This window comes from Gossypium hirsutum, chromosome A07 (genome assembly GCF_007990345.1).
Source record: "Gossypium hirsutum isolate 1008001.06 chromosome A07, Gossypium_hirsutum_v2.1, whole genome shotgun sequence".
Taxonomy (NCBI): domain Eukaryota; kingdom Viridiplantae; phylum Streptophyta; class Magnoliopsida; order Malvales; family Malvaceae; genus Gossypium; species Gossypium hirsutum.
The window spans coordinates 90,460,405-90,532,493 of record NC_053430.1 but is presented as its reverse complement, the minus strand read 5'-3'; the positions used below and the strand labels follow the sequence as shown (position 1 = coordinate 90,532,493).

Here is a 72,089-nt window from a genome sequence, read left to right as displayed (position 1 = left end):
GCAATGTCTGATTTGAAGGCAATGTTTGCTCGCCTCAGTCTATTTGATGATGGGGGTCTATTAGTCAAGTTACAAGTTAAGCCAACTTGGATTTATTAGATTTGGGTTAAACAGTTGGGGATGACTCTTTGATTCTGTGATTTCGTCAGGTTGAGGAAGTTAGTACTTCTGATTTTGGGCTGAACAATGATGAGGTCCTATGTTTCTGAGGTCAGGTTTATAAGCCCAATGATTCTGATTTGAGGCAATCTATTCTGTGAGAAACGCATAGTAGCCCTTATGCTATGTATCTCAGCGGAAATAAGATATACCAGGATCTCCTAGAGTTATATTGGTGACCTGATTTGAAATGAGAGGTAACAAATTTTATCTCTTATTGTTTGACATGCTAGCAAGTTAAGGTTGAGCATCAACTGCCTTCAGGCTTGCTTTAACCCGTTAATATTTCATTTTGAAAATAGCAATGGCTGACCATGGACTTCGATAATGAGTTGCCCCTAACACCCACTAAGAAAGATTATGTTTAGGTCATCGTGGATCATTTGACCAAATCTGCCCATTTACTTCCTGTTAGAACGGGCTATTCTCTTAAGAAGTTGGCTAAACTGTACATTTTTTAGATCATTAGACTTCATGGGGTCCCGATCTCAATTATTCCTGATAGGGATTCTCACTTTACTTTTCGTTAGAAGAAACTTCATGAGGCTCTGCTTACTCGATTGGACTTCAATACTGTGTTCCATCCTTAGACAAATGGAAAATCTGAAAGGGTGATTCAGATACTGGAGGATATGTTTCGGAGTAGTGTGATCGACTTCCAAGGTAATTGAGAGCAGTTTCTACCACTGGTTGAGTTTGCGTATAATAACAGCTTCTAGTCTAGTATTCAGATGGCACCTTACGAGGCTCTGTATGGTCGTAAGTGTCATATCCGTTTGTGCTTGATTGAGTTGGGTGAGAGATGGGTTTTGGGTCCTGAATTGGTTTATGAGACTGAGGGCAAGGTTAAACTGATTCGAGATTGTCTTAAGGCGGCTTCTAATAGACAAGTCTTATTCGAATCTAAAGAGGAGAGATATTGAGTATTCTGTGAGGGATCAAGTCTTTTTGAATGTGGAAGAAAGTTCTATGATTCGAATGTAAAAACAAGTTGAGCCCTAGGTTTTTTGAACCTTGTCAAATTCTGAAACGTGTAGGACCGGTCTTCTATCAGCTAGAGCTACCTCTAAAGTTGGACCGTATTCATGATGTGTTCCACGTCTCTATGTTGAGGCGATATCGATCTGACCTATCTCACATTGTATCTGTTGAGGAGATTGAAGGAAGACTAGAATTGACTTTTGAGGAGGAGCCAGTTTAGATTCTAGATCAAGATGTTAAGGTCTTGAAGAGGAATACCATCTCATTGGTAAAGGTTTTTTGGAGGAATCATAGTATTAAAGAAGCCACTTGGGAACCTGAGGATTCGATTCGACTATAATATCCACATCTTTTTGAATCAGGTAAATTTCAAGGCTGAAATTTCTTTTACGGGTGAGAGTTGTAACATCCCAAAAATTTAATCTTTGATTTGATAAAATTTTTCATAACTAAGTATCTATTTTAGTGGTTAAGTACTTTGGGCATGTGTTTGAGGTCTTGGGTTCGAATCTCATTTTTAGAAATTTTGTTATTTTTGGTCCCTACTCCTGTCTTGGTATTGGTGACTTAAATATTATTTTTGTTCAATCTGTGTCAAAATGAGCCTGCTAGTTTTATGGTAAGGTGTTGGCTTACCCTTTGGTTTTGTGTTCGAATTGTTAGGAAATATGCCCATATTATAGTACATATGTAACTATTTTCTATTTATTTGAATGATGAATAAATAAATAAAGTTAATTTCACATTTCACTATTATATCTTTTGTATTTATGTCTTTTATATTTTGCATGCATAGTGAAATTGTGATAAGCAAATATTAGCTCATTGATTGTCTAAAGTTCAAACTAAAGATAAGTGACATTGTAAAGAACGTTTACATTGTGAGAAAGACAACTTACTTCATTAGATAATTTAAATGAGTCTGTAATCCCGTAAAAGAATCAAAATGAGTATTTGATTCAAATACTGAGAAGGATTATTATGTCGTCTACAATTCTAATTGGGGAGATGGCTAGTCTTGGCTATCGGAGCAGTTGACTCCAAGAGTAGAGATATAGATGTATTCATTGGTAGAATGATACATTGGACTAAACCCAATATGAATTATTTCTGAATTCATTTGTGAATTAATTCACTTGTGACGTTCATGGTGTGATTTACCTAAATCCTGAGCTAGTCATTGACAATGCGTATGCAACTTATGTGCTTTGATTTAAGTAGAGGCTTATGCTCTAAAGATGATCGAGCCTATAGTTGGTATGTTGAATACATGACTTGAGTATGGCATGGCTTTACTAACAACAGTGAAATTCATAGCTCAGTTAAAGAGTTAATGATATCCACTCATTGGCATTGTATGGATTGATAAATATGGAATGTGGCCAAGGTTTTCTTGTTCTCGAACGAGCAATTTATCACAATCATTTGTTGACAGTAATTATATTAATCATTAAGAAAATACAATGGTGATAATAGGATAAAATATGATTGTATTGAGTGAACGAATTTAACTCAAAGAAATCAATGATATCATATAAGGGTAACACACACATGATAAGGTCATTGGACAAAGCAGTTGGATGAATTGCTTTCGTAAATAGTATACAGTAAGGAGTTTTCAATCATGGTACTTCTTGTGGACTGACTATATGATTAAGTAATTACGAATTATCGAAACGATGCTTCTGGACATAATTGCAATCACCAGAGCCTAATTGTATATGTTCAATTGGTCCCTTCACTAGCTCAACAAAAGCTCGATCGGAGATAATAATAAGGAAAGCCCAAATAGACTTGTCCACATGAGATTAATGGATAGCATCTCACCTTGTAAGGCGGTAGCTGGTGACCAGCCTCGCCAAGAACCATGAAGCTCATTTGTTGGAATTGTTGAGGGCTTAGAAACCCCACGATAGTTCGAGAGCTTAAGCAACTACTTGTTGCGAGTAACCCTGATCTTGTATTTCTCTATGAAATGAAGTTGAAAACGGTTAACCTATCTTGCATTCAAAACATTTGCAGGATGAATGGAGGCTTGGCTGTTAGTACTGAATGATAGAGTGATGGTCTTACGTTACTGTGGAAAAAGGATTTGGATGTCTCTATGCAAACTTATTCCAAATACCATATTGACTCATTGGTTCGTATGGAGAACAATAGCAACATGAGATTCACCAAATTTTATGGACATGCAAATCCAAATATGAGAAACAGCTCATGGGAGATGCTAAGGAAAGCGGGTAACTCGGTTCAAGAAGATTGGGTGGTGGGAGGAGATTTCAACATCATTCTTAATAATGACGATAAAGAATGTGGCCGTAAGAAAGCTCAGGCTGACATGCAAGACTTTAAAGATGTGATGGATAAGTTGGCTCTTGTCGATATAAAAACAAATAGAGGGTGGTTTACATGGGTCAATAATAGGGAAGGGAAAAACCTTGTCAAAGAAAGACTTGATAGATACATGGTATCGACAAATGCCATCAAGAATTTGCCTTTTATGGAAACCAATGTTGTTAGATAGTCCAAGTTTGGTCATGATGCTATTCTTATGGATTTTGGGGGTTGTAAGCCAAAGGAGAATTTTACAAACCATAGGCTTCTGTTTAAGTATTATAATTCTTGGGCAAACTAAGTTGAGGCCAAAAATATTATTAAGGCAGCTTGGAGCTGTAACGATACGAATATCATAAAGAAGTTTGATAGGGTGCGAACGAACCTTGGTGAATGGCAAAGAAACCATTACAGTAGAATGAAGAAACAAATCAATAAGCTTGAAACTAAGATTAATAAAATCATTAATGGGATGCAGAGCTACAATGTGAATTATTTAAAGGAAGCCAGGTCAAAGCTCAGTCACATGTACGAAAGAGATGAGTATTATCGGGCACAGAGATTGAGAATTAAATGGCTTAGAGAAGGAGATAGAAACACTAGGTACTTCCATGTAAGAGCTACGAGTAAACAAAAGAAAAATAGAATTGAGAAGCTCAAAAACTCAAGTGGGAATTGGGTGTATAAGGTCAATGACTTTTGTAAAGTGGTTGTAGATTATTTCCAGGATTTGTTTAAGTTCGATGCCCCGACAAATGGTGACTTTAATATGAACTACATTTAACATTGCATCACTCAGGAGATTAACAATAGCCTTACAAGGGATTTTACTGAGGGTGAAATTCCTGAAGCTTTTAAACAAATGGATCCCAAAAAAGCACCTGGGATTGATGGCCTATTGGGCAACTTCTTCAAAAACAATTGGGATTTTGTTGGCAAAGAGGTTGTATGGTTTTATCTTGATGTTTTAAAAGGGAAAAAGGATGTCAAATGTAACGACCCGATAGTTAGGGGTGTCGAAAAGTGTATTCTCGGGACTCCGTAACCATAAACTAGACTCGTAAATATTTTTATTAAATATTTATGAGGCTAGCTTAGTAGTTAATTAATTTTCGGATTAGTAAATTTTGTGAAATTAGGACTTTTTAAGGTACAAGGACTAAATCGCGTAAGGGTTAAAAGTTTAATTATAAATTGAAATAAACTTAAGGGGCTAAAGTAGCAATTATGTCATTTAATTAATGTTTGTAAATAGGTGGCCGGCCATGAGCTAAGTAAAATGCATGTATATATATTATAAATATGTCTGTGTTAACATTAATGTATATATATTATAATAATTAAAATTAAAGTTATAATAAAAGAAAAGAAAGTGGAGACATGCAAATTAAATAAAAGAAAGAAAGAAAAAGGAGAAGAAAACGCGCGACACTAGAGGTTTGGAAGTTCAAGCTCAAATTGGTTAGTGCAATTTAGTCCCTACACTTGTAAGTTTTACGGTTTTGGAATCTCGATACTTAGGATTACTCGACCTGTAATAGCCCGATTTTAGGCCTAGTAGGAACTGTGATTTTGAAACCACTATTTTAGGGCCGGAGAAATTATTTTTAATATTATTTTATGTGTCATAGCATGATTATATGAGTGCATGAAATTTTTGGTGAATTAATTTTAGCGTTTGTGAGCTTAATTTCGAAAAAGGACTAAATCGCATAAAAGGAAAAAGTTGTGATTTGCTAGCTAAATATGTTAAATTACTAGAGAACCATAATTGGGGGTGTTTAAAGTGAAAATAGACCCCTTACATAAGCTTGGCCGGCCATAGAAACAAATAGGAGTTGAAAAGTCAAAGTTAGGTGAAGTTAGTAGCTTAATTTTGACTAGAATTAAAACAAAAAGAAAAAGTTGTCATCCTTTCATATTTTTTTTCTTCTTCCACTGAAAATGGTAGCAAGGAGGGGGCTTGGAAAGCTCAAAATATCAGCCATTTATATTCTTTGCAAGTAAGTGATTTAGATGCCTATTTTTGATAATTTTTGTACTTTTGGAACCCTTGTAGCATGAACTAGCTAATGGGGGCACTATTTTGTGAAATGCTTGATAGTCTAGGGATTTACGATGAAAGGATTTATGTTTTTTTCTAAATTTTTATGGAAGAAAATGAGTCTTGGTTGTGTAATAAATAACTTTTGTGAAAGGCTTTTCATGGAAAACACTTAAAAGGGTCATTTTGTAAAAGTTATGAAATAGGTTGTAATTGTGTGAAATAGTGGAAATTTAGGGTTTTCATAAGAGTAATAACTGGTCAGTTAGGCTTGGCTAATAAGGAAATTTGATAAAAATCGATTTTCGGGCCTAAGGGTAAAATGGTCATTTTGTGAAAACCTAGGGGAAAAATGGTCATTTTGCCAAAAATGTGAATTTTAATTTTCCAAATTTATTTAGTGATTAAATGAGTGAATTTCATCATGTTAGATCAAGAAAATCGAGATTTGGTCTTAAATCGAGAAAGTGCGTGGTTAAAGACAAAAAGAGAATAATTAGACGACATTGCATTTGAGGTAAGTCTGTGTGATCAAATGAGCATGATATTTATGCCATTGTTATTATACTTGAAAATCTATCTTGCCATGATTGTATTAAATATTAGGTTGATGATATTGTATATGAGAAAGTGATGTCAAATGTAAATAACATTTATGTGTTGATTGAATATTGGAGATTTGATGGAATATGATATTCCATTGAAACAAGTAAGTTGTATTTAAATAATACAACTACATTGTTATTATATGCGTTTAAATTGATATAGCATGAATTGTTTGGTTGTGGAAATGGTTATATTTAATGAATATTGAGATAGTAGAATTCTCGTTTGAACCTTAAGAAACAATTAGGATATTTATGCCATGATATTCGGGTTATTGGAGAGCCAGTGTAAGACCATGTCTGGGACATGGCATCTGCATTGAGACGAGAGCTAGTGTAAGACATGTCTGGGACATGCATCGGCTACGAAATGTGTCAGTGTAAGACCATGTCTGGGACATGGCATCGGTACGGATATGTGAGAGCTAGTGTAAGACCATGTTTGGACATGGTGCCAGCCTCGATTTTGATAGTTAGTACAAGACCATGTCTGGGACATGGCATTGGCATTATACCCTATGTTTGAGGCTTAGTAAATATTCGATAGCTTTCTAAATGGTTCAACGGTGAGAGTTACGGTTTAAACTAAATGAGAAAGGTTATGACCATATTGTGAGTGGTACAGGTACTTACATGAAATTGATGAGATGTGAATTCAATTCATGTTATATGATTAGTAAGAAATGAATATGAGCATGTTGAGTAACACAGGTATGTATACCAAGTTCATGAGAAATGATTTCATTTTATGATGCACTTTTAGTAAAGACGTAAATAGATAATTCATGCTTATAAGAATGATTCTGTGATGACCTTGTGATTATAGGTCTATACTTATGATGTATGAATATGTAACCTTATCAATATGGTGAAAATGAATTAATATGGTGTGATAAACTTAGTATCATTAATTTACACTAAAACAGTTTTGGACAACAACCATAGTCCGAATTTGAAAATCCACCAAAAATTTTGGTAATTGAGTTAGAGGCTAAATAAAACATGAAATTAAAGCCTAATGAGTCTAGTTTCACATAGAAGAAACGGTGTAAGAAAAGGAGTTTCATATTATGAAATATTTAAATTGTTGTGAGACAGAGTCAGAATGACTTTGAAATCCCCTGTTCTGATTTGAGAAAATCATTGAAAATTGTACAAAAATGGTTATGGTTTATAATTTATATGCTTAGAATTCTTAATGAGTCTTTTCAATAGAAATAGACAGGAACATCACCCGAATCCCGTATTATGAAATAATTAATTTTTAGTGAAGAGGGGGTCAGAACTGTCAGATAACAAAAAGGGGTAAATTTAAGGAATAAAATGTACTAATTGGCCAAATAAAAAATTCTAAAAATTTAATGGTAAGAATATATATGAGTCTAGTTTTAGGGAAAATTAGTGGAACTTAATTTGGAGTACCGTAGCTCTAGATATAAATAATTTAGTGACTGTGACTCGAGAAAATAGCTTGACTGGAACATGAGTAAAAATGCAAATAAGGTTGTATTACAATGAGAAGCAAGTTGATAAATTACTTATTATTTTTATACGATCTTACTAAGCTATAAAGCTTACTCCCTTCCTTTAACTTCCTTTAATGTTTTCAGGTTAGCTCGGGGTTGGAGATCGTTAGAGGCAACATCACACTATCAAGTCGCTACCTTTGGAATAATGAAGTATATATTAGAAATTTCAAGTGAGTGGCATGTATAGAAATCTAGTTGATTGACATGTATTATTTTGCTTTGGCCAAATGTGTTGGCTTATATTGAGTTATATGTATATGGCCATGAGATGTGGCTCATATTGATTATGACTTGTAAGCCTAGCTATTCATGTCATGTCTAATGTTTATAATGTGATTATGTTTGTTTGTCATGCATGGTTAGTAATATGACATGTGCGTTGGATGTATGCTCTATGACCAATTGAGATGGTTATAGCCATGTAGTAATTGCACGTTATATACACAACGTGATAATGATTGAACATGAGTGCTTGATGGATAAGTTGGTAACAATAGTATAATGGTAAAAGTGGTCATCAAAATGACAAGTCTTATGAATGTGAAATAAGGAATCTAGACTTGGTATTGCATGAATAGATGCATTATTTGTAAGAGGACATGTTAATGTTAAGAATATGTCTTAATAAAGAGTGTTTAATCACTAAAATGATGCCAGGATTTGCGATTTTGATGTGCATAAGGCTGTAAGAAATTATAGGTAACATGAAGGCTTGGAAAATAGCCTAAGTGTTGGCCACACGGGTTGAGACATGGCAGTGTGTCTCAACCGTGTGAGGACACGGGCGTGTGACCTTATTTCATGGGAAAATTTTCTAAGTTTTCCTGAAACTTTTCAAAGTTCTCGGTTTAGTCCTGAATCAATTTCGATGAATGTTTTGGGCTTCGTAGACCCAAATAAGGGACGACATGCATGTGTTTGAAAGGTTATGAATTAAAAGAGATTTTATGGCCCAGTTTTTGCATGAATAGGTATGTTTAAGTCAGGTAATGTCTCGTGTCCTATTCCGACGTCGGACATGGGTAAGGGGTGTTACACGACCCATGTTGTAATTTTTAGTATCGTTCAAGATTTTGGCATTGTTGAATAGTTTAAGTATTAGGGATTAAATACATAGATTTTTAAGTTACAAATGGAAAATGACTAAATTGTGGAGTTAATTGTTGATTTTGAGCAATAGAGACTAAATTGTGAAAAATTTGAAATTAAAGGGGTCGAATTGGAAAAGAGGAAGCTAAATGTGGTCTAGATTTAAATTAGTGTTAAAATATGAAGTTAAATGTGATGCTTAAAATTAGTCTCAATTTAGGGACTAAATTGAAGAATAAGCAAAATATAGTGCAAAAATTGAAATTTAATGTGAAATTGAAATGTCTAATATTAATGTGATTTAATTATTTTATTCCATAGCTAACATCGTACCAGAATCTTCGAGTAAAAAGGGGAAGGATAAAAATCGACGTCGAATAGCTCGAAAATCATAATTTGTGTTTCTATAATCCGAATTAAATAATAGATTATTGCATATATAATTATTTGCATATGGTAAGCATTTGAGGTGAGTACTTTGATACTTTGGGATTGAATTAAATTCATAATTGAAATGAAATGGATTGATTTTGTATATTATGAAATGTATTGATTATGTATAGATGTGTATTGAGAAAAATGTGATTATTATCAAATTGAATATATACTTATATGTGATGATATACATTCATGAAATTGAGACATTGGTTGTATTGAAAAGTGAAATGATTCCCTATTAACTGTATCGGCTTGAGTCGAATATAGATGGCATGTCATAGGATAGGAAGAGTTCAGAGATTACTTTGACCTCGAGTCGATGAGGCACTAGGTGTCAATTTATTTCGGTTTAACGAATGAGACACTAAGTGTCGATTTATATAGCACTGTGCGCAGTTATTACTTTGGATTTATCCGATAAGGGATTGGGTGCCAAATTGGTGTGGTGGTTGGATCTGTGTATCCGTCCAAGTCCGTGTCGTGTTAACAGGGGAAAGCAAAATAATAATTTATGTGATTGATATTGAAATGGAAAATATGATAAATGAATATAAGATGAGAAAATATTGAAATGGAAAATATGAGAAATGATTATGAGATGAGAAATGAAATATGAATTGATGAATTAAGATGTGAAACTTAAATGAATTCAAGTATTGATCAAAGATATGAATCATGCCATTGCATGAGATGATGTATTCAAATGTTAAATGAAATGCCATTGATATATACTTATATATTTGAACATGTGAAAATCTTAGTAGATGCGAATAAGGAATGAGCAAAAAATTATACTATTGAATTGAAACACATAAACATAGCTTACTTGTTTCATTTTTCATTTTAAATACTTATATCAAGTTTATGCTATTCGAATTATAGAAATACCATTGAGTTTTACTCAGCGTGCGGTTTTGTTTTCAGTGCGCAAGCTAGGTACTGTTTGAATTATTGCCAACGTAGCATCAAATCACAAATCCTGAGCTCAAGTGTGGTGATAATTCATTTTGTAATGGCATGTACCTAGGGAGACTTTTGTTGATATTGTTTATAAGATGTTGTTAACTTAGTTGCTAGTGAAATGATGGTTAAGTGTGTGTATATAGTTGCGGTTAAGGCATGTTGGTATGTTACCCTAGTTTATATTTTGGTATGTGATAGTTTAAAGTTTGGTAGCTTAGCATAATGCTCTGTATGTGCTTAGCTTTATATTTGGTAACTTTAGAAGTTGAAAGTTAGTTCAAATATGGTAAATGTGATATGAATGAAAGTTTTGAATGTTCGATGTGTTGTTGATGTATTTGAACATATAAAATGTGGTACCATTGAGGGTACATTGGTTAGGCATATTAGGTGATGAATTTGGTGTATTTTGGGCATGTTTAATCGTGTTTTGAATAGATTAAATGATTGATAATTGAGTTGCTTAGTGCCCAAGTAAGTAGGAAATGGTAAACTTGAGTTTTAAGGTACTTTTGGGTGCACACGGCCTGGCTACACGAGCATGTGTCACACACGGGAAACATACATGGGCGTGTGACCCAAGTTAGAGAGTTACACGACCTGGCCACATAGGCGTGTATCTCAGCCTTGTGAGGCACATGGCCTAGCCACACGGGTGTGTGACCCCTGAAATCAAAATTTTTTTAATTATTTCCTGAACTTCCAAAATTGTTTCAAATCTGTCCCTACTTGTTTTTAAACTACTTGTAGGGTCCTGTAGACTCGAAATAGGGGCTGTAAGAGTAATTTTTACTCAGTGTTGGGGTGAATTAGCAAACCTAAATTAAGTGCATTCCACTAACATCATCGAAGATAAATTAAAAATATAATCCTAGACAGAGTATGAACCAATACTCTGATGCTAATAATTGGAATAGTCTTGTATGTATCCGAATTCTAACATTCAAGAAGGGATAAATAGTGATAAGAGTGTAGACAATGGAAGACCAAGTTTAGCATTGCATAGCATGAATCATTATTCGATTGTATAATATTCTAGTATGATATGATCTGATTGTTTGTAACCTGCCCCTGTATATTATATTGTTAATGGCTAGTATATATATGTGTAATTATGATTGATTAATTGTATAACGTGTTAGTAATACCCGTGACTCTAATCCTATGATGGAGAGGGGTTAGAGGTATTACATTAAATGTCTTAATGAGAAGATGATCATCCTTATTCCAAAAATTAAGGAAGCCATTGATATTTCTAATTTCCGTCCTATCAGTTTATGCAGAGTTGTTTACAAAATTATTTCAAAAACCCTTGCCAATCGTCTCAAGATAGCTCTTCCTGGTTGCATCAGTCAAAACCAAAGTATGTTCGTTTCAAGTAGGATGATTCATGATAATATTTTTATTACCCATGAATTAATGCACTACCTCCAGAGCTCAAATAATGGTCCGAATAAGGGCCTTGTTATAAAGCTCGATATGAGCAAGGCGTACGACCGAGTTGAGTAGGATTTCATTGAGAATGTTATGAAGAATATGAGCTTTGCGGACAGTTGGGTAAACAAAATTAAATCATGAGTTGTGTCCTATCGGTGAGATACGTGGTCAAGTGTAATTCTAGACTCTCGAAGATTATCACTCCCGAGAGGGGTTTCTGACAAGGGGATCCCCTATCTCCTTGTTTTTATTTTGCATGGAGGCATTATCGAGAATACTCCTAAATGGTCAAAACAATAATATTCTTAAGGGCATCCGAGCTAGCCAAAATGGCCCTCACATTAACCACTTATTCTTTGCCGACGATGCTCTTATTTTTCTTAAGAATAAAAAGAGGGATGTTGATGCTTTTTTGGATATTATTAGAGATTTTGCTTTATTCTCATGTCAAAATATTAATTTTGAGAAGTCTGCGGTTCCCTTTAGCCAGAAAACGTCTAGGGAGAATTGTCTCTCAATGGGTGAATCTCTCGGTATGAAAGTGGTTGAGAAGTTCAACAATTATCTTGGACTGCCCCTCCCAATTGGTAAAAAGAAAACAAAAGCTTTTAAGGATAGTACTAATTGTCTTGCTTGTAGGGTTAACAGTTGGTCAAAGAGGCTCTGCGAATGGGGGCAAAGAAATCTTTATAAAAGCGGCCCTCCAATCTTTCCCCACCTATGCCTTCTCAGTTTTTTTTGGCTCCCAAGGTTGTGGTAAATGACATGAAATCCATGATATGTGGTTTGTGGTAGGCGAACAAAAGTAAAAGCAGATACTGGGCTATGTTTCCGTGGAAAGATGTTTGCAATCCCAAAGGTGTGAGGGGCATGGGTTTTCGAAACCTTCATCTTTTCAACATTGCTCTTCTTGGACGATAGGTGCGGAGACTCATTCCAAACAGCGACACTCTTTGCTTCAAGGTTCTCAGCTTAAAGTATTTCCTTGGGGATAATATTTTCCAGGCAAAAAACGTGGACAAGCCTTCTTTTACATGGTCTAGCATCAATAAAGCTGCTAAAACGTTAAAAGGAAGGTTTTGGGTGGCAAGTTGGCAACGGTACAAACATCAACTTTTGGTTGGACAATTGGGGGTTCAAGGGTTTAAATTAATGGAGATATGGTGAACTTCGATATGGTGGCTCCAAATGAAAGACATGTTAAAGACCTTTGGAACAATAATGAAAAGAAATGGAACGAGAACATAGCGCATGCGATTTATGGGGACTTCGTCGGGGACCAAATTTGCAACATCTCGATCGGTGATGATGATAAAAGAGATAGGGTGGTGTGGTTTCACAACCCCCACAGCTACTATTCTTCAAAATTTGCTTATTCTTGGCTGTTATTGAAGCAGGTTGGTCTTGGCCCCCATCGGTCTTTTTGGAGGGCTATTTGGAAGTTGAAGACCCTTCCCAAGGTCCGAGTTTTCATTTGGAGAGTGGCCCACAAGATACTTCCAACAAATGCCAAAATTGCTTCTATATGATGAGGGTTTCGACAGGAGTGCCCGAGATGCGGCTTCGAGAAAGAAACTTTGATTCATGCTCTTAAAGACTGTCAAACGGTGAGAACCATTCTCTCTATGGGTGGTCTTGACAACCGGCTGCTCGACAAAGATTACGACCGATGTATAGTCTGGCTCGAAGATGCCATGAGAGTGCTGGACAAGAAAGCAGCAGCTGACTTCATCACTGTCCTTTGGAACTTCTGAAATAACCATAACAACCTCATTTTTAGAGACAAGGAGGATGCTGCTCATGGGATTTGGGAGAGAGCAAAGTCCCTGAGCCACGACTTCCGCATCCATAACCTAGTACATGAGCCGGTTATTCCTACTGCCCCTAGCCACAAAAGATGGGAGAAACCTCCTAAAGATTACATGAAAGTTAATTTCGACGCTGCCATCAACAATAAGAAAATTGGTTATGGTTTTATTATTAGAGATGAAGATGGGTTTGTTCTTGGCGGTGGTGGGGGCTTCAACGATGAGATTCGGTCGATGGAGTGGGCTGAAATTTTGGCGTTTGAAGAAAGCTTGAAAAAGGGTAAAACTCTCAGTGTTTCAAATTTAATTTTTGAGACTAACAACACAGGGATAATGAACAGAATGAAGAAAAGGGATAGTGACATTACCACTTTTGGGGCGCGCATAAACAAAATTCAAAAGTTGATGTTGGAAAATTTTACTTCGGCTAATATCCGTTGGGCAAACAGCAGTTGTAATAGGATTGCTGATTTTATTTGTAAATTTGCTAATGAGAAAAATTGTATTTGTGATTTTAATATGGATTATTGATTTTATTTGTAAATTTGCTAATGAGAAAAATTGTATTTGTGATTTTAATATGGATTATATGGTGAAAATGTATAATTTGGTGCTGATTCGATTTAAATAAAGTTTTTACCTTTTGGTCTTTTTATCAAAAAAATTAAATTCGATCGGATTGTATTTAAATCAAAAAAAATTCTACGATTTTGGGAATAATTTAATTGAGTCGATTTATTTGATGTGAAATTAAATTAGGTGGTTGTGAGAATTGTTCAACTAGAGAATTTAATTAAAGAATTTTCTTGAAAATTTAATTTAAAAAATCTAAGTGATTTTTGGAAAAATTAATTTTGATCAAATAAAATTAAAATAATCAAATCAATTAATATGATATTTTTGAAAGTTAATTTTCAAATCAGAAAATTGCTAAATGGGTAATTGAACTTGAAAAGTGGACATAAGATCGTAAATTGGGTCTGGGAGCCCAAAATTGAAACCAAGACCCAAAAACTGGTTGAACCGGACTCGATATGTGAAACTGAACCGACGGTCCAACCAGTGACTAGACCAGATTGCTCAGGTCATCATTGACCCAGACCGAACCGATAGTAGTTCAACCGGCTCGAGGTGCCATAAGGGTGTCACACCTGCATCACCGAACACAGCAGTGTCGGTGGTTGTATCAGCTACTGGCGGCAGTTGGTCATCGGTAGTTGAGTAGTGGAAGAGTTATATTCCTATTGGGACTCTATAAGAGAATTTGATTTCAGATTAATTATTCTAAAAATATTATTATTTTAATAATTTAATATGAAATTAAATTAAATACTTATCTTAATAGTATTTTATTAATTTAATATTAAAGTATTTATTTTAATATTAAATTTAATTTAATGTTTATCTACAAGATAAACATTATATTATTTTAATAAGATTTAATATTAAATTTAATCTAATAAAGATAAATATTATATTAATTTAATATTAAAATAATTAAATTTATTTATAGTTGAACTCTCTAAGCTTTTCCTATATAAAGAGAGCATTAAGTTATTATTTTACACACACTTGAATTCAAAAGAAAGTTGTAGAGAAAAAATTCTATGAAGAGATTATTTCAAAAATTTTTTGGAGATATTTTTCTAATTTACAACTCGACTCAAAAGTTTAGAGAAATTGTAAAATTACCGTACTAGTAACTTTTGTGAAAAAATTTACGATTTGAAGCGAATCCACTTTTGGTGGATGTGAACTTGAGGATAGCGGAGAAGACTACTCGGTCGAAGCACTCATCTTAGATAGAATCGAAAAGGTACAATTTTAATTTAGTATTTATTACTTTAGATATCATCTTTGTAGCTAAGTTGAATTTTATTAAACTCCTAAAAATCTGATTAATTAAAAATGGAATAAGATTTGAATTCGTTTTAAAAATTTAAATTATTAAATTATTTTTATCTCTTTCCAGCCTCCTGTCACGTTTTCGCTTCTTTTGTTTTTATTATTTTCATTTTATTTTTAATTTTTCAAATAAATCTGCTCCCATTTTCTTTCTTTTCCCACGTTTGTTCCCCTATTTCCCATTTTCATGCAGCCATTTACCCTGCTTTGCAACCGATTCTATTTTGTTCCTTTCTATTCTTCTTTTGATCCTTGATCTTTTATGTTTTTTTTTCTATTTTATTTTGGCTGCCATTCTGGTCTTAAACTGATTCTCTATTCACGACTTTGCTTCCCGTTCTCTTGCTGTTTGATTGATTTTCGGTGTTGGTTTGTCATAGTCGTTTCGTCAGGTAACATCGTGATTTTATTTTAATAGTTTGGGTTATTGAATCTTGATGAGGAATCGGGTGTTAGTAATGATTATAATTGTTTTCTTTTGTGCGTTGTCAGTAGAGAATCGCGAGGCCGTTGGTTCTGCTCCAGCCACTTAAGTGTCAGGTGGTCGTCGTTTCGTAGCGTAAGTTTCGAACGGTTCTTGGAAGCCGATTGTAGGTGTTTTTGTTGGATCATTTGATTTAGTGTCCATATAATCATTATTGATTGAGCGTGTTAAATGACATTTTTAGGTTATGGAAGTCAAGTGGAGAATAGAAAGGAAGGATAAATTAAATGAGGGGAACAAATAATTACAGGGAGTATTCTTCGTTTTTCTAGCCTTCGACATAAGAAAAGGAATTTTATACACCCTTTTCTTGTGTCGAAATAATAACAATTCCGGGACCCGTTCGTCAAAGATTTCTATTCTTAGTTTCGATTTTTCCAGATTTTTCAGAACCCTTTATTTTTTCGATTTACTTATGTGATTCCATTTGCATTGAAATCGGATAAGTTGTTTAACAAAAAATTTAAAAAATAGCGAACGGTGAAAGTTAAAAAAGTGGATCGTTGATGCCACACGGTCGTGTAACAGGCAGTGTGCAGAACTATGTGAGACATGGTCTAGGTCAATTGGGCCGTGTGGGCCACACGAGCATATGAGTCTAAAATTCTGAATTTTTTCTAAGTTTGTAAACATCGTTTGGATCGATCCTATGCCTTCCATAGGGTCAATATGTTATAAATTAAGCTATAAAACACGAATTTTGATCATTTATTAGCATAAAGTTAGATATAAGTACGCATGTTGAAATTATATAAGATAAGTAAAATTTGTAATATGCTATGTATGAACTGAAAAATGTTATGTATGTCCTGATATTTGATAAGCATGACTTGAGTTTGATATTAAGCATGTATGACATAAACATATTTGGCATTTGATATTTTTGTATGTGCATTTGGGATGGGATTTATGTATTTGGAGGAAGTGTGAACAGTATAATAACTTGTCGTATTTGGTGGCTCAGCCAAACATATTTCTATAAACGATGATAAATCACTAATGATATGGAAGCTAAGTTGCAAATATTATGAAAAGTGTTATACTGACACTAAGCGGTATGTGGGGTTGGATGGATATTTAATACCTTATATGGTGTGTAGGGATAGTCAAAGATGATGTGTAGCGGATGGGGGTAAGATTGTAAATTTACATTTGATTCTGTTTCCATATGTGATATATGTTCTGTTTCTGCTCTATTATGAGTTATGTCTAAAATTTAATCTGTGATACTGATTTAATAAGTTACACACCGAGTTTCAAAAACTCACTCTCTGTTTGTCTGTCACTTTCAGGTAAGCCTTAGACTTAGCAAACCGATACGACGGGAGCTCGATTTATATAAATTTGGAATTAAGGTGTTTTCTAAATTTTGGATTGTTTGGACACTTGGGACTGTTTTGGTTTTGGACTTTAATATTGTTTTTTTCCGCTCAAAATTGATTAATTGTTTTTATTGAAGTTGCTCGGTTTTCCTACAAAATAGTGAATTTTCATGAAACAAATGGTGTTTTCTAAAATTTAACGCGCTAAAGATTTTCACTGCGAACTTATACATTTTAGAAAATGTAAACAGACAACCGTTTCACAAATTGGTTAAGAAAGATATGTTCTCGAATAAATCGAATTTCGCATAACAAAACTAACGATGCTTTTTCAAAACCAATGAATTCTGGGTTTTCAAATGAACTTGCAATAGCATCTCTAGATCTAATCATAATGTCTAGGTCGGGTTTAGAATATTACAAAGTTAAATAGTACCTTAACCCTTAAAACCACAATGTTTTTTTAGTTCAAATCTCATTATGAGTATATTTTTCTAATTTTTATATAAAAGATGTAAAAGAAAAAATTACTTTTAAAATAATATATAATTTACTTTGTAACATAATGATATTTTAATCATTACTTAATTGAGTTAGTATCCAATTAACTTATTACACCAAATTTACAAGGGCTTAACATATAGTATACATAGATGTACATATACATATAATCATGAGTGGTATATTTCATTTACACTTATCAACCTCAATAGAAGTTAACCTAAAATTTAAATTTGTCCATCTTGATTGGGGTGGTGATTAAAACTCCCATTAAACACTCATTGAAGATAAAATTACACCATATAATTTTTATCTCCATTCCCAATATTCTATAAAAAAGAACTAGCCTCTGAATGGAGATTATATGTCTAAAGACAGTAGCCAGTGAAGCTTGGTTTGAGTCTGGAACAAATTTCATTAGTCCATGGGCTTATCTTTTTTCACAAATAACATCTTACGTGGCTCTATCCGACCTTGAAAATACCAAAATCCTAAGCTAAACGAATTAACTTGCACTAATATAAAGATTATTCAATTTTTTACTAATAAATATTAGATGCAAATGTAAAACACATTACAATAATAAAAAAAAAAGGTAAGTTCAAATCTTAAAAACAATACTATTGGGAGGGACAATCATGAACACTATACAAGTATTGTAGAATGAACATAAATAATAATAAAAAATACTCAATTTTACCTTTTTATGACTCATATAATACTTTTTTGAAAAAAGTTATAACAATTTTAAAATGTTCAGCCATTACAAATATTAAACCAAATAATTAATTCAATAATTAAATTGAATAATTAATTAACTAGCAAATTAATTAACTATACTTAAGATTGAATTTTAAAAGAAAATTAAATAAAATTAATGTAACACCTAAAATTATATAAATTAAAATATATTATAAGTCCATATATTCTTTATAAATTTGAAATTTAGTCCCTAAACTTTTATATTTTTAAAAAGTTAGTCTCTCTATTTTCAAAATTTAGGTTCAATCGTTAACATTGTTAAAATTATTTTGTTAAATTCATGTTCATTACAATGTCAATTTTTTTAGTTACGTTGCTACCAAGTAAGTATTTTTTTTAAATGTCACACTAACAAATTTAACATTGTTAACAATTGGACTTAAATTTTAAAATCTTAAAAGTAGAGGGACTAATTCTTAAAAATATAAGTACATGGACTAAATTCTAAATTTATGAAGAGTACATTACTAGTGACATATTTTAACTAATTAGTTATCCATAATTGTATTGTAGATTTAACTTTGTTATTGTACATTACTTTTTTTGTTATTTTTGTATATTTTGTGGAGTTATGCCTTTCATTTTTTTAGCTTTTCTTATCCCAGTTAAACTTTATTTTTAGTTTCCCATTTAAATGTTGGTTAGTGTAGGTTATTTTAATATTATTTGACCTAAAAATTTAGCCTATAAATATACCATTTTTTTCCATCTTAGAAAGATAACCCATTACACATTTAAGTATTAGCTTTTACAAGCTTTCAGATAATTTTATGTTTACATTTTAAGAGTTCTTATTTCAGGTTTCAAGGTTTAGTTTTATCTATATCTTTTGTACTATTCTTGTTTGCCGTTTTAGTGAAATTATCTTTGCATGTGGTTTTTTATCCTCTTCAGAGAAGTTTTTCCACGTAAAATATTTATGTTCGATCTTTTCAATTTCTTCATTATTTTACTTGTTCGTTGCTTAAACCGGGTTTATCCCAAAAAAATTGGTATCAAAACTAGTTCGATTTCCGCAACCAACCTATTCAGAGATGGCAGCAACAAGGTTTGCTATTGATAAGTTCGATGACATCGCAAATTTCAATATGTGGCAAGTTCAGACAATCCTGAGAAGGTCCTTATAGAGAAGAAGCCTACAAACATGGATAAATCAGAATGAGATATGTTAGATAAAAAAGGCTTTATCCATCATTTAATTATGTGTAACAAATAATATGTTGCAAGAAGTTTTGATGGAGAAAACGACATTCACCTTATGAAAAATGTTAGAAACCCTTTACACAACAAAATCTCTGGCTAACTGATTGGTGTTGAAACATCGTCTATACACGTTCTACATGGATAAAAGTGAACACCTTAAAGGTTACATCAGTCAATTTATTACTCTTTTGAATGATTTAAAAAATATTGAGGTTCAGATTGATAATGAAGATCAGGCTACGCTATTATTGTGCTTTTTACCTTCTTCATACAAGTCTTTTAGGGAGACCCTAATTTATGGAAGAGATAATCTCTCATTTGAGGATGTGAAGGGTCATCTGTTAAGCAAAGACAAACTCGATAATGAGTTTAGTTTAGATAGGCAATCATCGGTTTTGGTAGCATCAAAGAAGCGAGAAAAGAGATGTCATTATTGTAAGAAGTTAGGTCATGTCAAGGCAAATTGTTACAAACAGCGAAATAAAAGGGCTGTTGTAACACCCCGAACCCGAGACCGACACCGGAGTCGGACACGAGATGTTAACAAACTTTGAAAAATTTCCTTCCAGACACTGCCCAGTCTGAGTACTAGTCGCTTCAAAAATCATATCTTGAGTTTCACAACTCGAAAATCAGTTTGGTGATTTTTCCCTGAAACTAGACTCATGTCCCCACCTATGTATTTTTTTCTAGAATTTTTGGTCAGGCCAATTAGTACAGTTTATTAGTCAAAGTCTCCCATGTTACAGGGGTCGACTACACTGACCTTTTCCCATTACGACTTGGATATCTCTCTGCACAGAGCTTCAATACTGATGCCGTTTGTTTCTATGGAAACTAGACTCAGAGAGGAATCCATACATATATGATATGACCCCTAATTATCTCTGGTCAATTTATAGTGAATTTCCAAAGGCGGAACAGGGAATCCAGAAACTGTTCTGGCCCTGTTCCACAAGAACCCGAATATCTCTTACTGTACTGTCCATATGATTGTTTCGTTACTTTCCTATGAAAGTAGATTCTTCAAAGTTTGTTTACATAATTTATTCACTATTTAATTCCATTCCTACTATTTTTAGTGATTTTCCAAATCTACGTCACTGCTGCTGTCAGCATCTACCTTTAAGGTAGGCTTTACCTATTTCATGGTTCAACTAGCCCTTTTTGCATACATAGCACAATTTATGAAAGTGACTAACCATCCCCGTGGCCGATCCTTGTCAAGCATATCCACACTAAATGATTATAACATTATACTTAAACACATATAAGCCATTTTCACATGGCTATCCAAAACTTATACATCACATAAAGTACTCGAAAAACAACAATGGGTCGTCCTATACATGCCATATCAAAATTCAACCAAAAGAGTACCCATAAGAGCCTTTGATAGTGTGGGCGACTTCGACGTCAAGATCCCGAGTCCGATAGCTGGAGAACCAAAAAAAATCTATAAAACAGAGGAGCAATGGAACGAAGTAAGCAATTTATGCTTAGTAAGTTTTGAGCAAGAAATTCCAGCATAAACAAAGAATAACACACATTTAGCTAAACGGAATATTTCATAATACGCAATTTACCGATATCAAACTTGCTTCACAACATTAACAACCCTTATGTACATACACAATAGACTAACTTAGCCGAAGGCCGGTAGCTCGTTTATCAACTGAGCGAACATTTATTTGCAAGGGCTCGATTAAATTCAACACATACGTAACATATCCCCATATTGGGATGTTTTTCGAGTATTCGCTGGAATTTTACAGCAAGCTCATTCATTACCAAATCACGTACCTTCGGGATTTAACCGGATATAGCTCCTCGTTCAAATGCCTTCGGGACATAGCCCGGTTTTAGTAACTCACACAATGCCTTCGGGACATAACCCGGATTTAACAACTCGCACGAATGCCTTCGGGACTTAACCCGGATTTAATAACTCGCACGAATGCCTTCGGGACTTAACCCGGATTTAGTATCTCGCACAAAGGCCTTCGGATCTTAGTCCGGATATATTCACTTAGCACAAAGCCTTCGGGACTTAGCCCGGACAGCATTCAATTAATCATGCACATTCATATTTCATTTTCATTTGCGAAACTCAAACACAAGGCACATATCGTCCTTGCACATTCGGCTCAATAGCCACACATAGAGCATGATTTAATCACATTGTAATTTAAGCTCTCTTACTCAAGAACTTACCTCGGGTGTTGTCGAACGATTCCGCTAGCTATTCAACCACTTTTTCCTTCCCTTTATCGGATTTATTTCCCCTTTGCTCTTGAGCTTAATCAAACAAATAAATTGATTTCATCATTTAGGCATCAAAAAGATGAACACAAGGCACTTAGCCCATATTTATACATTAGACATTAAAGTCTCATACATGCAAAAATCATGCATCAACACAACATATTAGCTAATTTCTTTCCCCTTGGCCGAATATGCATGTCTATTTTTGGGGTCGATCTCAACACTTAATACACACATATACACACACTAGTAAAGCATCCTCCCCCTTTTCATCGATTTAACACATGCATTGCTCATCAACATGCAAAGTTACATTCGGCCTTAGCACACATCTTGCTAGCCGATTCTTCTCCATTTAGCAACCAATGCACATATGTGCTCACACAAAAATGCTAAAAAGGAGGTTCAAGAATCATCAAGCCATCATCACATGCATCATTAACAAGCCTCATAGTTTGCATGCAATGGCATTAACACAACCTCCACCTAGGCCGAATCTTAACTCATCCTCATGCCTCATCACCACAACATCAAACACCAACCAAGAATGATGCATCCATGGTCAAGTGCCAATTCCATCACATAGCAAGATTTAGACCATGGGCCAAGTAGAACTCAAGCTAACAACTAAAACATGCATGCATCTCATGGAACATCATCAAACATACCTTAGCCTAGCTACATGCATGGCCGAATCTCTTCACCTTTCTTCTTCTTTCCTCCTTAAAATTTTGGCCAAGGATGAACCAAAGGATGAGAAAATTTTTCTTTGTTTTTTTCTTCCTAGTTTCGGCAAGCATGAAGATGAGAAAAGGATGAACAAAATTCTCTCCTTTCTCTTCTTTAGCTCACGGCAATGGGGGGGGGGACAAACAACTACACACACATTTTTTTTTTGTATTCTCCATACTCCTTTTTATTATTTTATTTGTTTTATCCCAACATTTTATGACACAAATTAACATATCTTATTTGTGCCATACTCATGCCATAATTTCCATAAAATAAATTGCACACTTGTGCATCATGCCCATCATGGCCGGCCACTACTAGTAGGGGGGAAATTTGACATGCAAGTCCCCCCTTTGTCCACATGCACTAATAGGTCCTCACACATTGACCTATCACATTTTAGAATTTTCTCACATAAGCCCTATTAACTAAATTCACATGAAATCAACCAAATTGAAGCTTGAAATTTTCACACATTCATAATTACATATTCTAGACAATAAGTATCACATTCAAACATTTTGGTGACTCGGTTTAGTGGTCCCGAAACCACTTCCCGACTAGGGTCAACTTTGGGCTGTCACAACTCTCCCCCACTTAAGAAATTTTCGTCCCCGAAAATCTTACCGGTAAATAGGTTTGGGTATCGTTCTTTCATCGAGCTCTCGGTCTCCCAAGTAGCTTCCTCGATCCCGTGTTTGAGCCATAACACCTTTACTAGCGGAACTCTTTTGTTTCGCAACTCCTTCACTTCACGAGCTAGGATACGCATCGGTTCTTCTTCATAGCTCATGTCGACTTGAATTTCAACCTCTGATGGGCTAATTATGTGCGATGGATCAGATCGATAGCGTCGAAGCATCGAAACATGAAAGACGTCATGGATGTTTTCAAGCTCCGGGGGCAAAATCAATCTATACGCAACTGGACCAACTCGTTCGGAGATTTCGTACGGCCCAATGAATCTTGGGCTCAACTTGCCCTTACGGCCGAACCTGAGTATCTTTTTCCAAGGTGAAACCTTAAGGAACACTTTGTCTCCCACCTGATACTCGATGTCTTTTCGTTTCAAATCTGCGTACGACTTCTGACGATCCGTGGCTACGTTTAGACTTTCACGGATTACCTTTACTTTCTGTTCAGCATCTTTAATCAAATCAACTCCGAAAATTTTACTTTCACCGAGCTCGGTCCAAAACAATGGTGTACGGCATTTACGACCGTACAAAGCCTCGTAAGGTGCCATCTTAATACTTGATTGAAAACTATTGTTGTAAGCGAATTCAATCAAAGGTAAATACCGTTCCCATGAACTACTGAACTCGAGGATGCAACATCTCAACATATCCTCAAGTATCTGAATTATCCGCTCGGATTGACCATCGGTTTGGGGGGTGAAAAGCAGTGCTAAAATGCAGCTTGGTACCCAGAGCTTCTTGCAATTTCTTCCAAAATCGTAAGGTGAATCTCGGATCTCTATCCGACACGATAGAAACAGGTACCCCGTGTAATCTCACAATTTGATAAACGTACAATTCAGCTAGTTTATCCAATGAAAAATCCGTACGTACGGGGATGAAATGAGCCGACTTAGTCACTCTATCAACAACAACCCATATCGCATCCTTCTTACTTGCTGACAAGGGCAGTCCGGACACAAAGTCCATTGTGACTCGATCCCATTTCCACTCGGGTATCATGATCGGCTGGAGTAATCCTGAAGGCACTTGATGTTCCGCTTTCACTTGTTGACATATCAAACATCTCGAAACAAAGTCGGAGATGTCCCGTTTCATACCATGCCACCAAAATTGACGTTTCAAATCGTTGTACATTTTCGTACTCCCCGGGTGAATTGACATTCGGCTACAATGGGCTTCGTTCAGAATCATCGAAATGAGTTCCGAATTCCTTGGAACACACAAACAATTTCTGAACCTCAAACAATCATCATCATCAATTTGAAACTCCGATTCCTCGTTCGGAAAACACTTAGCCCGTTTTGCAACCAATTCATCATCGACTTTCTGAGCTTCACGAATTTGGTGAGTCAATAATGGTTTAGCTTTTAATTCAGCTACTAACACACTGTCTGGTAGAACAGACAAATGCACGTTCATCGCTCGTAAAGCAAACAATGACTTCCGGCTTAAGGCGTCCGCAACCACGTTAGCCTTTCCCGGGTGGTAATCAATGACAAGCTCGTAATCTTTCAACAACTCAAGCCAACGTCTTTGTCGCAGATTCAAGTCTCGTTGAGTCAACAAATATTTGAGACTTTTGTGATCCGAAAATACATGGCACTTCTCACCAAACAGATAATGTCGCCATATTTTTAAAGCAAACACGATGGCAGCTAGTTCGAGATCATGGGTCGGATAATTCCTCTCGTGTGGCTTCAATTGTCTCGACGCATAGGCCACGACTCGACCTTCTTGCATCAATACGCAACCCAACCCAAGTAGGGATGCGTCACGATAAATGACAAACTCTTTACCTGATTCGGGTTGCACCAAAATTGGAGCTTCAGTCAAATGAGTTTTCAGTTGGTCGAAACTTTTCTGACATTTCTCCGTCCACTCGAACTTAACATCCTTTTGAAGTAGCTTCGTCATTGGTGTGGCTATCATCGAGAAACCTTTCACAAATCGTCGGTAATAACCGGCGAGCCCCAAAAAGCTCCGAACTTCAGTAACATTTCTCGGAGGTTTCCAGTCAAGTATGGCTGAAATTTTGTTCAGGTCAACTCGAATACCCGACGCGGATACCACATGACCCAAGAAGCTAACCTCTCTTAAACAGAACTCACACTTACTGAACTTAGCATATAACTGCTTATCCCGCAAAATTTGCAGCACTAGCCTCAGATGCTCAGCATGTTCGGTCTCGTCTCTTGAATAGACCAAAATGTCATCAATGAACACCACTACGAACCGATCCAAATACGATCTGAAGATCCGATTCATCAAATCCATAAATACTGCAGGGGCATTAGTGAGCCCAAACGGCATCACTAAGAATTCGTAGTGACCATATCTCGTTCTGAAGGTAGTTTTGGGAATATCTGAATCTCGGATTCGCAACTGATAATAGCCCGATCTCAAATCTATTTTTGAGAACACTGAGGCTCCCTTCAGTTGGTCGAACAAATCATCGATGCGCGGCAACGGATATTTGTTCTTTATCGTCACTTTATTCAGCTGACGATAGTCAATGCACAACCTCATGGTTCCGCCCTTCTTTTTCACGAACAATACTGGTGCACCCCAAGGTGAGAAACTTGGTCGAGCGAAACCTCTATCCGTCAGTTCTTGCAATTGAGCTTTCAACTCCTTTAACTCGGTTGGTGCCATACGATACGGAGCTATCGAAATCGGCGTAGTCCCAGGTACAAGCTCAATACCAAACTCTACCTCCCGAACAGGTGGTAAACCCGGTAATTCTTCCGGAAAAACATCCGGGTATTCACAAACCACCGGCACAGATTCGGGTTTCTTTTCTAATTCTTTGTCACCAAGTACATACGCAAGGTATGCTTCGCACCCTTTTCTTACATATTTCTGTGCCAACATTGCTGATATTACAGCTGGCATCCCCTCCAAGTCCGCAGACTCAATTCGGACTACTTCGTTATTTGCGCACCTCAAATCAATAGTCTTGCTCTTGCAATTCACAATCGCATCATGCGCAGTCAACCAATCCAACCCAAGGATAACATCAAATTCATCAAACGGCAAAAGCATCAAGTCCGCCGGAAAACAGGAACCTCGAATTTCCAGGGGACATTTCTTACACACTTTGTCGACAAGCACGTAACGACCCAAGGGATTTGACACCCGAATTACGAACTCAGTAGACTTAATAGGTAAAGTCTTACTGGATGCTAAGGTTTCACATATGTAAGAATGAGTAGAACCGGGGTCAATCAAAGCAATTACATTAGTATCAAAGAGAGTGAATGTACCGGTAATAACATCAGCCGAAGAAGCATCCTCGCGGGCACGTATAGCATAAGCTCTAGCAGGCGCACGGGCTTCGGATCTGGTTATATCATCTCTAGATCCTCTCTGACCACCACTAGCATTGCCCATATTTCCAGATGGTCTACCTCGAGCAGTGGTAGCACCCGGTCTCCCACTCTGATTTGCATTCTGTCCCGACAACCTCGGGCAATCTTTAATGAAGTGGTCAACTGATCCGCATTTGTAACAGGAGCGGTCAGGAAATCTACAACTCCCCGAATGCCATTTACCGCAATATCGGCATTTCGTCCTGTCTCGACGTTCATTCCCAACACTGGCAACCGAAGTGCCTCTAAACTGGCCCGCATCATCTCGAAATCTCTTCGATGTCTGTTGAAGAGACCTTCCCGAGGATCTTTTACGAAACTCTCCAGTTCCCTCATCAACTCTTTGCTTTTCTTTTCTAAGCTCTTCGGCTTTACAAGCTCGTTCAACAAGTACCACGAACTCTCGTATTTCAAGAACGCCAACGAACATTTTTATATCTTCATTCAGCCCATCCTCGAAGCGTTTACACATAATAGCTTCGGACGAAACACATTCCCGAGCGTATTTGCTAAGTCTAACAAATTTTCGCTCGTAATCAGTAACCGACATGGAGCCTTGCTTAAGCTCAAGAAATTCCTTCCGTTTTTGATCAACAAATCTCTGACTGATATACTTTTTCCGAAACTCAGTTTGGAAAAACTCCCAAGTTACTTGCTCTCGGGGCACAATAGAAGTCAGAGTACTCCACCAATAGTAGGCAGAATCACGTAGCAAGGAGATAGCACACTTTAGGCATTCATCGGGTGTACAAGATAGCTCATCGAGTACCCGGATAGTGTTGTCCAGCCAAAATTCAGCTTGCTCAGCATCATCGCTATCCATAGCCTTAAATTCAGTAGCCCCATGTTTTCGGATTCTGTCAACTGGGGGCTTATTTGACCTTATTTGGTCCATTACCGGTGGTATTGTAGGTGCGGGGGTAGTATTTGTCGGGAATGGAGGTTGTGGAACAGCCATATTAGTTCGAATGTATTGGTTAAACCAATCATTCATCACGCTATAGAATGCTTGTCTAGCTTCATCATTCGGATTACTAGCATTAGGTTGAGAGTCTGCCGGCACTGTCCCTTGTGCGGGAGCAGGCGCTACACTCTCAAGATCATCAGCTACCTCTCGGTCACGATCGGGATCCATTACTATAAATAAACACATTTACAATTGTCAGAAATCACCACACTATCAAGTAATCACATAAAATGGCATGTATAGCTAGACCCAAAACATTACGGTAGTCCTAGAATCGACTAAACCGTAGCTCTGATACCAATAAAATGTAACACCCCGAACCCGAGACCGACACCGGAGTCGGACACGAGATGTTAACAAACTTTGAAAAATTTCCTTCCAGACACTGCCCAGTCTGAGTACTAGTCGCTTCAAAAATCATATCTTGAGTTTCACAACTCGAAAATCAGTTTGGTGATTTTTCCCTGAAACTAGACTCATGTCCCCACCTATGTATTTTTTTCTAGAATTTTTGGTCGGGCCAATTAGTACAGTTTATTAGTCAAAGTCTCCCATGTTACAGGGGTCGACTACACTGACCTTTTCCCATTACGACTTGGATATCTCTCTGCACAGAGCTTCAATACTGATGCCGTTTGTTTCTATGGAAACTAGACTCAGAGAGGAATCCATACATATATGGTATGACCCCTAATTATCTCTGGTCAATTTATAGTGAATTTCCAAAGGCGGAACAGGGAATCCAGAAACTGTTCTGCCCTGTTCCACAAGAACCCGAATATCTCTTACTGTACTGTCCATATGATTGTTTCGTTACTTTCCTATGAAAGTAGATTCTTCAAGGTTTGTTTACATAATTTATTCACTATTTAATTCCATTCCTACTATTTTTAGTGATTTTCCAAATCTACGTCACTGCTGCTGTCAGCATCTACCTTTAAGGTAGGCTTTACCTATTTCATGGTTCAACTAGCCCTTTTTGCATACATAGCACAATTTATGAAAGTGACTAACCATCCCCGTGGCCAATCCTTGTCAAGCATATCCACACTAAATGATTATAACATTATACTTAAACACATATAAGCCATTTTCACATGGCTATCCAAAACTTATACATCACATAAAGTACTCGAAAAACAACAATGGGTCGTCCTATACATGCCATATCAAAATTCAACCAAAAGAGTACCCATAAGAGCCTTTGATAGTGTGGGCGACTTCGACGTCAAGATCCCGAGTCCGATAGCTAGAGAACCAAAAAAAATCTATAAAACAGAGGAGCAATGGAACGAAGTAAGCAATTTATGCTTAGTAAGTTTTGAGCAAGAAATTCCAGCATAAACAAAGAATAACACACATTTAGCTAAACGAAATATTTCATAATACGCAATTTACCGATATCAAACTTGCTTCACAACATTAACCCCCCTTATGTACATACACAATAGACTAACTTAGCCGAAGGCTGGTAGCTCGTTTATCAACTGAGCGAACATTTATTTGCAAGGGCTCGATTAAATTCAACACATACGTAACATATCCCCATATTGGGATGTTTTTCAAGTATTCGCTGGAATTTTACAGCAAGCTCATTCATTACCAAATCACGTACCTTCGGGATTTAACCGGATATAGCTCCTCGTTCAAATGCCTTCGGGACATAGCCCGGTTTTAGTAACTCACACAATGCCTTCGGGACATAACCCGGATTTAACAACTCGCACGAATGCCTTCGGGACTTAACCCGGATTTAATAACTCGCACGAATGCCTTCGGGACTTAACCCGGATTTAGTATCTCGCACAAAGGCCTTCGGATCTTAGTCCGGATATATTCACTTAGCACAAAGCCTTCGGGACTTAGCCCGGACATCATTCAATTAATCATGCACATTCATATTTCATTTTCATTTGCGAAACTCAAACACAAGGCACATATCGTCCTTGCACATTCGGCTCAATAGCCACACATAGAGCATGATTTAATCACATTGTAATTTAAGCTCTCTTACTCAAGAACTTACCTCGGGTATTGTCGAACGATTCCGCTAGCTATTCAACCACTTTTTCCTTCCCTTTATCGGATTTATTTCCCCTTTGCTCTTGAGCTTAATCAAACAAATAAATTGATTTCATCATTTAGGCATCAAAAAGATGAACACAAGGCACTTAGCCCATATTTATACATTAGACATTAAAGTCTCATACATGCAAAAATCATGCATCAACACAACATATTAGCTAATTTCTTTCCCCTTGGCCGAATATGCATGTCTATTTTTGGGGTCGATCTCAACACTTAATACACACATATACACACACTAGTAAAGCATCCTCCCCCTTTTCATCGATTTAACACATGCATTGCTCATCAACATGCAAAGTTACATTCGGCCTTAGCACACATCTTGCTAGCCGATTCTTCTCCATTTAGCAACCAATGCACATATGTGCTCACACAAAAATGCTAAAAAGGAGGTTCAAGAATCATCAAGCCATCATCACATGCATCATTAACAAGCCTCATATTTTGCATGCAATGGCATTAACACAACCTCCACCTAGGCCGAATCTTAACTCATCCTCATGCCTCATCACCACAACATCAAACACCAACCAAGAATGATGCATCCATGGTCAAGTGCCAATTCCATCACATAGCAAGATTTAGACCATGGGCCAAGTAGAACTCAAGCTAACAACTAAAACATGCATGCATCTCATGGAACATCATCAAACATACCTTAGCCTAGCTACATGCATGGCCGAATCTCTTCACCTTTCTTCTTCTTTCCTCCTTAAAATTTTTGGCCAAGGATGAACCAAAGGATGAGAAAATTTTTCTTTGTTTTTTTCTTCCTAGTTTCGGCAAGCATGAAGATGAGAAAAGGATGAACAAAATTCTCTCCTTTCTCTTCTTTAGCTCACGGCAATGGGGGGGACAAACAACTACACACACATTTTTTTTTTGTATTCTCCATACTCCTTTTTATTATTTTATTTGTTTTATCCCAACATTTTATGACACAAATTAACATATCTTATTTGTGCCATACTCATGCCATAATTTCCATAAAATAAATTGCACACTTGTGCATCATGCCCATCATGGCCGGCCACTACTAGTAGGGGGGGAAATTTGACATGCAAGTCCCCCCTTTGTCCACATGCACTAATAGGTCCTCACACATTGACCTATCACATTTTAGAATTTTCTCACATAAGCCCTATTAACTAAATTCACATGAAATCAACCAAATTGAAGCTTGAAATTTTCACACATTCATAATTACATATTCTAGACAATAAGTATCACATTCAAACATTTTGGTGACTCGGTTTAGCGGTCCCGAAACCACTTCCCGACTAGGGTCAACTTTGGGCTGTCACAGCTGTTGAGAGCAACAATGAAGATTTTGTTGGTGCTAATTTGGCTAAGGACAAGGGTGATGATTTATTGCTGGTGCCAACAAGAAAAAGCTCAAAGCTTACGTCCGAATGGATCCTAGATTCAAGATATTCTTTCCACATGTGTCCCAATAGGGACTGGTTCTCCACATACAGTTTTATTGAAGGTGGAGTTGTGCACATAGGGAATGGTTCACCCAATAAAGTAATCGATATTGGTACTGTTCAGATCCAGATGTGTGACGAGACAATTAGGACACGGTCAGATGTTAGGCATGTGACTGACTTAAAAATCTCATCTCTTTGGGAATTTTGGGCTTGAAGGGTTGTAGAATTAACATCGAGTCAAACGACATTAAGGTATTCTGTGGGGATCTTGTTTTGAAGAAAGGTAAAAAGATTAACAGTCTTTATATTCTGGAAGGATTAATGGTGACCAGTGAAACAGGATATCCCTCATTTATTAAGGAGTCGAAGTCGACTCATTTGAAGTGGAGAAAACTTGGTCATAGGAGGGAAAAATGAATGACCATTTCGTATAAAAGATATTCTCTTTTGAATGCAGGTTTTGAAAAGATAGGACGCTACATTTGTGGAAATTAGACCCAGGTCAGTTTTGATTTGATAGTGCACAAATAAAAGACTAAAGGACTTCCAGCTTCTAAGCAAAACTTTAACGCAATTAATATCCTACATAGTTTGATATAATCCTATGGCAGGCTTTGGCAAAGAGGATGTTGTGAAAATACGAGTCAATCTGGAGATTTGTGGAGTTATGACTCTCATTTTTCGACATTTCTTCTCCCAATTAAACAATGTTTTTAGTTTCCCACTTAAACTCTAATTAGTTTAGGTTATTTTAATATTAGTTTCCCACTTAAACTCTGATTAGTGTAGGTTATTTTAATATTGTTTGACCTATTAATTTAGCCTATAAATAGACCTATTTTTTCCACCCTAGAAAGATAACCCATTACACATTTAGGTATTAGCTTTTACAAGCTTTCAAAGATTTTTGTGTTTACATTTTAAATATTATTATTTTAGGTGTCAAGGTTTAGTTTTATCCTCATCTTTTGTACTCTTTGTTTTTACTGTTTTTGTGAAATTATATTTGCCCATTTTTTTATCCTTTTTAAAGAGGTTTTTCTACGTAAAATATTTGTATTCGATCTTTTTAATTTCTTAGTTATTATACTTGTTCGTTGCTTAAACTAGGTTTATCCCCAATAGAGTTACTCTTTGCACATATGAAATTTAGTTTCTTAATTTTTTTCTTTAGAATTTAGTCCCTTTATTCTTATGATAAATGAAATCCAATTGATAACATTATCAAATAACTTCTGAATGGAATTCTACGACATTTCAAAAAAAAAATATTTGCTCGTTTGGTCAAAATTACATGCGTGGAAGACCAAATGAGCAAATAAGAATATAGAACCTATGAGTGTAATTTTTTTTAATTTTTTTATTTTGAACGAGGTTGTAAAGTTCTTCAATATTGTTAAGATAAGCAAACTTTTCCTTTTCGCTTACAGGACTTCCACGAGGCTTTAAATTGGCCATGTGAGCAAATTTCTTTTTATTTTAAAATAGTCAAATATCCAATTTAACGATATTTTTTATTGTTATCAATTAAATTTTAATTATTAAATCAAAAGGATAGAGAGGCTAAACATTTAGAAATAAAGGAAAGAGACCAAATTTTAAATGTAAAAATAGTATAAGCATAATTAAATCTAATTACATTTATGATAAAAATTAATGACCATAATTTAGTACATCAATATATATATTTTTTCTTATCCAGCCCATTTGGACAATAGAGTTGCGGATTGTCTTAACTATACTGTGAGCTTAAAGCTTGAGGATACTCCCACACTTGGATTGAATTACCCACCTCTATGCATGGTCTTGTGATTTATGATACTTCAAGTTATGAATGACTTTTTACTATAAAAAAAATAAAATCATAACTAATGCAATGTAATCATAAATATAAATATAAATTCGAATAATTACAAAATAGTTACAAATCATTACAATGCATCAAAAGATGAAAATTCAAAATAATCCAAACAAAACTCATATAAAATATCAGTATGTGATGGGATTGAAGACTCACACATGACAGTTACGTATCATAAAATTAGAATCTAGATACTAAAAATCTAAAACCAAAATAATAATTTTTTTCCAGAAACGGTAGTTGGAACTTGGGGAAGTTTTTTGTTTTGTTTCTAGGGGGAGGTAAACTTGGTGGCCAACGTTCACAGTATTTCCTGGAAAATGTATTTTGACTGATCCACAAAATATGGGCACTGTGGTTATGCCACAACAATGTACTCGTAGATGCAAGTGCAAACTGCAATTTGCACTCACTGAAATCACTTTGACAACAGTTTATTAATCTTGCGGGAAGCTAAATTTCTTTCAAACTCTAGAATTACAATCCAACTTTTCATTCATATATCCCCTAAACTTTTTTACAAACAAAATATTTCACCTGTAATTTTAATTCAATGCTATGCATAAAGATATAAAGAATGAGGCACATCTGTCTTTTGAATGAGAAGCATATATATTGTTTATGGCTATTCTTTTTGTTTTTTGCTCCCAATATTCAAGACTTAATGTTGGAGGGTCACTATCAGTAGGGCCAATCTTTTACAATGACATGGGAATTGATTCATAAAATTTGCTTTTTCTGCCTTCACATTTTGGTCATTTTATACTTAATTGGACGGTGTGGATCGTCGTGTCTATCTTTTCTACAAGTGAGTTCATTCAATAGATTGGTTTTTATTTCTATACAAATAAACATTATTTAATTTCCTTTCGGTTTCGTCTCTCCTTTTTTATTTTCTTTTCCGCAACTTGATTCCATCCAAGTCCACCATGTTTATCTTCAACCTGATCTCCAAACCCACAATTTTGTAACCCCCCCCCATGTGTTCTCTGGATCTCTCAACCATGGATTTGGACGGTGATAAACGTGCTAAAAGAAGGAAAACCCAGACTGAAGATGATGATGATGATGATCATCATCAACCACAGCCAACAGCCATGGAAACCCTTCCCAACGAAATCATCGTCGACATACTTTCGAGGTTACCCATCACATCTTTGGTGCAATTCAAGTTCGTATGCAAACGATGGCGTGCCTTAACTCAAGACCCTGTTCTTGCCGATATGCATCTTTCACGGAAAGCTGATGGAAACGACCCCTGCCTCATCCTTCACTGTGATTTTCCCATACGAAACCAGATTTATTTCCTGGATTTATCAGCTCACAACCAAGACAAAGACAAGGTAAAAAGGTTATATGTACCTTTTCAAGCTACCATGCCTGAATTTGATGTTGTAGGTTCCTGTAATGGTTTATTATGCTTATCTGACTCGTTATACAACGATGCACTTTATATTCACAATCCTTTCACCATGGATTGTATAGAGCTACCAAAATCTAGACAATACTCTGATCATGAACTCGTTTTCGGATTCGGATTCCATCCCAAAACCAAGGAATACAAGGTAGTTAAGATAGTTTACTATAGGAATACTAGTAGTTACAGTCGTGCCCGAAGAACCGTCTATCCACAATCAGATGTTCAAATTTACACACTAGGAAGCTCTTCGTGGAGGAGTCTAGGGAAAGTATCATATCAATTCGTAAGGCGGCCTTCGGAGGCTTTGGTTAATGGAAGACTTCATTGGGTGAGTAGGCCAAGACGATACCATCCGGCTCGCCGTCTTATCTCCTTCGACTTAGCCGATGAACAATTCCGGGAAGTCCCGAAACCGGATTGTGGTGGTTTAAATAGGTGTAACTTTCATCTGTCTGTTTTAGGTGGTTGTCTTGCTGCAGCTGTTTATGGAATTATGGGAAGTTGGAGATATGGGTTATGAAGTGTTATAACGTGAAGGAATCTTGGGTTAAACAATTCACCATTGGAGCATACATGCCCAAGTGTTTGAAGCTGAATTTGGATCGACATAGACCTTTGAAGATATGGAAGAGTGGTTCCAATGGGAAAGTGGTTCGAGTTCTGTGTTTACTAAACAGTGGGGAAGTATTGTTGGAGTATAAGAACAGGGTTTTGGTGTCTTATGATCCAAAGAAAGGGAAATTCAGAGATCTTGTTTTTCAGGGGTTACCTAATTGGTTTCAAACAGTTGTTCATACAGGCAGTTTGAATTGGCTTAACACCCTACATTGATTGTGAGTTTGCTGATCCCTTTTTAGATAAAAGAAAATAGTTTATGCATTCCAATGTTAATTTGTTTTTGTAATTCCTCAATTTAGCTTGATACATATCATTGTCATTTTATGAGTATTGTTAATTATATACAATCCAAATTTGGGAAATTTTAGATGATGAATTTCTTTCTTATTTAAATGTAGTAGTTTGATTTTTTCCCCCATTTTAAATAAATCATCGCATAATTTTAATTTTATCTTTTTCCTGTAAAAGTTAGATAACAATCCCTTCAAAGCTGACTAGAACGATAACGTTACCAAACAAATTAACAAAAGAGATTTTGACAATTGTATATCAAAGACCAAGTTTAAAAATAAATATAAAGAACCCAACCACCCATAGCATAGGTAATTAAAATTAGAGATACTGGGAATAAAAATAAGTAGGCATTCAACGATATGAAACCTAATTCAACCTTGAAGAATAAACCAAAAACGGACTGCCGTTTTTATGCATGTGAAGAGGGTTTTGTCAAGCTCCTAACTCACCTGCATTATAATAGCCAACAACTTGCAATGACCCAATAATTGTGACTCCGAAATGTCCTTTACTGTTCAAGGGAAGGACGAAGAGTACAACAATCTTTAATGGATTTACTAGCCAAAGCAAAGGTAACGTTCTTAAGAAGAGTGTTCAATTAATTTAGATTTATAGTTTCATTAATGTTTCAAGATCTTAAATAGCAATAGGATGGTGGTTCAACAACTTAATGGCAAGAGAGAAAAGTCCTCTGATCATGCTTTTATTTTTTTCCAGCGATCCAAAGTTGAAAAAAGAAATGCAGTAAAGTCACGAAGGGGGCCTCTATGATGTGTCTTCTAGTGGCACATGCTGAGAGAAATGAGAGATTCCCTTCAGAATGGGACTCTTTCCCCGTTGAATTCTTCTCAAAGTAACAATCATTTCCCGTTTTACTTTGAATTTTTTTTATACTATTTCTCCCCATCCTTTTGCAGGCTGCAATAGTTTACATTGCTTTAAATCGGGAATTGAAGTGTGAGATCAATAAAAACACTATCTTTCTATTATTCTAATCATTGGATCAGCAGCAGGACTGCTTGAAAGAAGAATATGCTTTGGGGATATCGGCCAAAACAATGGCAGTGTGTCACCTTCACCTATCCCACTTAATACCCAAACTCTAACTTCATATTTGAAGATCAACCATTGAAGCATAGTTTTTCAAATTGAAAGTTGAGCCGTAGAAAAGAAAACAAGGTCTTATTTGTTTATTATTACAAAAAAAAAAGCACCAAAAGATTACGAAAAGCTTGTTGGTGCAAAGCTTTCAAAGGTCATGTCATGTGTGGATTTCGGAGTAATATATATTTGGAGGACCACTGCTGCTAGGAAGGTGTGATGAAACCTAACCTCACTGAAATGAAACTCACCATTATGAAACCCAACGTCCTATCGCCCTATCTGTTTCACAGACTATAAATCTTGCGCATGGCCACAGTTGGACAGCTTATATGTATAGGCTTTGCCTTTTAGTTTTCTCTTAGCCTTTCGGCTTCACCCTAACATCTAATGAATCTAAGCACGGAAGACAGATGTAGTTTTTGGTTCAAGCTTTAATGGGGAATTAGTGTTTACTTTTTCATTTTTAAAAGCTTGATGGTGCAACTCTGTGTTTTCTGCTTTTTGTTATTTTAATGCCGCCAAATACAACTTTCTTTTTGTTGTGTATTTAGAGGAACCAGTGGATAAAGGGGAATAAAAACTAATTGAAATTTTGCTACTAGTATTCTATCAGATTAATTATTATACTCTAATTTACTCATTTTTAGTTTTTATAATTTTTAAAATTTAAAATTTTAGTTCTAATCTAATCAATGGTTATTAAATTTATGGTATCAAGTTTTGTTATTAATCTTTGTATTATGCATAACCGGTGAATTTAGTCCTTGTTAGTTGTTTCTTTTTTCTATTAAAGTAATTGACAAAGAGTGAGGTGATAGTTCAAAAATTAGTATAATAATAAAATTTAGTCTTCAATTTTTAAATATTAAATCAATTTAGTCATAATTTAAAAAAATTAACCTTTAACATTACAAATTCTCTTAATTCGATCCTAATTTTAAAAAAAATAAAAAGTACATCAAATATATAAATATTTTAAAAATTATAATAAATTTTACAAAAATTAGAGAATGATAATTATTTTCTAAAAACAGAAAATGTCTTTTTAATCCAAATGTAACCTTTTCCCTCAACTTCTAAAATCTCATACCGCATATGTAGAAAATGTAATTTTTGTTTTTTATTTTTACATAATACTTACAAAAACCACATCATTTTAGTTATTGAATTTAATTGTTATTGTTTAAGTCAGCATTTAAATTTCAAAATTTAAAAATTATAATGACTAAATTAATCAAATTGGAAAACATTGACTAAATCGACAACTCACGTAAATTGTATAACTAATAATAAAATTTAACCTACAAATTTAATGATTACAGTTTGAATTAACAATAAAATTTTAAAATTCAAAAATTACATGAACCAAAAATGACTAAAGTCTTGTTAGATAAACTGTTGAAAAAAAAATCAAATCCATTGAAAATTATATTTAATTTTTTACAAATGGTTAATAATCCAAAATGAAAACAAACAGAATTTTTTCTACCATAAAGTGTAGAAAATGATAAGTAGATAAAAGCTACTTATCACTTTATGAAAAATATTTTCAATTAATTCAATTTTATTTTTTATTTTAATATTATATCATCCGATAAAAGCTTTACATTTGAAATTTGATTTTTGTTTAGAATAAAGTCAAATGTTTAAAAAATAAGGATAAAAATGTAAAATATAGTTTTTTTTTATAATTTACAATATATATTTATCAAACAATCTAATTATATTCCGTAATTAATTTTAAGTAATATATCAAACAATTTTTATAATTTAAATTTAGTACTTAAATTTTTAATAATTATTTTTCAGCACTTAGTTTTTCAGTTTATCAAACTGTTGAGATCTAATGTCCTTAATGTAGTATTTTCATTTAAGTATACATGTACTTTTCGAACAAATTAGTTTAATAAAATATCCATTAATTACATTAATACCCTTTGTATATTATCATCGATGTTTTTGAATGTATAGAAGCAAATATTGGCTCACTGGTTATCTAATATTTAACTAATACTAAGCGGTATTGTGTGGTTGGATCGTAATATTGAAAGACAACTTGTATTAGTAGATGAACCTATACATGTCCTTAGTCTAATCAGAAATGGGCAAACCAATTGAAAGAATAATATGTTGTCTATCAATTCCAAGTGAGATGCTTTGTCTTGAGCATCAAAGTGGATGATTGTCAAAAGATGTGACTAACTGGACTAACAGTACATCAAATAAGACCTAAGTAGAATAGATCCTAGATCCATTTATGGATTTATTCACTTGTGACAGTTCAGAGTGTGACATAACTTAATCTTGAATGGATGATGGACTATGTATGCGTGACTTATACACTTTAATGCAAGTAAAAGCTTGGGTTCAAATAGATAATGAATCAAAAGCCGGTGCGCCGGGTATACAACTTTTGCAGTATGTAGCATCATTCACAATAATGGAATTCATAAACCAATTAATGGGTAAATGATATCATCTCATCAGCATTACATGATAGATAAAAAGTAAATGTGGCCACAAGTCATTTGTCTTAGTGATAAATGACTTTATTACTATTTAATAGTAATTGATTTTTCATAAAGGAAGATGTAATGATTACCATGAGACAAATTAGGATCATATTGGGAGAACAGATTTATCTTAAAGAGATTAAGAATGTCATACAAGAGTAACACACGAAAGGCAATGTCATCAGACGAACAATTATTGAGTAACTTTTGTAATGATATGTAATTAAAGAGAGCTCAGTCACAATACAATAGTGGAATGACTTCATGACTAAATAAGTTTATAATTAATAGGTGAAAAGTTGTAACTTAATTATAAATTATTTGAGCCATAATTATATGTGTCCAATCGGTCCCTTCGCTAACTCGTTGATACCATAAATGATTTGCATGTACAACCAAATGAACATGCATGAATGAAAATGGTGAAGTTAGAGAAGTAGGTTGCTTTAACAGATGAATGTGTTTTCTCACCAAAAACAGAAATGATTCAAGAATTAATTTAAGTTTTCCAAATTATCATTTAATTAATTACAATTAAATAATTAAAGTTTGAAAATAAAATAAAATTAATTAGTCATCATGAATCCGTTGAATGTGAAAATTAAATATATTTCCTCATAGATTCTTTTACAGTAAAGTTGTTATGACTAACGAAATTAAAATTGGATTGAGAAAATTATTTAATTAGAAAACTAATTTAGTTATTTTGGTTAATTAAATTAATCAAATAAAAAATATTTATTTTTGAGAAATAGAAAACAAGTATTGAGTTGTATTAAATTATAAAGTACTAGGCCAAAAGTTAAGGAAACACATATAATTGAACTCAATGCATGAGAGGCCTAATTCTCCTCATATTATATGTGAAGAACGAAAAACCTAATGATATTATCTAGGGTGTGTCGCCCCCCTCTCTCCTAGTTAGATTAGGGCAGTGTTTTCTATTAAATAAATATTATTTGTGTTATTCTTATTCAACAAGGATTCTTCTATATCTCCCTATAAATATATGACACTGGTACAACTATTAACATAAGTTTTACATACATGTTTCATATATTGCTATTCTACTAGAAAATAGTGGAGATTTATTGTAACACCCCTCGTACGACCTTATTATCGGGTTTGAGCTACAGGATGCTATATTTGTTGTCGGAGCAAGTACAATCAATTTAGTAAAATATTCATACGCACATGCAATTCAATGTCAAACACAATCATTTATCGTTAAACAATCAAAATTGAGTCTTAATCGAGCTTACGAAAGCACTTTTGTCAACCCGAGCATGAAACATGACCAAATTGCAAAGTTTTAAAATTTTAGGACCGGTGCCGTGACGTCATCTCTTCCACATCGTGACATCACCAAAATAGTATGTCACATCATGACCTTCGACCACTCGACGTTGTGATGTGACTCACTATCGATCGACGTTGCGATGAGGTAGGTTGCTCATTGGGACATAGACTTTGCTTTTGGTAAAAATGAACCATTTGGTACCTATTTCAAAACTTCCAATTACAGGCACTCAATATATGTATCAAGCATCAACTTCACCTTATTCAAAATATGCCAATCAAGTTCAATACTCATGTTCAAATTTTCAACAAGACATTCACTACTTAAACATCAATTAAACCTAAACATTTCTATATCATTAAGGCATACCAATCAGAAATCATTCAAACATCTATATTTACCTATGCCATACCATTTTGAAATATACCATTTTATTTCATTTCTCTACATTTATGAACCTTGTGCACATATATGACATTTAACCCTTAAGTTCAACCATACACCATAAGAACTAGGCCACATTTTTACAATCATGTTTCAAACTGCAAATGTTCAAATTCATTTCCATTTCATTCAATAACCAATCAAGCTACTATTTCTAACTCATTTCATATTATTCAACATGCCATTCATATACTTATTAAATATCACATCTTTTGCATAGAAGAATATATATCTCCAACACCATAGGCAATACCAAAACACCAATTCAACATGGTTAAAACAACTTGCCATAAGTAATAACATTCACATGTTAATATATACACCTGTAACGCGTAGGTTTGTGCAAGTGTACACAGTCGTTATCAAGTAATAAGTAAGTATCAAGTTATCGTCTCCACAGGGATTGTATTTATGCTAAGTCACTTAATTTATAAAATTATATTAACAATTTGGTAAATAAAAACACAATATATTTGAGAAGTGATGATTAAAATATATTAGACTAAATGCAATGATCCCTAATTCAAATTATCCTAAGTATGCAAACTATATGAATGAAATAGATTTTAGCAAAATTAAACACAATTTGTAACAATTATAACATAAATAAACTAGGACAATTACTTTAATTAAACTCAAACTTATTATCAACATGCTTAATAACATTCGGAAAAACATTCCATGGCAACTCGATCTTTCATGAGTTTGGAAACCACATTAGGTCCTTTCAGAATCCTTTACTTAGTAAATACGCATTTTACTGATCCTTATTTACTAAGGGTTTCTTAGCATTCGTGTGAGGTAACAAGGACATGTTAGGTTTGAAATAGTTTAATCACACAGATCTAAAAACTATGTAGATAACAGAGCTTGGTTATAGTTGTTATGCAACCTGCAATTTAATCGGGTTAGGATTTAAATTGAGCATGCACATTTCAATTATGTGTCCACTAGCTGTCGTCTGGTTAGAATTGCTCAGTTAATTTAGGTGCATTTCAATCACGTATGAACGAAATATAGACTTGATTTTAATTGAAAACATGATTGATTGAGGCACAAACATTATAAGTATGAATCAAATAAATATTATTTAATCAAAGCAATCATCCTAGCTTAAATAAAATTAAGCTAACATTGTTGTAAACAAGAACAAAGAACACATAGCAAACATTTTTAGATTAAATTAAAGAAAGGAAAGATTAAACCCAAATCAAAGTGGTTGTCACCCAAGACTCTGACTGACTAGGCTCCTTCGCTTCTTTGCTTTGCTCCTTTGCTGATGGCTCTCCAAGGTGGCCGACCAAGGGCTCTTTAAGAGGTTTAATATTGCTAAAATTTCTATGAAGAGATGATGCTAGGCGTGGGGAATGGAAATGGCTAAGAGAATTTGGAGAGAAGAGAGAATGATGAATGATAAAGGATGATGAATGAGGGAAGGAAGGGGTTATATTTATAGGTGAAGAGAAGATGACAGTTTGCTAAAAATAGGAGGTTTCATCACTTCAAGCATCTTCAACCGGTGGCCGGCCATGAATTGAGGAAATTGAGCTGATTTTTGCTTGTTTTTTACTCAATTTAAGTGCCACAACAACTCAGGACTGAGACTCGGTCAAGTGCAAATCTTCAAGCAAATTTCTAATTTCTTCAACATTGCAAGGACCTTGTGCAATTAAACCAAAAAGTGGTTTATGTGGACAACCAAGTGTAGCTGAAAATTGGGTTGGCTTGGGCTCCAATTTGGACGATTTTGTAATCCAACAAAGTTATCAGACCTGTCCAAAATAAATCAATAAATTAGAGGACCAAAGAATAAAATTTATCCAATTTAATTAATTAATTAAAACCCAACTTATTAATGAAATATTTTAAAATAAATTATTAACTATAATTTTATATTTTATTATTTAATTCAATCATGCATGACCCACTTTTTGTCTTAAAAATATAATATGTTCAAATTAATATAAAATAAGCTATATATTATGTGAAAACTATATAATAAAGCATAAAGTCACATTTTAATAATTTCTATGTCCCAATTTCATATTTTCACATATTTCATTAATTTATTAAACAATCACTTAGTTTTAACAATGAATTTAAGTAAAAAAGGTGATAAATTACTTAGGAAAAATCCTATATATTTTTCAGTTTACACACCCCCAAACTTAAATCATTGCTCGTCCCGAGTAATGTTTATGCACAACAAAAGGTCTTGCTAAGGCAAAATTACTAATTGTGTAAGTAGCATCAATCTTTGTCCCATACTCATGCATTAATAACTTCATGTTCATCGATCCTCTTTATTAATAAGTAATTCATATGCAAACATTCTTTAAGATTATTCTAAGCTTTAAAATATGCCAACATGAATCATAGTTTGCATGTATGTCACAGCCATAGATAACATTCTTCATTCAACATAATTTCTTATCAATCAAGTAAACAATGATAAGGCTTATTTATCATCTTCATATGTTGAACTTAGGACTTCCTCTCCACTAATGTAGGTGACATAATCGTCAAATCAATAGGTCTTTTATAAGGTTGTAATGGGGCTCGGTTAAAAGTAAAGATTTTAAGAGATGGGATAACTTTGTCTTGGTTTTCTCGAAATACAACCTTTTTCTTTAAGTGAACCTTTGGAACACCCCCAAACTTATTTTGAAACTCAAGCTCATACATTTTTCCTTTTAGGAGACTAAGCAAACTTTTCTTTGCTTTTTTTTAAGCATGAGCACGTACATCTTTTTGAAAATTTCTTCAAATGTTGATTATCAAAGACAACTTTAGTTAAGATGGGTGCACAAAATTTGGATAACATAAAAAGATGGTAATGTGACTTATAATGTAGGTTCATTGCAATAAACATGCCTTTAAGCTCAAAATTACAGTTTCAAGGGTCTAATATCATAAGGTTGGCTTGAAAAGGCTCAAATGATCCAAAGAAATAGTGCCTATATCATTTTAGATTTTTATGTCTCCTAGGATTTTGCCTCAAGAAAGTTACTAAGTCAATTCTAAAGATATAAACCTTCATGCATGTCTAATTTCAAGAGAAACTTAGTTTTCATGGAAAACATTACTAAGGCTAAGATCATACAAGCATTCCATTCTCCGTGATAACATACTTTCATTCAGATAAAATCATCATTCATACTTGCATACAAACTATCTCATTAACAAAAAAATGTCTCTAAACATTCATTTATTAAAACATACTTATGAAAGAAATGATTGAAACATACCTGAAAGTTTAAAAATTTGAGCAATTTATTTGCGTTACCCCTTTTAAAAAGAAGCAATGTCCTCATTGTAAGAACAAAGTAATGAATGAAAACTGAACACCAGATAGGGTTGTAAAGAAAGAGAAGTGAGTCATTAATACTGCTTAAATACCAAGTCTTTCCTAATAATCCAATCCTAGACATGTTCATTCTCAGTACCACATCACTTAGTCTTTTTCTTTCTAAAGAAGTGTTAAGTTTATTCATGCTTGCTATGTTTTATTCTATAGAAATTAAATCCTAATAACGAAAGAAATAAATTCCTAAGGACATAAAAATAATTAAATAAATAACAAAACAAGTATCCCCCCTTTTATTTTTCTAACTCATTCCCTTTATCTTTTTCATCTCCATCTCCGCTTGCATCGTCAATACCTTCCGTCCATGTCTCAAAGATAGCATCTGGGAACTCAGGAACAAAAGTATTAGAGATATTCTTAAAAGAATTTTGAAGTCATCTCTAATTTTTGCATATTTCCAGTAAGTTTGTTGTTGATTGTGCATGAACTTGTACATATCCATCAAAATTGACAACTCTGATTTCTTTGAAGCACTTGCAGAAGTCGGCATAGTAGTTTTAGGTTCAGGTTCAACACTTAGCTTGATTGGTTCTTCTTCTGGCTCAACCCTTGGTTCAGGGTTTTCAGGTCCTTCAACTGGTTTAGGACTGTTCGGTTCCTTATCAGATTCCTCCTCTTTAGTGCCTGTAACTGAATTAGCTTTAATCTCAGTTCTATCTGTTGACTCATTGGTATTTGACTCAGTTGGCTCTTCTTGCTCGCCTTCATTCAGCTCATGCACCCTCTCTACTAATCTTTCAAGATCATAATTTGTAATGCATCCTTGAACATATCACCCCTTCAGATTTTCTTGTGTTTTAACACGGGCCCTTAAACAAAGTGAAATGATTAATAATGGGAAATAAGCACTTCCTGCCTTTTTTTTAGCACAATCATGGATCTCCTTGAGAATATTTTCCCAAAATTAATGAACTTTCCTGTCAAGATTGCATATAACAAAAGCATCTGTTCCATCGAGATGGTGGAACCATGTGAGATAGGCATAAAACTGTAGTGAACGAAATAAAACCATACATTTTCTATTGGTTTCAAGTATTCCATTCGACAAGAATGGCTCCCATACTTTCTTATAATCCATTGGGATCCCAAATTTTTCACAACATCAAGCACTTGTTGAAAAAAATCCCAATTGGTGTTGTTCATCATAGGGTAGTACTCATCTTCTTCAACATCAGGTAAGTTAAACAAATCATTGGTAGACTTAGAAGTAAGAGGTACCTTTTTCTTTCAAACGATGACTTCACTAGCATCTTGCGTAGTCAAACTAGCATAGAATTCTCGAACTAGTTTATCCTCGGGAAGTGAATGAGCATTACAAAATCGTTCCCACTTGAGAGCATTAATTTTCTTTCTAATCATATAGGAAGAACCATCAAATCATTACTCTTCAAGTTAAAACCTTCTTCCGGCATCATGGGTTGATGGTTGAAGATTGAATCAAATCTCTCTTTCACTTCTTCATCGATCAAAATCATGTTTTTAGGAGTAGTCTTTAAAGATCTAGTTCTTTTGCGAGACATGGTATCTTTTCTTGAAAATTGGAAAAGTTTCTACACAAAGGGAAAAGGAAGAAATTAGAAAAGTGGTAAAGACTTGCTATGGTAAAAATCGTGCAATGCAAGAATGGTGCGGCGACAATGACAATGTGCGCCAGCAAAGTTGGTGCTTTGGTAATCTTCTTGAGGCAGCAATAGGTGATTACAAAAAAAAGGGAAGAGAATTAGGGTTTCTTTCGGAATTGAGGTTGATGGAACAAAAGGGAGATTTAAGGTGTAAGCAAATTGCTTTGAGGGATATGAAAAATAGTAGAATGAAGAGGGGTTTATATAGGAAAAATTAGGGGAACATGTAGCAAGAATTTAGTTACGTTAGGGTTACTTGGGTGGCAAGCAATGGGAGTGGCGGCAAGGTATGGATTTTTCCCTCATTTTTGCTATATTGGGCTTCAAACTGAAACTATATTGTCTCAAGAAAAAAACTGATTAGTACTTGGGCCAAATTTGACCCCCTTTATTAATATAAAAATTTAAAATTTAAATAAAACAAATGAAACTTAAAAATTTTAAATCTTAATTAGAAAATTTCTTCTTAACAAATTACATTAAATTAATTCCCAGGAAAGGTTGGAGGGGTCACAGCGGTCCCGCTTAAGTTCAATCTCCTTAGACAGAATTAATTAAATGTAATAAGCTAAGAAAATAAGTTCTAATTATTTATTTATTTACAAAACGAGTTCATAAAAAATCAAGCTCTGTTAATTTGAACGAGGATTCAACTCGCTCAACTTTACCATCCCAGTAATGTTTGAAACATTGACCATTAACTTTAAATGTACCTTCGTAATTGTCATATAATTCAATAGCTACATAGGGATAAACTCAGTAGATGGTATATGGGTCTTTTCCATCAAGATTTAAGCTTCCCAGGAAATAAATTCAACCTTGAATTAAACAACAAAACCTTCTGACCTTCTTTAAACTCACGAGGTTGTATATGACTATCATGCCATCTCTTTGATCTTTCTTTACACATTTTGGCATTCTCATAGGGAAACAACCTCAACTCTTCCAACTCATCAAGTTGCAACATCCGTCTCTCACCGGCTTGCTTAAGATCAAAGTTCAACTACTTTAAAGCCCAGTGAGCTCTATTCTCCAACTCTAATGGCAAATGACATGCCCTTCCAAAGACTAACCGATAAGGAGTCATTCCTAACAGTGTCTTAAATGCTGTTCAATAGGCCCATAATGCATCATCGAGCCTTCGAGACCAATCTTTTCTGCTAAGGCGTACTACCATTTCAAGGATACCTTTCACTCTTTCAGCTTGCCCATTAGACTGGGGGTGATAGGCAGTAGCAATCTTGTGCTTCACATCATATTTTTCAAGCAACCACTTAAGCCATTTCTTCACAAAGTGAGAACCTTTATCACGAATAATAGCTCTTGGTGTCTAGAAACACAAAAAATTACGCACTTTTTCATACCCTTTTTAACTTAAATTCATGTTAATTCGATTAAATTCTTGTCGAAAAGTAATTAATTTTTATAAAATAATTAAAGTGCACTTAAAATATGAACATGTTGAATTTTAGTTAATTTTATAATTATTTTTTATGAATTTTGGTTATTTTCGACAGATTTGCACAAAGGGCGAAAAATAGCTCGGCAGACACTGCTAGAAGCATAAAACCGAGAAGTAATTTGAAGTATTGAGGCAAACTAAATTTCAGCCTAAGACGGTCCAAAATTATATGTATTTATTCATAATTTAATTAATTTTAATTTATATCCAATTTAATTTGGGTTAATAAATTATTATTAATTAATTATGAAAAATGGTCCGGTTGAACCGAACGATTGAACCGAGCCGGCCAAGAAAAGGACAGCCCAAAACCGTCCAAGTGCTGACCCAATTCAGCTCATTAGCTGATTATTTAAGCTGCAAAGAAGCCCTTGAAGACTTGTTCAAATTGCAATCCAGCCCCTCCACAATTGGTGACTTTGAGGATTTGCCCCAAGCCACATTTAGCAAAGTTGAAGCCATCAACTTTGCCACATAGATGGCCGGCCAAGGGGTGGCTCTTTGGCTGCTATTTTTAGCAAATTTTAGCTGCCACATTCATCTATAAAAACCCCATTGGCTGATCATTCAAAGCATCCCTCATTCATTCACATCTCTCATCTCTTCTCTTATTTTCTCCTCTCATTTTCCCATTCAAAGTCCATTGCTCTCTTGCCGATTTTTCACCTTGAGAAAGGGTTATTCTTCAGCCATTTTGGAGCAGCAATTGAGTGTTCATAGCAGCCTTGATCAGCGAGGACACCAAGAAGGAAGAACAGAGCAACCTAGTCAAGCCACGGAAAAACACTGGATTTGCTTTTTGTTCCCTATCTCTTTAAATTTTGTTATTTTTGTGATGAAAATATCTATAAATATTTATGTTGTTGGAATGGTTAATTTAATCAGCTTAGCTTGAATTTAATTCGTGTTGGGTTGATTGCATTTCGTCCTCTTAAATTATTAAAATTGTGTTTATGCTGTTATAGGTCTCGGTAAAATGCTTGATTAAGTAAAATCATGCCTAAGTTATTCTTGCATTATAATTGTTAGGTAACTAATGAATTCATTATTTAAACGGATTGAAATTGTAATTAATTGACACAATACTTAATCAGTGTATGTTTATTCTTCTAAGGTAGCTGAAGGTTAAATTAGGAATGTATCTGGCGATACACTTGCCTTGTATAACTTGCAAGATTATTGTGATTAAATTGTTTCAAGGTAAGGATACCTTGTTACCTCACGTAGTCTTTTCTGTTCTTATTATATTTAATTAATCGTTTGAATTGACATAGGAATAGGCAAGAGATTAGTTCAATTTAATGAGTATGTATGTGCAGTAATATGTTTGCTTATTAAAATCTGTTTAATCATTTGAATTGACATAGGGATATGTTAAGAGATGAATGGATTTGTGTAGGTGAGTATGTTCATAAGTTAGCAAATTATTGAGTTGCCGTGAATTTATTTGTAACAACATAAACATGAGTTTAATAATTCTTTCGTAACAATATAAACATGAGTTTAATAATTCTAAGTTAAAGAAATGTAATTAATCCAACACAATTATGTCATCTTGACTAAATCATATTTTGAAATAGTGCATTAGAACTTTTAATTTTATTTAGTTTTAAATTTTATATTTCTTAATCACCCTTTTCAAAACAAAATATTTTTTCACCAAAGTGTTTTAAATTGCATTCATAAATAATTCTTTTCACAGTCCCTATAGGTATGATAACTCGACATTTACTTGTCACTTTATTACTTGTTGCGATTGTGTACACTTGCACATTTCCGTCGTTCTAGTGTCCCAAATCATGTAAACACATGCTTATGTAGGAATCACATGACTACTTTAGCATCATTTTTAGGGTATGCTTCAGCTACAACCCACTTGGATACATAGTCCACAGCAACTAAGTGTATTTGTTCCCATACGAAGAAGGGAATGGGCCTAAGAAGTCAATACCCCATAAGTCAAGAAATTCAATCTCCAAAATGTTTGTCAAGGGCATCTCATTCTTCCTTGATATACTTCCGGTCCTTTGGCATTTATCACAGTTCTTCACATAAACATGAGCACCTTTAAACAGTGTATGCCAAAAGAATCCTGCTTACAAAATCTTAGTTGCAGTACGTGAACCACCAAAGTATCCCCCACTTGGAGATGAATGGAAATGATATGAGATCTCAGCAATCTCACTTTTAGCTACACAGTTTTAGATTATATTATCTGTAAACTGTTTAAACAAAAATGGATCCTCCCAAAAATAATACCGACTATCATGAAGGAATTTTTTCCTTTGTAGGTATGTCATTTCTCAAGGAATTATTCCACATGCAAGATAATTGACAAAATCAGCAAACCAAGGTATTTCATGAATTTGACTTACCTCAAATAAGTGTTTATCTGGGAAATTCTCGTTGAACACATGATCAAGTTACCTCGTCTTGTTCCAACCTCGACAGATGATCAACTATTTGATTTTTGACACCTTTTCTGTCTTGGATCTCAAGGTCAAATTCATGGAGTAAAAGTATCCAACGAGTTAGCCTCGATTTCGAATCTTTCTTCATGAGCAAGTATTTAATGGCCGCATGGTCAGTAAATACTGTAACTTTGGTACCTAAAAGATATGAGCTGAATTTGTCAAAAGCAAAAACTATAGCAAATAGTTCCTTTTCAGTTACTGTAATTGAGTTGGGCTCCTGTCAAAGTTCTACTTGCATAGTAAATAGGGTGAAACACTTTGTTTCTTCTTTGATCCATCACAGCTCCAACAACATAATCACTTACATCGCATATTAACTCAAAAGGTAAGCTCCAATCAGGTGTAATGATTATTGGGGCTGAGATTAACTATTTTTTCAGATTTTCAAAAGCTTCCAAACATGCTTTGTTAAAATCAAACACTCTATCTTTCTCTAACAACAAACACAACGGTTTAGAAATTTTCGAGAAATCTTTGATAAACCTTTGATAAAAATCGGCATAGCCTAAGAAAATTCTGACTCCTTTCACATTAATTAGGGTCGGTAATACTTCAATTACATTCACCTTTGCTTTATCGACTTCAATTCCTCTATTTGAGATTTTATGCCCCAAGACAATCGCTTCCTTAACCATGAAATGACATTTTTCCCAGTTAAGGACAAGATTAGTCTCTTCGCATCTCTTCAGTACCTTAGCCAAATTACTCAAACAAATATCATAAGTGTTACCAAAGACTAAAAAATCATCTATGAAAACCTCAACAAAATTTTCAACCATATCAGTGAATATTGCCATCATGCATCATTGAAACGCTGTAGGTGCATTGCATAAACCAAAAGGCATTCGCCTAAAAGCAAACGTACTATATAGACAAGTAAAGGTTGTTTTATGTTGGTCCTCCAGAGCTACAACTATTTGGTTATGTCCCAAATAGACATCTAAAAAATAATAGAATTCATTACCTGGCAGTCAACCTAACATCTGATCCATAAAAGGCAACGGAAAATGGTCCTTTCGAGTGGCTTTATTCAATTTTATATAATCAATACAGATTCTCCAACCAGTAACAGTTCTCCTTGGAATCAACTCATTATGCTCATTTTCAACAATCGTGATTCTACCTTTCTTCGGTAACACTGCACCGGACTTACCCATGAACTATCTGAAATAGGATAGATGATTCCTGCATGTAACCATTTGATTACTTCCTTTCTCACAACTTCTTTCATAATAGGATTGAGCCTCCTTTGCCCATCAATTCAAGCTTTTTCACCTTCTTCTAAAATAATTTTATGCATACAAAAAGAAGGGCTTATACCTCGAATATTAACTATGGTCCAACCAATTGCTTTCTTAAATTTCTTTAGAACAGTAATTAGTTGTTGCTCTTGTTCTTTCATTAGTTCTATTGAAATAATCATAGGCAAAGTGAAACAGTCACCTAAATAAACGTATTTCAAATGAGAAGGAAATACCTTTAGTTTGAGTTTAGGTGGTTCTTCAATTGACAACTTGGGTTACACAAATTCTCTAACTTTTAAATCCAATGGTTCAAACCGTGTGGATTGAATAAAATTTCTTGGATTGGCTTCCATCAAAGCCATGTTTTCTTCACCTTCTTCATCCTCCAAAGGGTTAAGATCTAAGGCTTTCTCTAATGGATCTTCTTCAAAATTGCTTTCCATAGAAACCAAGGTTTCTATTTCTTCCATAACTGAACACTCTTCTACATGATCGGGAAATTTCATCGCTTTAAGAATGTTAAAGGTTACCTGATCGTCTTGAACTCACATGGTGAGTTCACCTTTCTGCACCTCGATTAACATTTTTTTCGTGGCTAAGAAAGGTCTCCCAAGGATGATCGACACTTTCTTATCTGCTTCAAAATCTAAGACAATGAAATCAGCAAGAAAAAAAATTATCAACTCTTACCAAAACATCCTCAATCTTTCCTTCGGGATATACTAAAGATCGATCCGCTAGCTGAAGCGTCACAGTTGTAGGTCTCATGTCACCTATCCCTAGCATCTTAAAAATAGACTTAGGCATCAAGTTGATACTCGCTCCTAAATCACAGAAAGCTTTACCACAGTAAGATTCACCAATGTTACAGGGTATAGTAAAGCTTCCTGGGTCTTTCAATTTCGGTGGCAGTTTGTTTTGCAGGAACGCACTTCACTCCTTTGTCAAAGCGATAGTCTCATACTCACTCAATCATTTCTTTCTGGACAGTATATCTTTCATAAACTTCACATAATTCGGCATTTGTTCTAAAGCCTCCACCAATAGAATATTGATGTGTAACTGTTCAGAACATCCAAAAACTTCTTGAATTGCACCTCATGTTTCTGCTTGTGTTGCTGCAATCTTTACGGATATGAAGGTGATGGAACTTTCGGTTGAACCGAATAATTGTTCTAAGTAGGTAAATCTGCATCCAAAGAAGATGTTAAAGTATTTAAATTCACTAAGTTAGGATTTACCTTGTCGTCTTTGCAGATTCTGACTCTTTTGGTGTAGGAATTTCAATAGTTGGTTGATTCTGCTTAATGGGCTTATCTTCGACATCAATCAATTGGGGTTCCAAAATTTTACCACTTTGCAATGCCACTGCCTTGATATGTTCTTTACCCAAATTTCTTATATTCTCAGTATCGCTCGCAAGGTTCCTTGCGGTCTATTACGAAACTCTGTACCTAACTGACCCATTTGTTTTCCAAATTTTTCAGTGTTGTTGCTTGGCTTTGGATCAAAGCGTCATTGTTTTCCATGTACGTTTTCAACAAGTTCTCCAAACTGTTTGATGCCTCAACTTGAAGGGTCTTGGAGCTTGCTAATTAAACCTTTGAGATTGGTTGGGACTATGCTACAAGAAGTTGTTGTTCGATCCATTTCCTTGGTTGCTCTAAGAAAAGTTAGAATGATTACGCCATGAAGGATTGTAGAAGTTGGACTGGGGTCTTTTTCCACTCCTATTTTGATTTTGGTTCCTCACATAGTACACTAACTCGAGATTTGATGGACAATTCACAAAAGAATGACCTTCCCCACAGTACACACAGGAAGCTATTTCAAACAGACTTGGTGGCTGAGCTGTAAAATGATTAGCACTATTAGTGGTAAACTATTTTAACATTGAGGAAATAAACGATACCTGCGCTGATAACAAAGTGAGGGCGTCAACTTCATGAACTCTGGCTATACGTCTTCTTGAAGCTGTTCGATTTGTTGGCCATTGATAGTTATTACTCGTGATCCTTTCAATGATCTCATAAGCCTTATTAGAAGACTTAGATAAAATTGCACCATTCGCAGAAGCATCTACCATCAATCTTGTATGTGCATTGAAATCATTATAGAATGTCTCCAACTAGATACAATGAGGAATCCCATGATGAGGACACTTACGAAGTAACTATTTGAATCGCTCCCAAGCCTCATACAACGACTCGTCATCCAATTGTTGGAAAGTTGTGATCTCGTTCCTCAACTTAGCATTTTTGCTAGGTGGGAAATACTTAACCAAAAAATATCTCTGCTAATTCCTGCCATGTAGATATGGAACTTGGTGGCAATAAATTGAGCCATGCTCATGTTCGATCTCGTAACAAGTACGGAAACAACTTCAGCCTCAATGCGCCTTCAGTCACATCGGCTATCTTGAATGAATCACTCACCTCCATAAACAATCGAGGGTGGAGATGTGGATCTTCCATGGGCATACCACATCACTGGTTTCAATTCAAATTGGGTTGCCTTAATATTTGGCCTTCTAATTCCTGGATTTAACTCACTGGAAAGTGGCAAAGCATATTGTCTGATGCATCGATCCCTATCATCGGCAATGAGGATGGGATTCCATACATGATCTGCTTTATTACATTGGTCTTGATTTTGATTTCCAAGGTCCATCTCGACTTGTCTTTGAGCTTTTCATTCACGTCTAATTTGTCTAAAATTTTGCCCAATTTCAAGGTCTACAGGGAGTAAATTGATAATTCGATCTATGCTCATAAACACCTGAGAAGAAATTCACAAAATTTAAAAATAATAAGTTAGTAATGTTAGAAATAAACTAAATTGGAAGTAATTAATTTCACAAAAGAAATAACTATGGCAACAGTTAACAATCACCAGCAACGGCGCCAAAAACTTGTAACGCGTAGGTTTGTGCAAGTGTACACAGTCGTTATCAAGTAATAAGTAAGTATGAGTTATCGTCTCCATAGGGATTGTATTTGTGCTAAATCACTTAATTTGTAAAATTATATTAACAATTTGGTAAATAAAAAAAGAATATAGTTGAGAAGTGATGATTAAAATATATTAAACTAAATGCAATGTTCCCTAATGCAAATTATCCTAAATATGCAAACTATATGAATGAAGTAGATTTTAGAAAAATTAAACACAATTTGCAACAATTATAACATAAATAAACTAGGAAAATTACTTTAATTATACTCAACTTATTATTAATATGCTTAATAACTTTCGGAAAAACATTCCATAACAACTCGATCTTTCACGAGTTTGGAAACCACATTAGGTCCTTTCGGAATCTTTTACTTAGTAAATACGCATTTTACTGATCCTTATTTACTAAGGGTTTCTTAGCATTCGCGTGAGGTAACAGAGACATGTTAGGTTTGAAACAGTTTAATCACACAAATCTAAAAACTATGTAGATAACAGAGCTTGGTTAGAGTTGTTATGCAACCTGCAATTTAATCGAGTTAGGATCTAAATTGAGCCTGCACATTTCAATTATGTGTCCAATAGGTGTCGTCTAGTTAGGATCGTTGTAATGGCCTAAATTCAAGGTCATCGGAACAGTGGTTTCGTAACCAGAAATCCGATTTAAAGAGAAATTTATTTCAATATTTTTGCATGAAAATTGATATGATAGGAAAATCGTATGAAAATATTAATAGAAAAATTTTACCAATTTAGTGGTTAGTTAGAAAATGAAATTATTGAAGAAATTGGGTAAAATAAGGTATCGGGACCTCTATCTCGTAAAACCGAGTCAAAAATAATTTTATAAATATTTATGAAATGTTATTAATGTGGTATTAAAATTTTGTTAGGAAATTTTAATATTTGGGTAGTCAATTAAATGAAAAGGACTAAATTGTAATAGGTGTAAAAGTTGCTAGAGTGATTAAATAGCTTAAGAGTCTAATGAGAAAGGATTTAAAAGGCAATTAGACCCAAAAGTTATTTGGGCTGGACGGAAAGGGTATGAAATCAGCCGAAAAATTGATAAATTAAGGGTAAAATTGGAATATTGCAAAATTAACTAAATAAAGCTAGGACTAAATAGGAAATATCTAGATTTCTCTTCATTTCTCTTCAATTCCAGCAGCTAAAAACACCATAGGAGGGTTCTCTAAGCTGGTATTTCATAATTTTTGCACCAAGTGAGTTAATCCTTGCATTTTTCTTGTAATTTTTGTGTTTCTAAGACTTTTACAACTAGGTCCTACTATTAAATTCATTAGTTTTTGAATTCATGGATGAAATTGAAAGTAACCATGGTTGAGTGCTGTAAGTTTATGATGAAATAGAATGAAATTAAAGCTTTAATTTGTTTATGAGATGATTTTATTAGGTAATTTCAATAGAAATTGATTTTTAGGACCTAATTGTGAAAATGCTTGGAATTAAAGTCTAATGCTGAAATTCTGATTCCTAAAGGTTGTAAACTAGTTTAAGGTGATAGAATAAAATGTTAATTAAGAAAAATCAGCTCAATTGAGAGGCTAATTGAGTAGGGATGAAATTATCATTTATTAAAAGCTTAGGGGAAAAATGGTAATAAACAGCTTGCACTAAAACAGTTTGGACAGCAGCAGTAGACTAACTTTGAAAAATCACGAAAAATTGTAGGAATCAAATTAGAAGATGAAAAAAATATGTAATTAAAGCTTATTGAGTCTAGTTTCTCATAGAAGAAATATTGTAAGCAATGGATTTGTAAATTTTGAGATATAATTAATTTTGTGAGACAAGGTCAGAATGAATTCGGGTTCCCCTGTTCTGACTTTGAAAAATTATAACAAATTGAATAAAAATAATTAGGGACTTAAATTTATATTTCTAGAATTCTAAATGAGTCTATTTTTAATATAAACAAACGAGAACATCATTTGAATTTTGTATAAAGAGATAATTTATTTTTAGTGAAGAAGGGTCAGAACTATTAGATAACAGAACAGGGGTGATTTTGAAGAATAAACTGTACTGATTGGCTAAACCAAAACTTCTGAAATTTTTATGGTAAAAATATATATGAGTCTAGTTTCAGGAAAAATTAACGTATCTTAATTTGGAGTTCCGTAGCTCAAGTTATAAATAATTTAGTGACTATGACTCAAGTAGACAGCTTTGAATAAACTATAAATAATAGTTGAATTATAGAGAATGTTGCATATGAACATGAAAAGTATTAAATTGATAATTAAATTTATTTATTTAGATCCAGAAGATTCAAATACGAAGCTAGATCGAGGAAAGGAAAAATTTTGGGATTAGTAGATTTTTATTGTTTACAAACAAGTATCAAGGTAAGTTCGTGTACTTGAATTATATTCTTAAATGCTTGAAATGCATGTTTTTTATATGAATATGATTTGAATGTTCATTATATGGAAATTTATGAAACATTGATATATTTGATAAAATGAGAATAAATCCCGTTTGAATGAAAGGAAAATTCGATGGATCTCTGAAAAGGAATTGACGGTAAAAAGGATCTAGCCTGGACGGGTGATCCTATCTTGATATAGCCCTCCCGAAGAATATGTGTAAAATGGATTTAGCCCAGACGGGTAATCCGAATTAGGGTCTGAATTTAGCCTGGACTGGTAATTCAGATCCAAGCTCATTAGAGTAATTGTTGTTGCAGGGGATTTAGCCTGGATTGGTAATCCCGACAATACTCTATGAGTTTATATTGTAGGGGATTTAGCCTGGACTGGTAATCCCGCTGCAAGTTTGAGGTTCGCGGGAGTATGCTCTCTGAAATGGATATGTGTGCACATGAATATGAATTGACGGACCCGGAATTGTACAATAAATGTGTACCTCTGAAAATCCATCGAAATTCCGATAAATTCAACAGGATAAATATGGAAAAATAACAAGGAAATGGAAATCATGGTATTGATGAGCTCATCAATCATAGTATATATTATTGGTACATGGAAATTATTGTACTAACTTGAATGTTGAGTTTGTGCATATTATGGTAATAATGCATTGAATGGATATAGGAATGTTTATTGTATTGTATTGAAAATATTAAGTAAGTATAATTCTTGTTACATGAGCTTCCTTTTTCCCTGTTTTGTAGTATTAAGAGCTCGGAGGTCGGATTTGGTCGGAGACACATCACACTATCAACCTCAGGATTTCGGTATATAAAGAAACTTTATTTTGGAAATCAATGGCATGTATAAGCTAACAAAGTAAATGTTAACGTGAAATGAATGTAAAGTTAGCCATTAGTATGGTTAACAAACCTGGTTATAGATATGTGATGACGTTATCTTATATAAATGCATGAATCTATCATGAAAATATGTTGAATTGATTTGGTTCATGTGGATTGGTCTTGATTTAATATTACAGGGAAGGTTAGATATTTATAAAAGGGCTATATTAAATATAAAAAAATTAATTCGTAAACTCCGGTAATGCCTCGTACCCTATTCCGGTAATGAATACGGGTAGGGGTATTACATTTATTGGTATCAGAGCTACGGTTTAGCCGGTTCTAGGACCGATGTAGCAAATACGGGATTAGCTATACATGCCATTTAAATTATTATTGATAGTGTGATATCTCCTGACCATTTAAAATGTGTTTTTCTTATAGTAATGTCATCCGACCGAGCTCAATATGAGGAAGCTGGGAGTCATGCTCCGACTTCAGTACAAAGAGAAGAAACTAGCAGTAGAAGGCCCGAGACAGAGGGTCGAGGGGAGGAGGCAAAAATAGCCTTCTTTCAAATGATGAATGAATGGTTTAATCATTACTTAAGAACTAACCCTGTAGTGCAGCAAGTTCAAGCTCCCCCTCCTGCTCCTCCACCGGCTCCCGAGATCCCACAAGGTACAGGTACTGAATCTGTCAGAAAAGGGAAAGCTCCAGTAGATAAAATTTGAAAATATGGGGCCGAAGAATTTCGAACAGCAGTTGATGATGATTCCGAACGGGCTGAATTCTGGTTAGAAAACACTACTCGGGTTCTAGAAGAATTATCTTGTACACCAGAAGAATGTCTGAAATGTGCCGTTTCACTGCTAAAAGATACAGCTTACCATTGGTGGAATACTAAAGCTTCAGTTGTTCCGAAAGAAGAAATTACATGGGAAATCTTTCAGACCGAGTTCAGAAAAAAATATATCAGCCAGAGGTTCCTTGACCAGAAAAGAAAAGAATTTCTTGAACTGAAACAGGGCAATAGATCAGTATCTGAATATGAAAGAGAATTTGTTCGATTGAGTAAATATGCTCGAGAATAGGTACAGTCAGAAGCTGAAATGTGCAAACGATTCAAAGAAGGGTTGAATGAAGACATTAAGTTACTGATCGAAATTCTTGAAATTCGAGAGTTTGCTACATTGGCAGAGATAGCTTATAAAGCAGAAGAATTGAGCAAAGAAAAGAAACAGGCTGAGAGAGAAGCTCGAATTTTTAGTAAAAGACCGATGGGAAAATCCCAGTTTTCTGCTTCAAAGAAATTGAAGAAATATCAGGATCGTTCTACTTCAGCCATTGGGTAATCAGGCAAAGAGCGAGGTTCTCAACGCATTAATCCAAGGCCTTCTACTCCATCAGTGGCCAGTGTTAGCAGTGTTGGCACTCCTAAACCGAGATGCCAGTACTGTAATAAAGATCATTTTGGTGAATGTTGATTTAAGAGTGGGGCTTGTTACCGATGTGGTTCTTTTGACCATTTCCTCAGAGATTGTCCAGAAAGGGTTGAAAAAGAAGTTGAACATATATCGAAGCCGAGTAATCTTGTTTCGAGGGGCAGACCACCTCGACCATCCGGTAATGTCAGTGGTAGTCGAGGAGCTACAAAAGATACTATAGGTAGGCCTGAGGTACGAGCACCTGCTAGGACATATGCCATTCGTGCCAGAGAAGATGCTTCAGCACCCGATGTTATTATTTGTACATTTTCTTTACTTGATACTGATATTACTGCATTGATTGATCCTGGTTCTATGCATTCATATATATGTGTTAAACTTGCAATTGTTAAAAATTTATCTGTTGAACCTACTGAATTTGTGTTTAAAGTCTTGAACCCCCTGGGCCAGTTTGTGTTAGTGGATAAAATTTGTAAAAATTGTCCACTGATGGTAAGAGGTTATTGTTTCCCGACTGATTTGATGTTACTGCCATTTGATGAATTTGACGTGATATTGGGTATGGATTGGTTAACCCAGCATGATGCGATAGTAAATTGTAGACAAAAATATATTATGCTAAAATGTCAGAATGGTGAGTTGCTCCGGGTTAAATCTGATCAGACAGAGGGGTTATCTGATATGATTTCAGTAATGGTAGCACAGAGGTATGTCAAAAAAGGGTATGATGCTTACTTGGCTTATGTACTCGACACCAAGGTATCTGAGTCAAAGATACAGGCAGTTCCAATGGTATGTGAATTTTCTGATGTGTTTCCAGAGGAATTACCGGGATTACCACCAGAAAGAGAAGTGGAATTTTCTATAGATTTGATTCCAGGAACTACTCCAATTTCTATAGCTCCGTATCGGATGGCTCCTACAGAATTAAAAGAGTTAAAGACACAGTGGCAAGAGCTTGTTGATAGAGGTTTTATTCGACCGAATCATTCACCTTGGGGTGCTCCGGTTCTATTTATGAAAAAGAAAGAAGGATCTTTAAGATTGTGTATCGAATACCGGCAGCTTAATAAAGTAACTATAAAGAATAAGTACCCGTTACCCCGGATTGATGATTTATTTGATCAGCTGAAAGGTGCTACTATGTTTTCAAAGATTGATCTTCGATCAGGTTATTATCAGTTACGAGTAAAGGAGTCAGATGTGCCAAAAACAGCCTTTAGAACCAGGTATGGGCATTATGAGTTTCTAGTTATGCTGTTTGGGCTAACTAATGCACCTGCAGTATTCATGGATTTGATGAACCGGATATTCAGACCGTACTTAGACAGATTTGTAGTAGTATTCATTGATGATATTTTGGTTTATTCTTGGGATAAAGAAGAACATGCAGAACATTTGAGAATTGTGTTGCAAATTCTACGAGAGAAGCAGTTATATGCTAAATTCAGTAAATGTGAATTTTGGCTTCGAGAAGTGGGTTTTCTTGGACACATTGTATCTGCCGAAGGCATCAGGGTAGATCCAAGTAAAATCTCAGCTATTGTCAATTGGAGTCCACCGAAGAATGTATCTGAAGTTAGAAGTTTCTTGGGTTTAGCTGGTTATTATCGGAGATTTGTACAGGGATTCTCTATGATAGCTTCTCCAATGACTCGATTATTGCAGAAAGATGTAAAGTTTGAGTGGACTGATGAATGTCAACAAAGTTTCAACCGTTTGAAAGACCTATTAACGAAAGCACCTGTATTAGTGCAGCCTGAACCGGGTAAGGAATTTGTTATTTACAGTGATGCCTCATTAAATGGTTTAGGTTGTGTTTTGATGCAAGAAGGTAAAGTAATAGCCTATGCTTCAAGACAACTTAAACCACATGAAAGAAATTACCCAGTACATGATCTTGAATTAGCTGCTATTGTATTTGCATTGAAGATATGGCGGCATTACTTGTATGGTGAGAAATGTCATATTTATACTGATCATAAAAGCTTGAAATATTTGATGACACAGAAAGATTTGAATTTGAGACAGCACAGGTGGCTTGAACTGATAAAGGACTATGATTTGTTATTGATTACCATCCGGGTAAAGCTAATGTTGTAGCTGATGCTTTGAGCCGGAAATCTCTGTTTGCTTTACGAGCTATGAATAACCGGTCATCATTGACTGATGATGGTTCAATCCTAGCTGAATTGAGAGCTAAACCGACTTTTTTACAGCAAATATGTGAAGCTCAGAAGAATGATGAGAAGTTACAGGTTAAACGGGCACAGTGTGAGTCAGGTAATGATTCTGAATTTCAGATTGGTTCTGATGATTGTTTATTATTCAGAGGTAGGGTATGTGTACCTTAGAATTCAGAGCTCATACAGAAGATTCTACGCGAGGCCCACAGTAGTACTATGTCTGTACATCCGGGGAGTAATAAAATGTATAATGATATGAAAAAGATGTACTAGTGGTTGGGAATGAAACGTGATATCTCTGAGTTTGTATCAAGGTGTTTAATATGTCAGCAAGTTAAAGCTGAACATCAGGTACCTTCGGGGTTACTTCAGCCAATTACTATACCGGAATGGAAATGGGAAAGAATCACTATGGATTTTGTATCGGGGCTACCTTTGTCTCCGAGGAAAAAAGATGCTATTTGGGTGATTGTTGATCGATTAACAAAGTCAGGTCACTTTATTCCGGTACGTATGGATTATTCTTTAGATAAACTAGCTGAACTGTACATATCTGAGATTGTCAGGTTACATGGAGTGCCTGTGTCCATTATATCAAATAGAGATCCCCGATTTACGTCTCGTTTCTGGGACAAATTGCAAGAAGCCTTGGGTGCTCAGTTGTATTTCAGCACTGCATTTCATCCTCAGACAGATGGTCAATCTGAGCATGTAATTCAAGTATTGGAAGATATGCTCCGATGTTGTATACTAGAGTTTGAAGGTAATTGGGAGAGGTATCTACCTTTGATTGAATTTGCTTACAATAACAGTTATCAGTCTAGTATTAAAATGGCTCCGTATGAAGCTTTATATGGTAGAAAATGTAGAACACCGTTATATTGGACAGAGCTCAGTGAAAGGAAGATACATGGGGTTGATTTGATCCGGGAAACAGAAGAAAAAGTAAAGGTTATTCGAGATAGTCTAAAAGTAGCTTCCGATCGTCAAAAATCATATGCCGACCTTAAGCGAAAAGAGATTGAATTTCAAGTCGGTGACAAGGTATTTCTGAAAGTGTCTCCTTGGAAGAAAGTTCTTCGATTTGGTCGAAAGGGTAAATTGAGTCCAATATTTATCGGGCCCTATGAAATCATAGAAAGAATTGGTGATATCCATAATGTTTTTCATGTATCTATGTTACGATGATATCGATCAGATCCTTCACATGTTATTTCTCCGACAGAAGTAGAGATTCAACCGGATATGACTTACAGTGAAGAACCGGTCAAGATATTGGCACGGGAGACAAAAGAGCTTAGAAATAAAAAGATAAATTTGGTGAAAGTATTGTGGCAAAAGCACGGGATTGAGGAAGCGACATGGGAACCAGAGGAGGCAATAAGGAAACAATACCCAAACCTCTTTACTGGTAAGATTTTCGAGGACGAAAATCCTTAAAAGGGGGGGAGAGTTGTAATGGCCTAAATTCAAGGTTATCAGAACAGTGGTTTCGTAACCAGAAATCCGATTTAAAGAGAAATTTATTTCAATATTTTTGCATGAAAATTGATATGATAGGAAAATCGTATAAAAATATTAATAGAAAAATTTTACCGATTTAGTGGTTAGTTAGAAAAAGAAATTATTGAAGAAATTGGGTAAAATAAGGTATCGGGACCTCTATCTCGTAAAACCGAGTCGAAAATAATTTTATAAATATTTATGAAATGTTATTAATGTGGTATTAAAATTTCGCTAGGAAATTTTAATGTTTGGGTAGTCAATTAAATGAAAATGACTAAATTGTAATAGGTGTAAAAGTTGCTATAGTGATTAAATAGCTTAAGAGTCTAATGAGAAAGGATTTAAAAGGCAATTAGACCCAAAAGTTATTTGGGCTGGACGGCAAGGGTATGAAATCAGCCGAAAAATTGATAAATTAAGGGTAAAATTGGAATATTGCAAAATTAACTAAATAAAGCTAGGACTAAATAGGAAATATCTAGATTTCTCTTCATTTCTCTTCAATTCCAGCAGCTAAAAACGCCATAGGAGGGTTCTCTAAGCTGGTATTTCATAATTTTTGCACCAAGTGAGTTAATCCTTGCCTTTTTCTTGTAATTTTTGTGTTTCTAAGACTTTTACAACTAGGTCCTACTATTAAATTCATTAGTTTTTGAATTCATGGATGAAATTGAAAGTAACCATGGTTGAGTGCTGTAAGTTTATGATGAAATAGAATGAAATTAAAGCTTTAATTTGTTTATGAGATGATTTTATTAGGTAATTTCAATAGAAATTGATTTTTAGGACCTAATTATGAAAATGCTTGGAATTAAAGTCTATTGCTGAAATTCTGATTCCTAAAGGTTGTAAACTAGTTTAAGGTGATAGAATAAAATGTTAATTGAGAAAAATCAGCTCAATTGAGAGGCTAATTGAGTAGGGACGAAATTATCATTTATTAAAAGCTTAGGGGAAAAATGGTAATAAACAGCTTGCACTAAAACAGTTTGGACAGCAGCAGTAGACTAACTTTGAAAAATCACGAAAAATTGTAGGAATCAAATTAGAAGATGAAAAAAATATGTAATTAAAGCTTATTGAGTCTAGTTTCTCATAGAAGAAATATTGTAAGCAATGGATTTGTAAATTTTGAGATATAATTAATTTTGTGAGACAATGTCAGAATGAATTCGGGTTCCCCTGTTCTGACTTTGAAAAATTATAAAAAATTGAATAAAAATAATTAGGGACTTAAATTTATATTTCTAGAATTCTGAATCAGTCTATTTTTAATAAAAACAAACGAGAACATCATTTGAATTTTGTATAAAGAGATAATTTATTTTTAGTGAAGAAGGGTCAGAACTGTTAGACAACAGAACAGGGGTGAATTTGAAGAATAAACTGTACTGATTGGCTGAACCAAAACTTCTGAAATGTTTATGGTAAAAATATATATGAGTCTAGTTTCAGGAAAAATTAACGGATCTTAATTTGGAGTTCCGTAGCTCAAGTTATAAATAATTTAGTGACTATGACTCAAGTAGACAGCTTTGAATGAACTATAAATAATAGTTGAATTATAGAGAATGTTGCATATGAACATGAAAAGTATTAAATTGATAATTAAATTTATTTATTTAGATCCAAAAGATTCAAATACGAAGCTAGATCGAGGAAAGGAAAAATTTTGGGATTAGTAGATTTTATTGTTTACAAACAAGTATCAAGGTAAGTTCGTGTACTTGAATTATATTCTTAAATGCTTGAAATGCATGTTTTTGATATGAATATGATTTGAATGTTCATTATATGGAAATTTATGAAACATTGATATATTTGATAAAATGGGAATAAATCCCGTTTGAATGAAAGGAAAATTCGATGGATCTCTGAAAAGGAATTGACGATAAAAAGGATCTAGCCCGGACGGGTGATCCTATCTTGATATAGCCCTCCCGAAGAATATGTGTAAAATGGATTTAGCCCAGACGGGTAATCCGAATTAGGGTCTGAATTTAGCCTGGACTGGTAATTCAGATCCAAGCTCATTAGAGTAATTGTTGTTGCAGGGGATTTAGCCTGGACTGGTAATCCCGACAATACTCTATGAGTTTATATTGCAGGGGATTTAGCCTGGACTGGTAATCCCGCTGCAAGTTTGAGGTTCACGGGAGTGTGCTCTCTGAAATGGATATGTGCGCACAAGAATATGAATTGACGGACCCAGAATTGTACAATAAATGTGTACCTCTGAAAATCCATCGAAATTTCGATAAATTCAACGGGATAAATATGGAAAAATAACAAGGAAATGGAAATCATGGTATTGATGAGCTCATCAATCATAGTATATATTATTGGTACATGGAAATTATTGTACTAACTTGAATGTTGAGTTTGTGCATATTATGGTAATAATGCATTGAATGGATATAGGAATGTTTATTGTATTGTATTGAAAATATTAGGTAAGTATAATTCTTGTTACATGAGCTTCCTTTTTCCCTGTTTTGTAGTATTAAGAGCTCGGAGGTCGGATTTGGTCGGAGACACATCACACTATCAACCTCAGGATTTCGGTATATAAAGAAACTTTATTTTGGAAATCAATGGCATGTATAAGCTAACAAAGTAAATGTTAACGTGAAATGAATGTAAAGTTAGCCATTAGTATGGTTAACAAATATGTGATGACGTTATCTTATATAAATGCATGAATCTATCATGAAAATATGTTGAATTGATTTGGTTCATGTGGATTGGTCTTGATTTAATATTACAGGGAAGGTTAGATATTTATAAAAGGGCTATATTGAATATAAAAAAAAATTAATTCGTAAACTCCGGTAATGCCTCGTACCCTATTCCGGCAATGAATACGGGTAGGGGTATTACATTTATTGGTATCAGAGCTACGGTTTAGCCGGTTCTAGGACCGATGTAGCAAATACGGGATTAGCTATACATGCCATTTAAATTATTATTGATAGTGTGATATCTCCTGACCATTTAAAATGTGTTTTTCTTATAGTAATGTCATCCGACCGAGCTCAATATGAGGAAGCTGGGAGTCATGCTCCGACTTCAGTACAAAGAGAAGAAACTAGCAGTAGAAGGCCCGAGACAAAGGGTCGAGGGGAGGAGGCAAAAACAGCCTTCTTTCAAATGATGAATGAATGGTTTAATCATTACTTAAGAACTAACCCTGTAGTGCAGCAAGTTCAAGCTCCCCCTCCTGCTCCTCCACCGGTTCCCGAGATCCCACAAGGTACAGGTACTGAATCTGTCAGAAAAGGGAAAGCTCCAGTAGATAAAATTCGAAAATATGGGGCCGAAGAATTTCGAACAGCAGTTGATGATGATTCCGAACGGGCTGAATTCTGGTTAGAAAACACTACTCGGGTTCTGGAAGAATTATCTTGTACACCAGAAGAATGTCTGAAATGTGCCGTTTCACTGCTAAAAGATACAGCTTACCATTGGTGGAATACTAAAGCTTCAGTTGTTCCGAAAGAAGAAATTACATGGGAATTCTTTCAGACTGAGTTCAGAAAAAAATATATCAGCCAGAGGTTCCTTGACCAGAAAAGAAAAGAATTTCTTGAACTGAAATAGGGCAATAGATCAGTATCTGAATATGAAAGAGAATTTGTTCGATTGAGTAAATATGCTCGAGAATAGGTACAGTCAGAAGCTGAAATGTGCAAACGATTTGAAGAAGGGTTGAATGAAGACATTAAGTTACTGATCGGAATTCTTGAAATTCGAGAGTTTGCTATATTGGCAGAGATAGCTTATAAAGCAGAAGAATTGAGCAAAGAAAAGAAACAGGCTGAGAGGGAAGCTCGAATTTTTAGTAAAAGACCGATGGGAAAATCCCAGTTTTCTGCTTCAAAGAAATTGAAGAAATATCAGGATCGTTCTACTTCAGCCATTGGGTATTCAGGCAAAGAGCGAGGTTCTCAACGCATTAATCCAAGGCCTTCTACTCCATCAGTGGCCAGTGTTGGCAGTGTTGGCACTCCTAAACCGAGATGCCAGTACTGTAATAAAGATCATTTTGGTGAATGCTGATTTAAGAGTGGGGCTTGTTACCGATGTGGTTCTTTTGACCATTTCCTCAGAGATTGTCCAGAAAGGGTTGAAAAAGAAGTTGAACATATATCGAAGCCGAGTAATCTTGTTTCGAGGGGCAGACCACCTCGACCATCCGGTAATGTCAGTGGTAGTCGAGGAGCTACAAAAGATACTATAGGTAGGCCTGAGGTACGAGCACCTGCTAGGACATATGCCATTCGTGCCAGAGAAGATGCTTCAGCACCCGATGTTATTACTGGTACATTTTCTTTACTTGATACTGATATTACTGCATTGATTGATCCTGGTTCTACGCATTCATATATATGTGTTAAACTTGCAATTGTTAAAAATTTATCTGTTGAACCTACTGAATTTGTGGTTAAAGTCTCGAACCCCCTGGGCCAGTTTGTGTTAGTGGATAAAATTTGTAAAAATTGTCCACTGATGGTAAGAGGTTATTGTTTCCCGGCTGATTTGATGTTACTGCCATTTGATGAATTTGACGTGATATTGGGTATGGATTGGTTAACCCAGCATGATGCGGTAGTAAATTGTAGACAAAAATATATTGTGCTAAAATGTCAGAATGGTGAGTTGCTCCGGGTTAAATCTGATCAGACAGAGGGGTTATCTGATATGATTTCAGTAATGGTAGCACAGAGGTATGTCAAAAAAGGGTATGATGCATACTTGGCTTATGTACTCGACACCAAGGTATCTGAGTCAAAGATACAGGCAGTTCCAATGGTATGTGAATTTTCTGATGTGTTTCCAGAGGAATTATCGGGATTGCCACCAGAAAGAGAAGTGGAATTTTCTATAGATTTGATTCCAGGAACTACTCCGATTTCTATAGCTCCGTATCGGATGGCTCCTACAGAATTAAAAGAGTTAAAGACACAGTTGCAAGAGCTTGTTGATAGAGGTTTTATTCGACCGAATCATTCACCTTGGGGTGCTCCGGTTCTATTTATGAAAAAGAAATAAGGATCTTTGAGATTGTGTATCGAATACCGGCAGCTTAATAAAGTAACCATAAAGAATAAGTACCCGTTACCCCGGATTGATGATTTATTTGATCAGCTGAAAGGTGCTACTATGTTTTCAAAGATTGATCTTCGATCAGGTTATTATCAGTTACGAGTAAAGGAGTCAGATGTGCCAAAAACAGCCTTTAGAACCAGGTATGGGCATTATGAGTTTCTAGTTATGCTGTTTGGGCTAACTAATGCACCTGCAGTATTCATGGATTTGATGAACCGGATATTCAGACCGTACTTAGACAGATTTGTAGTAGTATTCATTGATGATATTTTGGTTTATTCTCGGGATGAAGAAGAACATGCAGAACATTTGAGAATTGTGTTGCAAATTCTACGAGAGAAGCAGTTATATGCTAAATTCAGTAAATGTGAATTTTGGCTTCGAGAAGTGGGTTTTCTTGGACACATTGTATCTGCCTAAGGCATCAGGGTAGATCCAAGTAAAATCTCAGCTATTGCCAATTGGAGTCCACCGAAGAATGTATCTGAAGTTAGAAGTTTCTTGGGTTTAGCTGGTTATTATCGGAGATTTGTACAGGGATTCTCTATAATAGCTTCTCCAATGACTCGATTATTGCAGAAAGATGTAAAGTTTGAGTGGACTGATGAATGTCAACAAAGTTTCAACCGATTGAAAGACCTATTAACGAAAGCACCTGTATTAGTGCAGCCTGAACCGGGTAAGGAATTTGTTATTTACAGTGATGCCTCATTAAATGGTTTAGGTTGTGTTTTGATGCAAGAAGGTAAAGTAATAGCCTATGCTTGATGTGTTCTGCAAGGTGATGATCTACAAGGAAATGGGAAAATAAACAGGGTAAGCATATAAGATGCTTAGTAAGTTCATAGGTATTAAACAAAACTTATCTTATCTTTTAATTAATTACAATAAGCTACCATAATTTAACATAGTTTGGCTAGGCATGACAAATCATAACATCAATAAGGTGAGTTTTAATATATAATTAAACCATGCAATATCACAAGTATTTGACATGCCATTTCATGTCACAATAGATAACAACTCCAAATCTCATTCAATTAAAGAGTAATATAATCACATATATATCAATAGCTTTATAAATAAATCATTTAATAATGTTTCATTTGAACATCGAGTTCATTTCGTCTCATTTCATATAAATTGTTTCACCTAATGAACCCAAGTAAATGGACTCGGATGCACAAGTAAGTATACCACGCTAGTTGCTCATCCAAGCTAGATACATTCATTTCAAGTTACCCGTTTGGGCTAAACATTTATAATGAAACTTCCGATTGCTTGTCCAAACTAAGTATATATACTATCAGGTTACCTGTATGATCTAAACCTTTAAAATGACATTAGCTTACTCGTCCGAGCTAAACCTATGTCACATGTATTTGAGTATCCACAACAAATGCAAAACCTCGATAATATCTCTAATAAATCCCACATAAGTGTGCACAAAATAATATTGTCATGCCAATTATGTCCTAACCTTTACTAATTTCACCCAGGCATCTTTTACACATATAAACATTTATTTACAATTTAGTCCAATTCTAACCTTTTGAATCAATTCACCACCAATCAACCCATAATCAAACATACATTGTAACATCCCGATTTTGGGCCTAGTCAGAACAGTGGTTTCTAGACCACAAATTTGAGGTCATAAAATTTATTTTAATACTCTTTTGAGGTCTATAGCATGATAATATGATTGTGTAAAAACTTTGTTAAGAAATTTTATCGTTTGAATGCTTAAATAGTGAAAAAGGGCTAAATCGCATAAAGTATAAAAGTTTTGTTCTACTAGCTAAAGGTGTTAAATAACTATGAAACATTAAAGTTGAGGTCCTTATTGTGTAAATAGACAAGTAAAAATGTGGTGGCTGGACATGGAATTTTTAAATTTGAAATTGGTCAAAGTTAGGTGAGTTGGTGACTTAATAGATAAAAAAAAAAGAAGAAAAGGCTATCATGGAAACAACCATGGAAGCTTGAACATTTTCAGCAACTTACAACCCTTATTAGTAAGTCATTTTGATGGTCATTTTTGTGTTTTTGGAACCCTTATAGCTTAATCTAGCTAATGAACAGACTATTTTACACTATGGTTGAAGGTCTAGGATTTTTCTGTGAGAGCATTAATGTTGTTTGCTAAAATTTTATGGAATAAAATGAATCTTGGTTGTTAGATAAACAACTTTTGTTAAGTGATTTTCATGAAAACACCTAAAGAGGACCTTTTTGTAAAAAAAATAAAATAGATGGTAAATGTGTGAAATAACTAAAATTGTGGGTTTTTATAAGCTCAATAAAGGTTTTTCTAGGCTTGGGTAGTGAAGAAATTTGATGAAAATCATTTTACGAGCCTAGAGGCTAAATTGTAATTATGTGAAAGTTTAGGGGTAAAGCTGTAATTTTGCCAAAATTTGATTTATGGACTATTTTGAATAATGTGATAATTAAATAAGTGAAATTTTCTATTATAGATCAAGAAAAATGGAGTTTGGGCCTAGACCGAGGAAAGAGCAAGATCTTGGACTAAATCGAATTAGTTGTTCATATTTTGTACCGAGGTAAGTTTGTGTGTAATTGATATAGCATTCTACTATGTATTTAACCTTTAATGTTGCATGAATTGTATACTCGTCTTTGTAAAAATTATTTGTTGTTGTTCGGTAAAGAATTGAGATGATGAAAGCCGGTTGAACCTTAGGGTACAAATGTCACGACATTTGGGGTGATGAGATCCCGTATAAGACCATATATGGGATATGGCATCGGTATCAGTATGTGTCACATTGTACGACCATATCTGGGATATGGCTTTGATATGAGATCCCATGTAAGACCATGTCTGGGACATGGCATTGGCATTGAGTTGTGATCCCATGTAAGACCATATCTGGGATATGGCGTTGGCATCTTACTACGTGAATGAGGTTTCCTGAGTATCCCTTAGTATTCCAAGTGGTTCAACGGGTAGTCCAAGGATGTGTCAAAGATATGAGGAGGTATGATCATATTGAAAAAAGGTACAGCTATGTATGCCAAGCTCGTATTTATTGAGATTACGAAATGATACAACTTTGGTAAGATGAGAATGAAGGAATTATGATCTTGGTTTCTATTGAACTTTATGTAAATTGATTAAGATAGGATATGACTACAATGATTATTGAGAATGAGATGATTTCAGTTATGTATGTGTATGAAAATGCATATTTGTATTGCTTTTTAATTATATGCAAACTTTCTAAGCTTTATGCTTACCTCTTCTCTTTTCCATTTTCTTATAGTATCGCCAAGCTAGCTTGGAGATCAAAGTACGTCGGAGGCCTGTTGTAACACCTTTAATCTGTATCCGTCGCTGGAACAGGATCATAAGGCGTTACAGAATGAAAGGCAATTCCAAAAAATTAAATAAAACATTTATATAATTGTATGAATATTTCTCAAAAATTGACTAAGACTTAAATCAAAAGCTATTACAACTCTTAATTTGAACATTTCATATCATCGATATATTTGGGTATATCGTTCACATGTGTTAATAGCATACATATCACAAGAACAATTTCATATATGCAGCACTAGTAAAATAATTTATGCGAATCTCTAATATATATATATCACACATCATTACCAAATAATATGAACTTTCGGTTATAAATAAACTCACTTCATTTTCTAGTCCATTCGACTAATATAAATGATTTATACAAATTGCGAACTTATATATATATATATATGACCAGTAAATTTACATAAATAATCACACTTACAAAGATTTAAACGTACATATTTCTATATGGTTGATGTGGTAATATGCATTACTAAATTCATGCGTATCACATCAACATTACTGAAATCATATTTAAATGCAAGTACACATGCATGACTTTAATTAAATCCAACATATTATATGCCCATCTCATATATTAGATTCCTACTAATTAAATCATATATAGTCTATTTCTAAATTTTCATGAACATACATGCCGAAATACAATTGAACAAAACACCTCATTCAAGTTGATCAACTGTCCAATCATGAAAACAATTATCCACACACCATTCATACATTTACATTTTACGAAATAAATAATATATCATTATGAGCTTTAACCCTTTTCAAAATACAATCTTAAATCCAAAAAAAAATACCAAGCCATAAGTATTACCCTATTAAATAAAAAAAACATTTTTTTTACTAAGTTCATGAGCATGTTTCACTTATGAATTATCATAGTCGAAACAACCACAAACCTTTTAAAATCGCTGCTCCTTGTCCAAACATCCAACATTTACCTCATATAATGAGCATACACAGCATGCAACTTATAAGCATAATTAACATAGACCATGCCTAACATATTTAAATTCAAACAGATTAATTAGCCAATTTCGCATGATTTTATACACAACCAAAATTCATCATCCCAAAACACACTTTAGCCAATACATGCCATAATTCAAATTTAACTTATAAAAGTACCCAAAATAGTAGATAGTGTAATGAACATCGCAGATGATCCCCAAGCTTGTAACTTGATTTCCAAAATCTATAAAACAAACAAATATGCACACAGTAAACTATTATATCTTAGTAAGTCATAAACAAATAGTAGACCTAACAAAGTATTTAACTCAATTAGGCTAACCAATATTTATAGTAACTATACACCATTAGTTCAACTTATAACTTGAAAATATATCTATATATATATACACATTCGTACATGAACATCATCTTGGCCGAATAGTCAAATAACCATATTGTCTATTTATCACACAACTTTCCAACCACTTGTT

At 34.6% G+C, this 72,089-nt stretch overlaps 1 long non-coding RNA gene, 1 other non-coding gene and 1 pseudogene across 3 annotated transcripts; all 3 read left to right on the top strand.

Moving 5' to 3' along the window:
• Positions 1–15,450: 15,450 nt before the first annotated feature.
• On the top strand, positions 15,451–17,229 carry LOC121231810 (uncharacterized). Its single transcript, XR_005929871.1, has 3 exons — positions 15,451–15,684; positions 15,788–15,851; positions 15,961–17,229. It is a non-coding gene; the product is annotated as an uncharacterized lncRNA (long non-coding RNA).
• A 16,143-nt stretch (positions 17,230–33,372) lies between these two features.
• Positions 33,373–37,010, top strand: LOC107955718 (F-box protein At3g07870-like; annotated as a pseudogene). The gene is made up of 2 exons (XR_005929870.1): positions 33,373–35,229; positions 36,026–37,010. The product of XR_005929870.1 is annotated as an F-box protein At3g07870-like (transcript).
• A 15,972-nt stretch (positions 37,011–52,982) lies between these two features.
• LOC121204262 (small nucleolar RNA R71) lies at positions 52,983–53,089 on the top strand. The gene has a single exon (XR_005899190.1). It is a non-coding gene; the product is annotated as a small nucleolar RNA R71 (small nucleolar RNA).
• The last annotated feature ends 19,000 nt before the right edge of the window (positions 53,090–72,089 follow it).